At 60.3% G+C, this 67911-nt stretch overlaps 2 protein-coding genes across 5 annotated transcripts in view; both read right to left on the bottom strand.

Moving 5' to 3' along the window:
• Positions 1 to 9735, bottom strand: part of LOC137455994 (CMP-N-acetylneuraminate-beta-galactosamide-alpha-2,3-sialyltransferase 4-like) — a 38264-nt gene extending 28529 nt beyond the window's left edge. Inside the window, exon 1 of the mRNA XM_068167206.1 lies at positions 9662 to 9735. The gene's annotated coding sequence lies outside the window, so the exon portion shown is untranslated. The remainder of the gene's footprint in view (positions 1 to 9661) is intronic.
• Positions 9736 to 24147: 14412 nt separating this feature from the next.
• Positions 24148 to 66791, bottom strand: LOC137456034 (CMP-N-acetylneuraminate-beta-galactosamide-alpha-2,3-sialyltransferase 4-like). Of its 4 annotated transcripts, none has more exons than XM_068167276.1 (12): positions 66708 to 66791; positions 46581 to 46650; positions 34396 to 34466; positions 33834 to 33903; positions 31605 to 31685; positions 30107 to 30204; positions 28917 to 28977; positions 28667 to 28762; positions 27124 to 27313; positions 26859 to 27002; positions 25645 to 25788; positions 24148 to 24816 (listed from the first exon to the last, which is right to left on the bottom strand). In XM_068167276.1, exons 3-12 carry the CDS (start codon positions 34409 to 34411, stop codon positions 24730 to 24732), a joined length of 987 nt encoding a protein of 328 aa, XP_068023377.1. In that variant the 5' UTR covers positions 34412 to 34466; positions 46581 to 46650; positions 66708 to 66791; the 3' UTR covers positions 24148 to 24729. The 4 variants fall into 4 exon arrangements, with proteins under 4 accessions (XP_068023377.1, XP_068023380.1, XP_068023379.1 ...); XM_068167279.1 differs by having other exon boundaries at positions 25645 to 25721; XM_068167278.1 differs by having other exon boundaries at positions 30107 to 30195.
• Between the last annotated feature and the right edge of the window lie 1120 nt (positions 66792 to 67911).

Below are 67911 nucleotides of genomic sequence, written 5' to 3'. Positions count from 1 at the left end.
CTAAAAAAAGTCTATTTTGGGTCTCAGCTTCTCCTTCCAGACCTAAAAAGGCCTATTTTGGGGTTCAGCATCACTCTCCAGGCCTAAAAAAAGACTATTTTGGAGTTCAAAACCATCCACCAGACCTAAAAAAAGCCTATTTTGGGGGTCAGCTTCAACCTCTAGGCCTAAAAAAGCCTATTTTGGGGTTCAGGATCACTCTCCAGGCCTAAAAAAAAGACTATTTTGGGGCTCAACACTATCCACCAGACCTAAAACAGTCTATTTTGGGGTTCAGTTTCACACACAAGAGTTAAGAAAAGTTATTTTGGGGTCCAGCTTCAGCCTCCTGGCCTAGATAAAGCCTATTTTGGGGTTCAGATTTACCTACCAGGCCTGAAAAAGCCTATTTTGGGGCTCAACTTCACCCACTAGGACTAAAAAAGACTGGTTTGGGGTTCAACACCATCCACCAGACCAGAAAAAAGCCTATTTTGGGGTTCAGCTTCACTCTCCAGGCCTAAAAAAAGACTATTTTGGGGTTTAACATCATCCACCAGACCTAAAAAACCCTATTTTGGGGTTCAGCTTCAACCACTAGGCCTATAAAAGCTATTTTGGGGGCTTAGCTTCAACCAAAAAAGCCTATTTTGGGGTTCAGCATCGCCCTCCAGACCTGAAAAAGTCAATTTTGGGGTCCAGCATCACCTTCCAGGCCTAAAACAGCCTATTTTGGGGTTCACATCACCCTTAAGGCCTAAAAAAAGACTATTTTGGGGCTCAACACTATCCACCAGACCTAAAAGATCCTATTCTGGGACCCAGTTTTACCCCACTAGATCTAAAAAAAAGCTATTTTGGTGACCAGCTTCAGCTTCCAGGCCTAAAAAAGTCTATTTTGGGGTTCAGCTTCACCCTCCAGGCCTAAAAAAAGTCTATTTTGGGGTTCAGTTTTACCCCACTAGATCTAAATAAAAGCTATTTTGGGGACCAGCTTCAGCCTCCAAGCAAAAAAAAAAGGCTATTTTGGGGTTCAGCATCACCCTCCAGGCCTAAAAAAGCCTATTTTGGGGTTCAGCTTTACCTTCCAGGCCTAAAAAAGCCTATTTTGGGGTTCAGCTTTATCTTCCAGGCCTAAAAAAGCCTATTTTGGGGCTCAGCTTCACCCACTAGGACTAAAAAAGTCTGGTTTGGAGTTCAACACCATCCACCAGGCCTAAAAAAAGTCTATTTTGGGTCTCAGCTTCTCCTTCCAGACCTAAAAAGGCCTATTTTGGGGTTCAGCATCACTCTCCAGGCCTAAAAAAAGACTATTTTGGAGTTCAAAACCATCCACCAGACCTAAAAAAAGCCTATTTTGGGGGTCAGCTTCAACCTCTAGGCCTAAAAAAGCCTATTTTGGGGTTCAGGATCACTCTCCAGGCCTAAAAAAAAGACTATTTTGGGGCTCAACACTATCCACCAGACCTAAAACAGTCTATTTTGGGGTTCAGTTTCACACACAAGAGTTAAGAAAAGTTATTTTGGGGTCCAGCTTCAGCCTCCTGGCCTAGATAAAGCCTATTTTGGGGTTCAGATTTACCTACCAGGCCTGAAAAAGCCTATTTTGGGGCTCAACTTCACCCACTAGGACTAAAAAAGACTGGTTTGGGGTTCAACACCATCCACCAGACCAGAAAAAAGCCTATTTTGGGGTTCAGCTTCACTCTCCAGACCTAAAAAAAAGTCTATTTTGGGGTTCAACACCATCCACCAGACCTAAAAAAGCCTATTTTGGGGTTCAGCATCACCTTCCAGGCCTAAAAAAGTCTATTTTGGGGTTCAGCCTTACCTTCCAAACCTAAAAAAGTCTATTTTGGGGCTCAACTTCACCCACTAGGACTAAAAAAGTCTGGTTTGGGGTTCAACACCATCCACCAAGTCTAAAATAGTCTATTTTGGGGTTCAGTTTTACCCACTAGGACTAAAAAAGCTATTTTGGGGGCTTAGCTTCAACCAAAAAAAGCCTATTTTGGGGTTCAGCTTCCCCTTCCAGACCTAAAAAAGTCTGTTGTGGGGTTCAGCATCACACTCCAGACCTAAAAAAGCCTATTTTGGGGTTCAACATCACCAACCAGACCTAAAAAACATCTATTTTGGCGTTCAGCTTCACCCTCCAGGCCTAAAAAATGACTATTTGGGGGCTCAACACCATCCACCAGACCTAAAAGAGCCTATTCTGGGACTCAGTTTTACCCCACTAGATCTAAAAAAAAGCTATTTTGGGGACCAGCTTCAGCTTCCAGGCCTAAAAAAGTCTATTTTGGGCTTCAGCTTCACCCACTAGGACTAAAAAAGTCTGGTTTGGGGTTCAACACCATCCATCAGGCCTAAAAAAGTCAATTTTGGGCTCAGCTTCACCTTCCAGGCTTAAAAAAAGTCTATTTTGGGGTTCAGTTTTACTCCACTAGATCTAAATAAAAGCTATTTTGGGGACCAGCTTCAGCCTCCAAGCCAAGAAAAAGGCCTATTTAGGGGTTCAGCATCACCTTCCAGGCCTAAAAAAGTCTATTCTGGGGTTCAGTACCACTCACCAGGCCTAAAAAAAGACTATTTTGGGGTTCAGCTTCAACTACTAGGCCATAAAAAGCTATTTTGGGGGCTTAGCTTCAACCAAAAAAAGCTATTTTGGGGTTCAGCATCGCCCTCCAGGCCTAACAAAGTCTATTTTGGGGCTCAACTTCACCCACTAGGAATAAAAATGTCTGGTTTGGAGTTCAACACCATCCACCAGACCTAAAAGAAGTCTATTTTGGGGTTCAGCATCACCCACCAGACTTTAAAAAAGCCTATTTTGGGGTTCAGCTTCACCTTCCAGACCTAAAAAAAGCCTATTTTGGGGTTCAACATCACCCTCCAGTCCTAAAAAAAGGACTATTTGGGGGCTCAACACCATCCACCAGACCTAAAAAAGTCTATTTTGGGGTTCAGTTTTACCCACTAGATCTAAAAAATGCTATTTTGGGTTTCAGCTTCAGCCTCCAGGCCAAAAAAAAGGCTATTTTGGGGTTCACCATCATATTCCAGGCATAAAAAAGCCTATTAGGGGGTTCAGCATCACCCTCTAGACCTAAAGAAGCTATTTTGGGGCTGAGTCTCTTCTGGCCTCTCTGAAGAGGATCACAGTCATAGTTTCATAGTTTCATAGTTTCATAGTTTCATTCAGGGTTGGAAGGGACCACAAGGATCATCTAGTTCCAACCCCCCTGCCATGGGCAGGGACACCCCACACTAGATCAGGCTGGACAGAGCCTCATCCAGCCTGCTCTTAAACACCCCCAGGGACGGGGCCTCGACCACCTCCCTGGACAACCCATTCCAGGGTTTCACCACTCTCATGGTGAAGAACCTCCTCCTCACATCCAGCCTGAATCTCCCCACCTCCAGCTTCATTCCATTCCCCCTAGTCCTATCACTACCTGATATCCTGAGAAGTCCTTCCCCTGCCTTCCTGTAGGCCCCCTTCAGATACTGGAAGGCGACAATTAGGTCACCTGGGAGCCTTCTCTTCTGCAGACTGTACAGCCCCAACTCCTTCAGTCTGTCCTCATAGGAGAGGTGCTCCAGCCCTCTGATCATCCTCGTGGCCCTTCTCTGGACACGTTCCAGCACCTCCACATCCCTCTTGTAATAGGGGCTCCAGAACTGGACACAGTACTCCAGGTGGGGTCTCACCAGGGCTGAGTAGAGGGGGAGGATCACCTCCCTCGACCTGCTGGCCACACTTCTCCTGCTGCAGCCCAGGATCTGATTGGCTTTGTGGGCTGCAAGTGCACACTGAGAGCTCATGTTGAGCTTTTTGTCCACCAGCACCCCCAAGTCTCTCTCCTCAGGGCTATCCTCCAGCCAGTCACTGCCCAGCCTGTATTTGTGCCTGGGATTGCCTCGACCCAGATGCAGGACCCTGCACTTGCTCTTATTGAACTTCATGAGGTTGGCCTGTGCCCACCTCTCCAGCCTGTCAAGGTCCCTCTGGATGGCCTCCCTTCCCTCCAGCGTGTCTGCTGCACCACACAGCTTGGTGTCATCAGCAAACTTGCTGAGGGTGCACTCAATGCCACTGTCCATGTCCCCCACAAAGATGTTGAATAAGACAGGTCCCAGGACTGATCCCTGAGGGACTCCACTTGTCCCTGGCCTCCACTGGGACATGGAGCCATTGACAGCCACTCTTTGGGTGCGGCCATCAAGCCAGTTCCTTATCCATCTAGTGGTCCACCCATCAAACCCATGTGTCACCAGTTTGGAGACCAGGATGTGGTGTGGGACAGTGTCGAAGGCTTTGCTCAGGTCCAGGTAAACGACATCAGTTGCTCGCCCCTCATCTATTAATTTTGTCACCTGCTCATAGAAGGCCACCAGGTTGGTCAGGCAGGATTTGCCCTTGGCAAAGCCATGCTGACTGTTCCCAATCACCTCTTCACTATTCTTTTGAGCGAGTAGTGACTCCAGGAGGATCTGTTCCATGATCTTTCCAGGCACAGAGGTGAGACTGACTGGCCTGTAGTTCCCTGGTTCCTCCTTCTTGCCCTTTTTGAAGATGGGGGCAATGTTTCCCCTTTTCCAGTCTGTGGGGACTTCACCAGACTGCCAGGACTTTTGAAATATAATAGAGAGGGGTTTAGCAACCTCATCTGCCAGTTCTCTCAGCACCCGTGGGTGTAACCCGTCGGGTCCCATGGACTTGAACACTTTCAGGTTCTTCAGATGATCACGAACCTGATCTGCACTTACAACCACAGTCCTGGTACCACACACAGTCTCTGCTGTTCTGGAAGCCAAGGGGGGACACTGGTGCTCTCCACAACTACTTTCCTCCAGGCAGGTGATGGAGAACCAGTTATCCACAACTGCTTGGAAAGAACTGAGGCCACTTACTCCAGCAGCCCTGGAGGAAGAAGCCCTGGAAAAGGCAGACCACAACTGGCACACCGATGGAAGCATCTTTGTGATGCAGGGAGAAAGCAAAGCTGAGAATGCTGCAGCTGGAAGGTGTCCAGAGAAGGGCAAGGAGGCTGGGGAGGGGTCTGGAGCACAGCCCTGTGAGGAGAGGCTGAGGGAGCTGGGGTTGCTTAGCCTGGAGAAGAGGAGGCTCAGGGGAGACCTTCTTGCTCTCTGCAACTGCCTGCAGGAAGGTTGGAGCCAGCTGGGGGTTGGGCTCTTCTGCCAGGCAGGCACCCAGCACCAGAACAAGAGGACACAGTCTCCAGCTGTGCCAGGGGAGGTTCAGGCTGGAGGTGAGGAAGAAATTCTACAGAGAGAGAGAGATTGCCCTTTGGAATGTGCTGCCCAGGGAGGTGGTGGAGTCACCATCCCTGGAGGTGTTCAGGAGGAGACTTGATAAGGTGCTTGGTGCCAAGGGTTAGTTGATTAGGTGGTGTTGGATGATGGGTTGGACTTGATGATCTCCAAGGTCTCTTCCAACCTGGTTAATTCTAGTCTATTCCATTCCATTCCATTCCATTCTATAGAAGAGGTAATCAGGTTAATTCTACTCCACTCTATACAGGAGAAGAGGTAACCAATGCAGAAGCCCTACCAAGAAACACCTCTGCTCAAAAGGCAGCGATGAGAGCCCTGACCAGAGCCCTTGAGCTTCCCCCAGGGACATGTGCAAACACAGGGACTGACTCAAAGTATGCCTTTGGGGTGGTGCATGCCCAGGGAGCCATCTGGAAAGCAAGAGGACTGTTGTCATCTCAAGGAACGGCTATCAAACACGTGGGAGAGAGACTGAGGCTGCTGGCAGCAGGGCAAGAGCCAAGCAAGGCACTGCAAAGCCCCCCAGAAAGGGAACACCGGAGAAGAGAGAGGCAATCCACGGGCAGATGACACAGCTCAAAGGGTGGCCAGGGAGGGCAGGAAGGTGGCAGAGTCTGCTCTGATCCCAGAGGCTGAATTGAGCCAAAGGAGCCGGAACCTGTGTATAGCACAGAGGATCAGACATTACTCACAGATTAATTAGGGCTTAGGATAGGAAAGGGCTGGGCCAGGACACCAGATGGGAAGCGAATCACACCCACCAACCTCCTCTGGGCTTTTGTTCAGGTGCAACATGCAAAGACTCCCTGGGGAACAGAAGCCCTGGATGGAGACTTGCTTCAGGAGTGTCCAGCATGAAAGTCATACAGCACAGCAGAACAGCTAACCCAGCAGTGGGAGTGTGGCTTAAGGCTAAGCCCGAGGGAAGGAGAGGAGTTAGCCTGGGACAGGTTAGCAAAGGAAATGAGCCAGGACAACAATGGCAAATGGATGTCACTGAGCTCCCAAGAAAGGGGGGATCCAGGGACCTGTTGGTACTCTCTGACACCTTCTCTGGCTGGCCAGGAGCACTTCCCTGCCGCACAAACAAAGCACCAGAGGTTACTACAGCAGTGTCACAAGAGAGAATACCTTGCTTTGAGGCACCTCCTGCTGCTGCCCCAGGCAGGGGACCTCATGTTGTGGCCAAGGTGGTACCAGTAGGTAAAATCTTAGGGATTGATTGGCAACTCCACACCCCCTCTAAGCCACATCCAAGTGGACAAGTGGAGGAAATGAAGCATTTCATCAAAAGGCAGACAGTAAAACTCAGGCAGGGAGCAGCAAACCTTCCTTGGCCACAAGCATCGCCAAGGGCCCTGCTGCAAAGTCAAACTGAGCAAAGGACAAGGGAAGGGTTGGGCCCATTTGGTATCCTCTTTGGAAGACCTTAGGCAGTAGGAACCATGGAGCCCTGCCCTGAACCAGGGCAGTGCAGAGAGGCAATGTTGAACAAGTAAGTTCAGCAGCTCTGTCAGCACCTGAGCATTGTTAACAAACAGGTGACAGGAACCCATGGGAGAGGATTAGACAGAGCAGGCCACGGTGTGGAACCCACAGGCTGTGGCAGACCTCTTTCAGAGACCCCTCTGGAGCCCAGGTGGACAGGACCATCTCAGGTGCTCCTGACATCCTTCACAGCCATTAAAATCGAGGAACAAACTGCCTGGATCCACCACACCTGAGTCAAGAGGACCTCAGCAGGAGAAGGGCAACTCCAACCCCAGGGACCCCTGAAGCTCAAGCTCTGTGGACAGTTGTGGCCTGTTTGTGGGTGAATACTATGGAGGAATCAGAGAATCAATAAGGTTGGAAAAGACCTCAGAGCTCATCAAGTCCAAGCTGTCACCCAACACCTCCTGACTAACTAAGCCATGGCTCCAAGTGCCACATCCAATCCCCTCTTGAACACCTCCAGGGACAGGGACTCCACCACCTCCCTGGGAGGGGAAGGCAGTCTGTATTTAAATGCCAGCCAGGAACTGGCTTTGCAAGCTGATCTGTCTAACTGTTGGGCTTGGGGGCCACCACTCTGGGTGACTACATCTGACAGTGGTTACCAAAGCTGTCAGCATGGGAAAGGTGCTTCAGAAGCCACTGCTCTGCAGCTGACAGCCAGCTGGCAGCCAGGCACCAGTGGTGTGCCCCAGGGAGCAGTGCTGGGCCCCAGCCTGATCAATATCTTCATTGATGATCTGGAGGAGGGGATGGAGTCAGTCAGCAGCAAATTTGCAGCTGACACCAAGCTGGGGGCAGATGTTGGTCAGTTAGAGGGCAGCAGAGCTCTGCAGAGGGACCTGGACAGGCTGCACAGATGGGCAGAGGCCAACAGGATGGCACTGAACAAGTCCAAGTGCCAGGGGCTGCACTTTGGCCACAGCAACCCCAGGCAGAGCTACAGGCTGGGGGCAGAGTGGCTGAGAGCAGCCAGGCAGAGAGGGACCTGGGGGGAGTGGTGGAGAGCAGCTGAACAGGAGCCAGCAGTGTGCCCAGGGGGCCAAGAAGGCCAAGGGCATCCTGGCCTGCAGCAGGCAGAGTGTGGCCAGCAGGAGCAGGGAAGTCCTTGTGCCCTGTGCTCAGCACTGCTGAGGCCACCCCTGGAGTCCTGTGTCCAGCTCTGGGCTCCTGAGGTCAAGAAGGAGATTGAGAGACTTGAAGGTGTCCAGAGAAGGGCAAGGAGGCTGGGGAGGGGTCTGGAGCACAGCCCTGTGAGGAGAGGCTGAGGGAGCTGGGGTTGCTTAGCCTGGAGAAGAGGAGGCTCAGGGGAGACCTTCTTGCTCTCTGCAACTCCCTGAAGGGAGGTTGGAGCCAGCTGGGGGTTGGGCTCTTCTCCCAGGCACCCAGCAGCAGAACAAGAGGACACAGTCTCAAGCTGTGCCAGGGGAGGTTCAGGCTGGAGGTGAGGAGAAAGTTCTTCCCAGCAAGAGGAATTGGCCCTTGGGATGTGCTGCCCAGGGAGGTGGTGGAGTCCCTGTGCCTGGAGGTGTTCCAGAGGGGATTGGATGTGGCCCTTGGAGCCATGGTCTAGCCATGAGGTCTGTGGTGCCAGCTTGGACTTGATGATCTCTGAGGTCTCTTCCAGCCTTGGGGATTCTGTGATACTGTGAATTTCTTCCTAACCTCCAGCCTGAACCTCAGCTTTACCTTCCAGAGCTACAAAAGTCTATTCTGGGCTTCAGCTTCACCCTCCAGGACTAAAAAAGCCTCTTTTGGGGTTCAGCATCACCTTCCAGACCTAAAAAAGCCTCTTTTGGGGCTCAGCATCACCCTCTGGACCTAAAAAGCCTCTTTTGGGGTCCAGCATCACCTTCCAGACCTAAAAAAGGATCTTTTGGGGTCCAGCTTCACCTTCCAGACCTAAAAAAGCCTCTTTTGGGGTCCAGCATCACCTTCCAGACCTAAAAAAGCCTCTTTTGGGGGTCCAGCATCACCTTCCAGACCTAAAAAAGCCTCTTTTGGGGTTCAGCTTCACCCACTGGACCTAAAAAAGCCTCTTTTTGGGGTCCAGCATCCCCCTCCCTCCCTCCCCACGCTCTGGAGCACCACACTCCTCTTTCTCCCTTGCTCCCAGCTCCTCCAACCCTTCCCCAGGAGCTTCCTGCCCCCAGCAGCACCAAACCCTTCGCTGCCCCCCACCCCAGCAGCCCCAGCAGCCAAGCAGGAGCCTGGGGGGGAGGATTCTGGGGGCCAACTCCCTTCTCTTTTGGCCCCCCCAAGTGCCCTGGCTGTCCCCTCCCGGAGCAGGGGAGCCGGCGGTGCTGGTGGAGCTCCCGGGCAGGCACAGAGAGCTCTTTGTGCTCCCTGCCGGGCTGGGGAGGGCTCTGCCCTGCTCTGCTCTTCGGGATCCTGGAGGGGGGATGGCTTTTTGTTACTCCCCTCCGCTGCTTGGAGTTTGGTTATCGGACAGGGATGGGTCTGAGGACTTCCCAGCCCTTGGCTGGCTTCCTGCTGCCTTCTCCCAGCCTTTAACCACTGCAGCTCTGCACCCCCCGGAGCCTTTACCTCCACTGCCCAGCTCCCACTGCTTGGCTTTGCCTCCCCCCTGCACCGCCACGACCCTCCCCTGGCACTCTCCCCCTTCCTCCCTTCCTTCCTCCCCCCACTCTTCCCCTCCCTTCCTTCCTCCCTACTGCCCCCACTTTCCCCCTCCCTCCCTTCTTTCCTCCCTTCCCTCCCCACTTTTCCCCCTTCCTTCCCCCCTTCCTCCCTTCCCCCCCCACTTTCCCCCTCCCTTCCTTCCTCCTTTCCCCCATCACTTTTCCCCCTCCTTTCCTTCCTCCCTTCCCCCCTCACTTTCCCACTCCCTTCCTTCCTCCCCTCCCCCCATTTTCCCCCTTCCTACCTCTCTTCCTCCCTTCCTGTTGAGGATTGTTTTGAGCAAGAGGGGCCTTGGGTCCCAGGAACACCTGTGCAATTCAGGCCTTGAAGAATTCTCTGTTGATAATATAGTGACGGAGTAGGAGATGGGAGAAAGTGCTGATTGCTTGGCATGCTAAAGTCCAGCTGCCCCTGAGATGGGAGGCAAGCAAGATAAGAAGGAGGCGAGATCCGGGGAAGAGAGCAATTAGGCCGGATAGAAGAATTCCACAGAGTTGTGAAAACAATGATGTAACCTGTTAGAGAGCAACCAAGAGTATGTTGCCAAGTGGGCATAATTATAGCAAACTGTATGTGAGATGTGTCTGATGCTCAATAAAGTTGGATTCCGCTGATCACATTGGTCGAATAGCTGCCCCTTCTTGCGGCAAATGGCGCTCGAACACGGGACCCTAATGAAGACAAAGGTTTAGCGTCTAAGAAGTTCTTCGGGACTTGGGAGATTCGCAGTAAGCCGGGAGGCAAGAAGAAGGCTGGCCCGGGATAGCAGTACCGGAGGCTGCAAGAAAAGGGAAGACAGCCTTGAAGCCGAAGACGCTGTAGAGCCGGGAACTGCTTAAAGGAGGACTGTGCGCACAGGTATTAACGTTTAAATACGGACATGGATAGGCAGGCAGCGTATGATTTATTAAATGCTTGTTAGAAAAGCGACAGTGTAAGTTAAATTTTACAAAGGAGTTGGTGCCGCTGTTAAGCTATGCAGGAGAGTTAGGATATTTTAAGGATCCAAATGAGGTGTTTGAAAGATTGCAGTGGAAAAAGTCTGGACAAGACTTGTGGCTGCGTGGGTTAGATGATGAAAAACGAGCAAAGGAGTGTGGAAAATGGTGGAAGATGGTTATGACAGCATTGGATCAGCATCATGCTGAGCAAGTGGCAGCTTATCAAGCCAGGGTACGATTAGATCATACGGACCCAAATGGAGCAAGTGTTACACATGCTGGGTTGCCTTTGTCAGAAGAGGTTCAGGATTATTTAAGAAAGGAGAAGGCTGCGTGTGTAAAAGGGCTAGGTGGCAGAGTTGAATTACAATCTGTAACACAGGACTCTGGTGAGGAGCCTTCCCCGTCTCTTTTAGCTGAGCAAATTGTACAGGAGGAGAAAGTAGGTGAGGGAGAGGAGACAAACAGGGCGATAGATCCTGGAGGTGGTGTTAAAGATCATGCAAGAAAGCACGCAGAGTATTGGCGAAAGGTTGCAGAACACTTAAACGCCGAAGGAGATTAGGAAGGGCTTAGCCGGCTGGCTGCTTCACATCAAGCTTTTCCAGTGATGTATACACAGGTCCCTGGGGAGCAAAATGTTGTTCAGGCTGATGTAACCCAATTGCCATGGAAATTGTTATCTCAATTAAGACAGACTGCGAGTCAGTTTGGGGTTCAATCTGAACCAGCTAGACAGATGATTGATTTTATTTACATGAACTATAATATGTTACCTAGAGATTCTTATAATGTTACGAAGCTGATCCTAACAGCATCTCAATTTATGACATTTTTGAATGAGTGGGGACACCTAGCTAGACAATCAGCTGGAGTACAAAGACAGCAAAACGATCCATTATTTGGTGTAACAGTAGATTAGTTGTGTGGAACGGGACAGTATGAGAGACCAGAGTTACAGGCACTTTTACAGCTGCCTGTTTTGCAAGCATCAGCCCAGATAGTAAGGATGGCTTTTGACAAGCAGAAGGATGGAAATGCAAATCCTCACTGTATGGGAATTAAGCAAGGTAGACAGGAACCTCTTGGCGAATTTGTAGATAAGTTGCTTGCCGCACTTAGAGCAGCAAGCGTAGGAGAAGGTATCCGAGAGGCAATTTTAAGGCAGTGTTTAATGCAGAATGGGAACCAGCAGACGCAGCAGCTTATTACATCAGCAGATCCTAGATGGACGGTAGCCGAATTGTTGCAGAGGGCTCAGGACTTGCCAAGCAATCCGATGGCCATGTTGACGGAGGTGATTGATAAGGGATTACAAAAACAGGCTGAGGTGGTGTCAATGACAATGACAAAACAGCTTGAGCATAGTCAGCAGGTTATGGCAGCCTTAGTACCTTTGCGCACAGACTCGAAAGGGCAAGGCCGACCCTATAAGCAGTCATCAGACGAAATACAGTGTCATCGAAAAGCGTAAGGCGGAGATATCGTCTAAAGTAATGCCTGGACTTTTGGCCCATGGATCCGCTTTAGGGCATTTCCCTAGCGGAGAGAGTTATTTTGATGAAGCTTGTTGGAGAGAATACAGGAACAAGTTGTGGGGCTTGGTTATAGATGGTGATAAAACTGCTATAAAGCTGCAAAAGTCGTGGCGAGAATGCATGAACTGTGTTAAAACCTACGAACTGAAACAGCGAATGGCTGCTGCAGTTAGAGCAACTTTGTCAGGACGAGATGCAGCGCCAGGTGTATCTGAGTTGCAGCTGAAAGATGTGTCTGAGCACTGTCAACCGATCGACCGGGGCCGCCTCCGATACGTCTTGCGGCGACCACACCGTGTTTACCAGCCGTCAGCACTGCCGTTTGCACACAGCGGGGAAAAGGCCGGAAAAAGGCAGCTCAGTGTGTTCGACCCCTTTTTATCAACACCTTCCTCTGACATCGCCAGCGACGGCTCGGACTCGGAAGACAATACTGGCAGCGAGGAATTCAAACAGCGCCGACTTTGCTTGACGGCCCCTCTTAGAAACAATGGAGCGCTTGGAGGCTCGCGGTTACAGCGTTCCTGCCACCGCACTCCTCCCGCGAGCCCTGCCGGCCCCCGCGGACACCGACGGCTCCGACCAAGGCGGTACCGGCTGACGCACCACCGACACCGACAGCACCGACAGTAGCAGCGGAGCAGCTGCCACGGCAGCAGCCCCCCACCCCTTTCCCCCGCAGCGGCTTTAGCCGCACTACTCTGTTTTGATTTAAAGCAGCAGTACTCATTTTGTCATTTCTGATTGTAACGTCTTTCAGAGATTTGTTATTTAGAGTTTTGTTAAGTTTTTCTAATAAGCATAATGAATAAGTAAGCATTTGGTATTTATAAGCACTTAGTACATAGTAATTGCAGTAAGGTGTATGCACTGAGTTAAGAGTTCAAATGGTAAGATTTTCTCTTGGTTCGAACCTTCTTAGTTGTCTGCCTAGGCATTTCAAAGGAGCTCCATGTAATATAGTTAAGGAATGTATAAACAGCTTTTAATTTTGGAAAGTGTTTTTTAGTTAATGTAACAATTTTATTTCTTTTTAGACACTGATTTGATGGATTAATTTTAACATAGTTTTTTAAGGTTTTAAGGATTTTTTTGGTATTAGCATAAGTTAAGGTTTGTAGTAAATAGGTATTAATCTTAACAACTATTCCTTCACTAATGTGCAGAAGAATCAAGACTAAGAGGAAACAGCATTTCCCATGAAGTCGAACATCGATCACAATAACTGTTATGATAATCTGGGGTCAAAATCTGGGGGTGGGTGAGGCAATCGGTCCCTCTGCAGAGGCAAGAGTAGGGCGCAAGGTAGGGTTAGTTGAGAAGTCAGGAACCCAGCTGCGATGCATGTACACCAATGCACGCAGCCTGGGCAACAAGCAAGAGGAGTTGGAGGTCCTAATCCATCAGGGCGACTATGATGTAGTCGCCATCTCAGAAACTTGGTGGGACAGCACCCACGATTGGAGTGCTACAATGGGGGGTTACAGGCTCTTTAGGAGGGACAGGCGAGGGAGAAGAGGAGGAGGGGTGGCTCTGTATATTAGAGAGTCACTCTCTGCCACACAACTTGAGGTGGAAGATGAGGTAGTTGAGAGCCTGTGGGTCAAAATCAGAGGACAACCTAACGAGTCTGACATCCTGATTGGAATCTGTTACAGACCACCCAACCAGGATGAGGCGGCTGATGAGTTGTTCTACAAGCAACTGGAGGCTGTCTCAAGATCATCTGATCTTGTCCTTGTTGGTGACTTCAACCTCCCAGATATCTGCTGGGAACTTAATTCAGCAGGGAGGAGGCAGTCCAGAAGATTCCTGGAGTGAATGGAGGACTGCTTCCTGACACAGCTGTTAAGCGAGCCTACCAGGGGACAGGCTCTGCTTGACCTGCTGTTCTGCAATAGGGAAGGGCTGGTGGGAGATGTGATCGTGGGAGGCTGCCTAGGGTGCAGTGACCATGAGATAGTGAAGTTTTCAATATGCAGGGAGATTGAGAGGAGCACCAACAGAACCTCCACCTTGGACTTCCGAAGGGCAAACTTCAGCCTATTTAAAAAACTTGTCTGCAAAGTCCCCTGGGTAGCAGCCCTCATGAACCAAGGGGTTCAGGAGGGTTGGACCTACTTCAAACAGGAGCTCTTGAAGGCACAGGAATTGGCGGTTCCCACGTGCCGGAAGGCAAGCCGGCGGGGAAGGCGACCAGCCTGGATGAGCAAGCAGCTCCTGGAGGATTTAAGGGGGAAGAGGAGGCTGTATCACCTTTGGAAGGAGGGGAAGGCTTCTCGAGGTATGTTCAAGGAAGCTGTTAGATTATGTAGGAATAAAATTAGGGAGGCTAAGGCCCAGCTGGAACTGAAGCTGGCCACCTCAGTCAAAGACAATAAAAAGCATTTTTATAAATATATTAACAATAAGAAGAAGGGCAGGAAGAACCTGCACTCCCTAGTGGACCTGGAGGGGAACACAGTTACTGAGGATGAGGATAAAGCTGAGGTCCTGAACACCTTCTTTGCCTCAATGTTTAACAGCAAGGCAGGAGTTCAGGACGAGTGGTCTCCGGAGCTGGGCGTTGGGGTCGGGGAGCAGAGTAATACCCTGGAAATCCATGAGGAGTTAGTTCGGGACCTGCTGAGCCACTTGGATATCCACAAGTCCATGGGACCAGATGGGATCCATCCTAGGGTGCTGAGAGAGCTGGCGGATGTGCTAGCTAGGCCACTCTCCATCATTTTCCTCCAGTCCTGGCTCACTGGTGAGGTCCCAGATGACTGGAAACTGGCCAACGTGGTCCCCATCCACAAGAAGGGTCGGATGGAGGAACCTGGAAACTACAGGCCAGTCAGCCTGACCTCAGTGCCAGGGAAAGTGATGGAGCAGATTATCCTGGCAGCAATAACTGCGCACCTGAAGGATGGCCAAGGGCTCAGGTCCAGCCAACATGGATTCAGGAAGGGCAGATCCTGCCTCTCCAACCTGATCTCTTTCTATGATCAGGTGACCCGCCTGGTGGATGTGGGGAGGCCTGTGGATGTGGTCTACCTAGACTTCAGCAAGGCCTTTGACACCGTCCCCCACAGCAAACTGCTGACTAAGCTGTCAGCCCGTGGATTGGACCACTACACTCTGTGCTGGGTTAGGAACTGGCTGGAGGGCCGGGCCCAGAGAGTGGTCGTGAACGGTGCCACATCCAGCTGGAGGCCAGTCACCAGTGGTGTCCCCCAGGGATCAGTGCTGGGCCCTGTACTCTTCAACATATTCGTTGATGATCTGGATGAAGGGGTAGAGTCAGTCATCAGCAAGTTTGCAGATGACACAAAGTTAGGGGCAGATGTTAGTCAGCTAGAGGGTAGAAAGGCTCTGCAGAGGGACCTCGACCGACTAGACAGATGGGCAGAGTCCAATGGGATGGCTTTCAACAAGTCCAAGTGCCGAGTGCTGCACTTTGGCTACGGCAATCCCATGCAGAGCTATAGGCTGGGGTCAGAGTGGCTGAGAGCTCCCAAACAGAGAGGGACCTGGGTGTGCTGATCGACAGCCACCTGAATATGAGCCAGCAGTGTGCTCAGGTGGCCAGGAGGGCCAATAGCATTCTGGCCTGCATTAGGAATAGTGTGGCCAGCAGGAGCAGGGAGGTCATAGTGCCCCTGTACTCTGCTCTGGTTAGGCCGCACCTTGAGTACTGTGTCCAGTTCTGGGCTCCTCAGTTTAAGAAGGACATTGAGACACTTGAGCGTGTCCAGAGAAGGGCAACAAGGCTGGTGAGAGGCCTTGAACATAAGCCCTATGAGGAGAGGCTGAGGGAGCTGGGATTGTTTAGCCTGGAGAAGAGGAGGCTCAGGGGAGACCTCATTGCCCTCTACAACTACCTGAAGGGTGGTTGTAGCCAGGAGGGAGTTGGCCTCTTCTCCCAGGCAACCAGCACCAGAACAAGGGGACACAGTCTCAAGCTGCGCCAGGGGAGGTTTAGACTCGAGGTGAGGAGGAAGTTCTTCACCGAGCGAGTCATTCATCATTGGAACAGGTTGCCCAGGGAGGTGGTTGAGTCATCGACCCTGGAGGCGTTCAAGGGGAGATTGGACGTGGCACTTGGTGCCATGGTCTAGTCATGGGGTCTGCGGTGTCAGGTTGGACTCGATGATCCTCGAGGTCCTTTCCAACCTAAGTGATACTGTGAGACTGTGATACTGAAAAGCATCGATCAAAACAAATATTTTGTCCTGAATGCTGAATTTGAAACTAGGCAGTTTGGGCTGGTAAATACAGAAAACCTATTTTGTGGTGAGGAAAAGGATTTAAATCCCCATGGAAAATTATTGAAAGGGATTGGCATAAGTGGGAAATAAAGACTAGAGAAATTTTAGTTGGGAAATATCAGGAATAAGTAAAAGGATTAGTAAAAGGAAAAGTAAGAGACATAAGATTTTGAAGGAAGAGGAATTGAAATAACAAAAGCACAATGGGAAATGGTAAACGAACTAACCAAGGAGGTAGAGAAGAGACTCCAAATGGAATTTTGAGGTGGGTTAAGGAGTTAAAAAATCTGTAGGGCTCCTGAAGAATGTAACTGCTGCCGAGAAGAAAATACACCCGGCTGCTGGCTGCACCCCAGCAGGCCGAGGAGGCAGAGTTAACATTTACTGGTGGAGCCTAATTTTGATCCTAACCCTATTTGCACATAAGGAGTTCAACTGAGATCAAAAACCACGTTGCCATGTGTGGATGAATTCTCTTTCAACATCAGTAATGATATACAGATTAAAAGGAGCTAAGATTATAACCCCATCATAACCCCATGTCATCATCATATTGATGACAGCACCATTTGAAGTAAGGTCATGGGAACAAAACACTTATCTGCATCTATTGAAAGGGAGAGTGAATAGTTATAATTTGACTGATTGTTGGATCTGTTCCCGGCTACCTAAAAATTCGGCCCATGGGCTTCCTTTAATAGGAACAGCCTTTCCTAATGTAACAGAAATACAAAAGTAGTCCAAAATCATAAGCATGAGGATCATGTGGAGATCCCACAATCTCAGTTAAGGTGGAAATTACAATTTGAGGAACCTTTACGTGCGAATATGCCAGTACCTTGTGTCCAGCGATGTTGGGAAATGACTACAGACAAGAGTAAAGGGGGAAATAGAACTGACCCTGGATGTGGAGATGTAATTTTTATAGGGCAATATTCAAAGTGTTCCCAATTTATTAGTTATGGAGAAGCAAATATGTGGAATCTTGATCAGACCGGAGAGAAAAGACTTGAACTTGAAAAAGCAATGGTAAATTTTTCTGCTACAGTTGAAATCATGATGAATGCAAGCACAGATGCGATAAAAGCGCAGCAAATTGAAATCAATAGTCTCTCGAAAACATCTACTCCGAACAGATTAGCTTTGGATTTTTTATATGTTAAGGCAGGGGGTGTATGTGTAGTCATAAATGTAACCTAGACTTCAGCAAGGCCTTTGACACCGTCCCCCACAGCAAACTGCTGGCTAAGCTGTCAGCTCGTGGCTTGGACCATTACACTCTGTGCTGGGTTAGGAACTGGCTGGAGGGCCGGGCCCAGAGAGTGGTAGTGAACAGTGCCACATCCAGCTGGAGGCCAGGCACCAGTGGTGTGCCCCAGGGATCAGTGCTGGGCCCTGTGCTCTTCAACATATTCGTTGATGATCTGGATGAAGGGGTAGAGTCAGTCATCAGCAAGTTTGCAGATGACACAAAGTTAGGGGCAGATGTTAGTCAGTTAGAGGGTAGAAAGGCTCTGCAGAGGGACCTCGACCGACTGGACAGATGGGCAGAGTCCAATGGGATGGCATTCAACAAGTCCAAGTGCCGAGTGCTGCACTTTGGCTACGGCAATCCCATGCAGAGCTATAGGCTGGGGTCGGAGTGGCTGGAGAGCTGCCAAACAGAGAGGGACCTGGGGGTGCTGATCGACAGCCACCTGAATATGAGCCAGCAGTGTGCCCAGGTGGCCAGGAGGGCCAATGGCATCCTGGCCTGCATTAGGAATAGTGTGGCCAGCAGGAGCAGGGAGGTCATAGTGCCCCTGTACTCTGCTCTGGTTAGGCTGCACCTTGAGTACTGTGTCCAGTTCTGGGCCCCTCAGTTTAAGAAGGACATCGAAACACTTGAAGGTGTCCAGAGAAGGGCAACAAGGCTGGTGAGAGGCCTTGAACACAGCCCTGTGAGGAGAGGCTGAGGGAGCTGGGATTGTTTAGCCTGGAGAAGAGGAGGCTCAGGGGAGACCTCATTGCCCTCTACAACTACCTGAAGGGTGGTTGTAGCCAGGAGGGGATTGGCCTCTTCTCCCAGGCAACCAGCACCAGAACGAGGGGACACAGTCTCAAGCTGTGCCAGGGGAGGTTCAGACTCGAGGTGAGGAGGAAGTTCTTCACCGAGCGAGTCATTTGGCATTGGAACCGGTTGCCCAGGGAGGTGGTTGAGTCATTGACCCTGGAGGCGTTCAAGGGGAGATTGGACGTGGCACTTGGTGCCATGGTCTGGTCATGAGGTCTGTGTTGATAGGTTGGACTCGATGATCCCCAAGGTCCTTTCCAACCTAAGTGATACTGTGAGTTATTATAGTTACGTTAATCTAGATAAACGAGTGGAAACAGATTTACAGGCGATTGTAAACCACAATCAGATATTACATCAGATTTCTTTAGATGATACTTCCTGTGGATTTAAAGAAATATGGGACAAATTAACTTTCTGGTTACCAAATCTAAATTGGCTTCAACATTTGTTTGCAATATTGTTGGACTAATTGTAATATTGCTATGCATAACACTCTGCAATTGTTGTCACAAAATACTAAGACCTTTAAGTAAGATTGCTCATGTCAACGAGTTACAAGTAGAGAATTATGATCAGAATGTGATCAGAACAGATGAACTTCATTATGATCCAATTAAGAAGGTTCTGAAATATCTGGAAATTTTACCACAAATCAATGGTGTCAAAAAGAAAATGGGGGATTGTGATGAATATACCGGTGATTTGTGTCAGAATTATAAGACTTAGAGTGCGCTGGGATTGAGGGTCAGGATCTTGTGAGGCCTGTTTAGAGGGTAAAGGGAAAGAAACCTCTCTTGCAGACTTGCAAGGACACTGTCTGGTTAATTGGAGACACCACGGCTGAGAAGGAGCTGTCTTAAAGATAAACATTCAGAACTGGGAATTTGTTTTCTTCAGATAAGAAGCCTGCACAATTGGGCATGTGTGAAAGTGGATGCTTTGACCCTTACCACACTGAATGTAGGGAGAAGGGATTTGACCACCTATTCTAAGACTAATTATCATAGGCCTGCCTTCTATTTAGCATAAGTTTGCTTATGTAGATGATGAAACTATATAAGATGAAGAAAACTATTGTAAGGTTGCTTTTTGGGTGACGTTGGTACCAATAAGAGATCAGTATTACTAGGATGAGCAAAAACACATTATTATGGGTAATTTTATATTGGGCAAAGCAATGAAGCTCTTTTGCTCTTGCTGATTGCCTGCAAGTTTTCTGTCTGTGAAGCTAGAGCCTGGCCAGATCTACCTTTACAGATGAAAGAAGTCTTGCTACCCTTAAACAAACTATGATTTTTGACCATCCTAGAGAAAATAAAGATGCAACATAACAGGTAATAATGAATTGATTGAACTTCTGAGGGGTACTCAGGACCCTCCAAGGGGTGCTTGAGACTCTCTTGGGAAGCCCAAGCCCCTCTGAGGGACACTTGGGACCCCCTGGAGGTTACTTGGGATCCTCTGAAGGATGCTCAGGACCTGTGGGGTCACCCTGTGGGATGCCCAAGACCCTCCAGGGGACGCTGGGACCCTCTGGGGACACTCAACCCCTCCCCCCAGTGTCACTTGGGTCCATCCAGGGATGCTCAGGACCCTCGGGGGGGCGCTCGGGACCCTCCCCTGCGGCGCTAGGACGCAGGCAGCCGCTGGGAGCGAGAGTGGCAGGAGGTGGGGCCCAGCCCCCTGCCCCAGGTGGGGGTCCGGCCAAGCATCCTTCCCCTCCCCTCCTTCTCCTCTCCCTGGTACATGCAAAGCACAACAACCCCCCGCCCCGAGGCCGCTCCAAACCCTGGGGCCATGCCCGGACCACGGGGCTGGGGCTGGGGCCGTGCCCGGAGCCCTGCCCGGAGCCAGCTCTGAGCCGTGTCCAGAGCTGTGCCCGGAGCCAGCCCTGAGCCAGAGCCAGCTCTGAGCCCTGCCCGGAGCCAGCTCTGAGCTGTGTCCAGCGCTGTGCCCGGAGCCAGCCCGGAGCCGGAGCCAGCTCTGAGCCCTGCCCGGAGCCGGAGCCAGCCCTGAGCCTTCCCAGAGCCGTGTCCAGAGCTGTGCCCGGAGCCAGCCCTGAGCCTTCCCAGAGCCGTGCCCAGTGCTGTGCCTGCAGCCAGCCCCGAGTCAGCCCAGAGCCGGAGCCAGCCCTGAGCCGTTCCTGGAGCCGTGTCCAGTGCTGTGCCCGGAGCCAGCCCGGAGCCCTGCCTGGAGCCGCAGCCCTGCCCAGAGCCAGCTCTGAGCTGTGTCCAGAGCTGTGCCCGCAGCCAGCCCCGAGTCAGCCCAGAACCGGAGCTAGCCCTGAGCTTTCCCGGAGCCGTGTCCAGAGCTGTGCCCAGAGCCAGCCCTGAGCCGGAGCCAGCTCTGAGCCCTGCCCGGAGCCAGCCCAGAGCCCTGTCCATCGCTGTGCCTGGAGCCAGCCCGGAGCCAGAGCCAGCTCTGAGCCCTTCCCAGAGCCGTGTCCAGCGCTGTGCCCGGAGCCAGAGCCAGCTCTGAGCCCTGCCCGGAGCCGTGTCCAGAGCTGTGCCCGGAGCCAGAGCCAGCCCTGAGCCCTGCCCGGAGCCGCAGCCCTGCCCGGAGCCAGCCCAGAGCCCTGTCCATCGCTGTGCCTGGAGCCAGCCCGGAGCCAGAGCCAGCTCTGAGCCCTTCCCAGAGCCGTGTCCAGGGCCGTGCCGGGAGCCAGAGCCAGCCCTGAGCCCTGCCCGGAGCCGCAGCCCTGCCCGGAGCCAGCCCAGAGCCCTGTCCATCGCTGTGCCTGGAGCCAGCCCGGAGCCAGAGCCAGCTCTGAGCCCTTCCCAGAGCCGTGTCCAGGGCCGTGCCGGGAGCCAGAGCCAGCCCTGAGCCCTGCCCGGAGCCGCAGCCCTGCCCGGAGCCAGCCCAGAGCCCTGCCCATCGCTGCGCTGGGAGCCAGCCGGAGCCGGAGCCAGCTCTGAGCCCTGCCCGGAGCCAGCCCAGAGCCCTGCCCATCGCTGTGCCCGGAGCCAGCCGGAGCCGAAGCCAGCTCTGAGCCGTGTCCAGAGCCCTGCCCGGAGCCGGCGCCAGCTCTGAGCCATCCCGCAGCGCCCCCAGGCGGCCGCTGGCCTCCCGCTGCCCTCCCCCCGCCCCTCCCCTCCCTTCGTGCTGTTCCGTGTCCATACTTATTGAGTCCGTCGGGGGGGGGGGGGTTCGGGGGTCCTGCCGGGCGGGGCGGGGCCGGGGGGGGGGGGTATGGGGGTGTGGGGAGCCGGGCGGGCTGGGGACCCCTCCCCCAGGCAGGGGCTCTCCGCGCTGTACGGCGGCGCCGCGCTCAATACAAAGGTGTTTGTCGCACGGCTGGGCTGGGGACACCGACCCGGGGGGACACCGACCCGGGGGGGACAGCCCCGGGGGGACACAGCCCTGGGGGGGACACAGCCCCGAGGGACACAACCCCGGGGGGACACAGCCCCGGGGGGACACAGCCCCTGGGGGGACACAGCCCCGGGGGGACACAGCTCTGGGGGGGGGACACAGCTCTGGGGGGGGACACAGCTCTGGGGGGGACACAGCCCCGGGGGGGGACACAGCCTTGGGGGGACACAGCCCCGGGGGGGACACAGCCCTGGGGGGACACAGCCCTGGGGGGGGACACAGCCCTGGGGGGGACACAGCCCCTGGGGGGACACAGACCCGGGGGGGGGACACAGCCCGGGGGGGGACACTGCCCTGGGGGGACACAGCCCCGGGAGGGACACAGCCCTGGGGGACACAGCCCCGGGGGGGACACAGCCCTGGGGGGGACACAGCCCTGGGGGGGACACAGCCCCTGGGGGGACACAGACCCGGGGGGGGACACAGCCCGGGGGGGGACACAGCCCGGGGGGACACAGCCCCGGGGGGGGACAGAGCCCCTGGGGGGACACAGCCCCGGGGGGGGACACAGCCCCTGGGGGGACACAGCCCCGGGGGGACACAGCCCCTGGGGGGACACAGCCCTGGGGGGGACACAGCCCCTGGGGGGACACAGCCCCGGGGGGGACACAGCCCCGGGGGGGGACAGAGCCCCTGGGGGACACAGCCCCGGGGGGGACACTGCCCTGGGGGGACATAGCCCCGGGGGGGACACAGCCCCGGGAGGGACACAGCCCTGGGGGACACAGCCCCGGGGGGGACACAGCCCTGGGGGGGACACAGCCCTGGGGGGACACAGCCCCTCGGGGGACACAGCCCCGGGGGGGGACACAGCCCCGGGGGGACACAGCTCTGGGGGGGGGACACAGCCCTGGGGACACTGCAGGGGGCGCCCGCGGGGGGCTCCCAGCGGCGCAGGCTGCGGCGGGAGGGGTCCCGGGGAGGGGACCGAGAGTGGCCCCAGGGGACAGGGACAGGACAGGGGCTGGGGGCAGCTGGGGACAGGGGACAGAGAGCTGGGGACAGGGACAGGACAGGGCTGGGGGCTCCTGGTGACAGGGGACAGAGAGCTGGGGACAGGGGCTGGGGGCAGCTGGGGACAGGGGGACACAGAGAGCTGGGGACAGGGACAGGACAGGGCTGGGGGCTCCTGGGAACAGGGGACAGAGAGCTGGGGACAGGGACAGGACAGGGCTGGGGGCTCCTGGGAACAGGGGACAGAGAGCTGGGGACAGGGGTAGGGCACTTGGTGACAGGGGACATAGCTGGGCAGCAGCACAGGGGCAGGGCCAGGGAATGTGGCAACCTGGGCTGGGGCAGGGGGGACACAAGGCCAGGGGCAGGGATCTGGGCTGGGGCAGGGGGGGGACAGGGAGCTGGGCATGAGGGCAGGGCAGGGGGCAGGGGGCAGGGCCATGGGCTGGGGACACAGGGCCAGGGCCATAGTGCAGGGCCATGGTCAGGAAGAGAGGCTGGGGGCAGCAGGGGGCAGCTGGGGGCAGCTGGGGGCAGCAGGGGGCAGCTGGGGACAGCTGGGGACAGCAGGGGGCAGCAGGGGGCAGCAGGGGGCAGCAGGGGGCAGGGAGCTGGGCACAGCACAGGGACCAGGCCAAGGGCAGGCAGGGGGCAGTTAGGGACAGGGATATGGTCAGGGGCACAGGCTGGGGGCAGGGGGGGCACAAGGACAGGGGCTGGGACATCTGGGGACACAGGGGGGAAAGGGGATGGGGAGAGGGGGCTGGGCATGAGCTGGGGGCAGGGCAAGTTGGGGACAGGGGGACACAGGGCCTGGGACATCTGGGGACACAGGGGGGCAAGGGGCTGGGGGCAGGGGAAGTTGGGGACATGGGGACACAGGGCCTGGGACACTTGGGGACAGAAGGCGACAAGGGGCTGGGGGCAGGGGGCTGGGTATGAACTGGGGCAGGGGCAGGGGAAGTTGGGGACATGGGGACACAGCCTGGGACACTTGGGGACACAGGGGGGCAAGGGGCTGGGGCCATGGGGCTGGGGCCAGGGGCAGTTGGGGCCAGGGGGACACAGGGGGGCAAGGGGCCAGGGGGCTGGGGGCAGGGGAAGTTGGGGCAGGGGGACACAGGGCCAGGGACACTTGGGGACACAGGGGGGCAAAGGGATGGGGAGAGGGGGCTGGGCATGAGCTGGGGAAGCTGGGGACAGGGGGACACAGGGCCTGGGACACTTGGGGACACAGGGGGGCAGGGGGCTGGGGGCAGTTGGGGACACAGGGGGCAGGGGCAGTTGGGGACACAGCCAGGGACACCTGGGGACACAGGGGGCAGGGGGCTGGGGGCAGGGGCAGTTGGGGACACAGGGGGCAGGGGGCTGGGGGCAGGGGCAGTTGGGGACACAGGGGGCAGGGGGCTGGGGGCAGGGGCAGTTGGGGACACAGGGGGCAGGGGGCTGGGCCTGAGCAGAGAGCTGTGGCCATGGGCAGGGGCTGGGCCGTTTGGGGACCCGGGGGGGGGACACCATCACCCCCTCCCCCGGGGGGGGCTGACCCCCCCCCAAGCAGCCTCCCCTCCCCCCCAGGCCACCCTCCCCCTCCCCTCCCCCACGGCACAGGGCAGGCTGGCTGATAAATAATCATTAAATTAATTAAGTTAAACTGCTGCCCCCTCCTCAAACCGGAAGGGGGGGAGGGGGGGAGGGGGCTGGCAGCACCCAGGGGTGCCCCCAGCCTGGGGGGGGGCAGTGAGGAGCCCCCCCCCCCAACGCCAGCGCTCAGGCGGGGGGAGGGGACCCCATAAAAACAACACCAAGGAGTTAGAAAAGGGGGAGGGGGCAATTAAATACCTGGGGGGGGAACACCAGGGCAGGGAGGAGGTGCCACAGCCCCCCCCCCCAAAGTCCTGCTCCCTGAGGGGAGGTCTCAGGACCCCCCAAAATCAGCCCCTCCTCCTCGGGGCCATCGTCTGCATTGAGAGCCCCCCCCCCAGGCCTGCTGGGAGGGACCCCCGGGACCCCCCCCCCCAAGCTCAGAAGTCCTCTGGAGGCCCTGGGGAGCTTCAGTGCATGGCTGGCAGGAGGGGGCATCCCCCCCCCAGCCAAGGGGACCCCCAGCCCCGCGGGGGTGGTGCCGAGGAGCCCGCGGGGCCAGGCAGCCCCGGTGCTTGGCAGGCGGCCTCCAGCGGGGGGCGCTGTGGCGGGCAGAGGCCTCAGAAGTAGGTGAGGTTCTTCACCAGCCCCAGCTCCAGCATCCTCTTGATGGCCACAGCCTCGTGGGACACGTTGTGCTCCGAGGCCTGCGGGGGGCACACAGCGGGGCAGGGCCACCCCTCACAGCCCCCTCACAGCCCCCTGACAGCCCCCTGCCCCCCTGACAGCCCTGCCCCCCTGACAGCCCCCTCACAGCCCCCTGACAGCCCCCTGCCCCCCCTGACAGCCCCCTGCCACCCTTGCCCCCCTGACAGCCCCCTGCCCCCCTGACAGCCCCCTCACAGCCCCCTCACAGCTCCCTGACAGCCCCCTGCCCCCCTGACAGCCCCCTGACAGCCCCCTGCCCCCCTGACAGCCCCCCTGACAGCCCTCTGCCCTGCCCCACTCACAGCCCCCTGACAGCCCCCTGACAGACCCTGCCCCCCCTGACAGCCCCCCTGACAGCCCCCTGCCCTGCCAGCCCCCCTGCCCTGCCCAGCCCCCTGCCCTGCCCCCCTGCCAGCCCCCTGCCCCTGCAGGCAGGAGCCCCTCAAGGCCAAGCCCCCTGCCAGCCCCCTGCCCAGCCCCCCTGCCCTGCCCAGACCCCTGCCAACCCCCTGCCCTGCCCAGCCCCCTGCCAGCCCCCTGCCCCTGCAGGCAGGAGCCCCTCACGGCCCAGCCCCCTGCCAGCCCCCTGCCCTGCCAGCCCCCTGCCCCTGCAGGCAGGAGCCCCTCACGGCCCAGCCCAGCCCCCAGCTCCCCCCCAGGGCCGCAGAGCCGCAGGGAGGCTCTGGCCAAGCACCACCCAGAGGCCGGAGCTCAGCGGCCGGCAGCGCCCCCAGGAGGCCCCGGCAGGGCACTGAGCACAGCAGTGCTGCTCCCTGGGGGTGGCACCAGCCCGGGGCGGGGGGGCAGAGGGCAGGGCAGAAGCTTACAGCCATGGACTTGAGGGTGATCTGCTCGTAGTAGTGGATGGTTTGCTTCTTGTTGGCAGAGTCAGGGTAGCCGAAGCCTGCGATGTGCACCAGGTCACAGAGGTGCAGGGCCAGGGTGATGGCCAAGAGCCCTGTGGTTGGCTTCTGCAGGGGGCAGCAGGGGGGGCAGAGAGAACACAGAGCAGCTGGCACAGCCCTGCAGCTCCCCCAGCACTGCAGGCTCAGCACCCAAACCCTGCCCCTCAGCACCACCCCCAGGGAGGGAGACTCCAGCACTGCCCTGGGCAGACACTTCCAAGCTTTGGGAACCCTCCCAGGGCAGAAAGGTTTCCTGAGAGCCAGCCTCAGCCTCCCCTGCTGCAGCTTGCAGCCATTGCCTCTGCTCCTGGCCCTTGGCACCAAGGAGCAGAGGCTGCCCCCCTCCTCGCCCCAACCTCCCTGCAGGGAGCTGCAGAGAGCAAGGAGCTCTCCCTCAGCCTCCTCTGCTCCAGCCTCAACCCCCCCAGCTCCCTCAGCCCTCCTCTAGCCCAGGGGCTCCAGGCCCTTCTCCAGCCTGGCTGCCCTGCTCTGGACAGGCTCCAGCCCCTCAGTGGCCTTCCTGCAGGGAGGGCCCAGGGCTGAGCCCAGCACTGAGCTGTGGCCTCCCCAGTGCTGAGCTTCACCCAAGGAGCCTTGGCCCAGGGCTCTGCCCTGCCCAGAGCTGCAGCTCCATTGAGCTACAGAGGGACAGCAGAGGAAGCAGCACCAGCCCAGCCCCGCCCTCAGCCCCGCCCCCAGCCCCAGCCCCGCCCTCAGCCCAGCACCGCCCCCAGCACCGCCCCCAGAACCAGCCCAGCACCGCCCCCAGCCCCAGAGCCTGCCCTAGCCCCGCCCCCAGCCCCGCCCCCAGCACCAGCCCAGCACCGCCCCCAGAACCAGCCCAGCACCGCCCCCAGCACCGCCCCCAGCCCCAGCACCGCCCCCAGCCCCAGCACCGCCCCCAGCCCCAGCCCCTGCCCCAGCCCCGCCCCCAGAAACAGCCCAGCCCCGCCCCCAGCCCCAGCCCAGCACCGCCACCAGCCCCTGGCACCCCCCGTGGCCCCAGCCCCCAGCACCTACCCTGGCAGCCCCTGGCACCCCCCTGGCCCCAGCCCCTGGCACCTACCCTGGCACCCCCCCTGGCCCCAGCTCCTGGCCCCCCCTGCCCCCGGCCCCCCCCTGCCCCCAGCCCTCACCTGCTTGGCCTTGCGTGGCTGCTTCATGGGCAGGTGGAGCAGCTTGGCTGCAGTGACCTCCATGTAGTAGGGGTTGAGGATCCTCACCTGCTCCGGGTTGGCCTCCCAGATCAGGGGGGGCTGCTTCCAGAAGCCCTTCCTCACCTGCAGGAGGTGCCCAGGGCTGTGCCAGGCAGAGCAGGAGGCCCCAGCCCGGGGTTGGGGGGAGGTGGGGGGTGGGCACCATGCAGTGGGGGGAGGGGGGAGCAGGCTGCAGGCCTCCTACCCTCTTCTTGTCGTTGAGGATGGCCTCCATCCACTGGAAGTCCATGGGCTTGAAGGGCACCAGCACCAGCAGGGTGTCAGGGTTGTTCTCGGCCCGGGGGTCGAAGTGGGCAGACTCAGGGTAGAAGAGGCGCAGGGAGGTCTTGGAGCCCACGTCCTGCTCGTAGCCATGCACCGGGGCGTTGTTCAGCCTGCCCCGGGGGCACAGCGCGGTCACAGGGGGCTGGGGGCAGGGCAGAGCAGGGGGCAGGGGGCAGAGGGGGAGAGGAGAGCAGGGGGCAGGGGGGGAGAGGAGAGCAGGGGGCAGGGGGGGGAGAGGAGAGCAGGGGGCAGAGGGGGAGAGGAGAGCAGGGGGCAGTGGGAGGCAGTGCTAGGCAGGCAGAGAGGGAGGAGCAGGGAGGAGTGTGGGGATAGGGGGGGAGAGGGAGGAGCAGGGGGGAACAGGGGAGTGGAAGGGGGGAGAGGAGGGCAGGGGCCAGTAGGGGGCAGTGCTGAGCAGGGGCAGGGGGAGAGGAGGAGGGAGGGGGCACAGTGCAATGTAGGGGGCAAGGGGGCAGCAGAGGGCAGCAGGGGGCAGTGGGAGGCAGTGGGTTGGGGGCAGCAGGGTGGGACAGGGGCGAGCAGGGGGCGGGTGGCACAGAGAGGAGCAGGGGGAAGCAGGAAGGGGCGAAGAGGCAGGAGGGCCAGCAGGAGGAGGCAGGAGGGGGCAGGGAGGGCAGGGGGGGAAGTAGGGTGGGACAGCAGGAGGGGGCAGAAGAGAGCAGGGAGGGCAGGGGGGCAGCAGGAGGGCACAGGAGGAGGGGCAAGAGGGACAGCACGAGGGGGTGAGGAGGGCAGGAGGGCAGCAAGAGGGGTGGGGAAGAGCAGGGGGGGCAGCAGAAGGGGGCAGGGAGGGCAGGGGGACAGCAGAAGGGGATGAAGAGAGCAGAGGGACAGCAGCAGGGCTCGGGGTGGGCAGGAGGGCAGAAAGGAAGGCAGAAGCAGGGAGGGCAGGAGGGCAGCAGGAGGGGTCGCAGGGAGGGCATGGGGGCAGCAGGAGGGGTCGCAGGGAGGGCATGGGGGCAGCAGCAGGGCTCGGGGCGGGCAGGGGGGCAGCAGGAGGGGTCTCAGGGAGGGCAGGAGGGCAGCAGGAGGGCTCGGGGCGGGCAGGAGGGCAGCAGGAGGGCAGCAGGAGGGCTCGGGGCGGGCAGGAGGGCAGCAGGAGGGCAGCAGGAGGGCTCGGGGCGGGCAGGAGGGCAGCAGGAGCGGTCGCAGGGAGGGCAGGGGGGCAGCAGGGGGGCAGCAGGAGGGCTCGGGGCGGGCAGGAGGGCAGCAGGAGCGGTCGCAGGGAGGGCAGGGGGGCAGCAGGGGGGCAGCAGGAGGGCTCGGGGCGGGCAGGGGGGCAGCAGGAGGGCTCGGGGCGGGCAGGGGGGCAGCAGGAGCGGTCGCAGGGAGGGCAGGGGGGCAGCAGGGGGGCAGCAGGGGGGCTCGGGGCGGGCAGGGGGGGCAGCAGGAGCAGTCGCAGGGAGGGCAGGGGGGCAGCAGGGGGCGCTGCGGGTCCGCACCTGATGACGACGTCGTAGCCGTCGATGGTGTCCCCCATGGAGCTGTTGCGCAGCCGGTGGCCGTTCCCCACCACCGCGCACCGCCGGCACTTGAGGCTGCAGGCAGAGGCTGCGGCTGCGAACAGCTGCCCCCCGCCCCGGCCAGGCCTGCCCGCAGCCCCCCCGCAGCCCCCCGGGGCCGCAGCTCCCTCCCTCCCAGCCCGGCAGCGAGGGGAAGAGGGGAAGGGCCCCGGGCGGCCCCCAGCCCTACCTCTGGATGCTGTGGGGCAGGGAGTGGTGAGTGATGGAGAGCAGGCGCAGCAGGACATCTTCTGCAAAGCCAGGGGGGAGAGGCTCAGCTCCTGCCTGCTGCAAGCTGCTGGGAGCTCAGCACAGACCCCTCCACACCTGGGCACAGCCTTGGGCAGGGATCATTACAGCCTGGCCCAACCTGAATGCCAGAACCCAGCACAGAGGGCTGGGAAGGGACCCCCAGGGCTCCCCTAGCCCCACTGCTCCAGCAGGGCACCCCCAGCAGCTTGCCCAGGGGCACAGTGCCCAGGGCGGGTTGGAAGCTCTCCACACCAGGACACTCCACAACCTCTCTGGGCAGCCTGCTCCAGGCCTCCAGCACCCTCCCAACAAACAACTTTCTCCTCCTCTTCCCCTCCAACCTCCTGGCCTCCACTCTCTGCCCACTGCCCCTTGGCCTGGCCCTGGCCACCACTCAGCAAAGCCTGGCCCCAGCCTCTTGCCCCCCAGGGGCCCTTCAGCTCTTGCTGAGCATTGCTGAGCATTGCTCTGGGGCTGCTCTTCTGCAGGCTCTCAGCCCCAGGCCTCTCAGCCTTTGCTCCTGCCACAGCTGCTCCAGGCCCCTCAGCAGCTTCCCAGCCTCCCCTGCACTCTCTCCAGCACTTCTCTGGCCCTCTGCAGCTGGGCAGCACACAACTGCCCCCAGGGCTCCAGAGGTGGCCTCAGCAGGGCAGGCCAGAGGGGCAGCACAACCTCCCTTGCCCTGCTGCTGCCCACACTCTTCTCCATGCCCCCAGGACCCCCTTGGCCTTCTTGGCCCCCAGGCCACCTTGCTGCTGCTGGCCAACTCCTTGGCCCCCAGCACTCCCAGCTGCTTCTGCTTGGAGCTGCTTGCCAGCAGCTTCCCCCTGCCCTGTGCTGCTGCAGGAGGTTGTTCCTCCCCGGGGCCAGGCCCCTGCCCTTGCCCTGCTTCACCTTCAGGAGGTTGCTCTCCCCCAGCTCTCAGCCTGCCCAGGTCCAAACCCAGAGCAGGGAGAGGCACAACCCAAGGCTTAACAACGGAGGCAGGGAGGACATGAGATGCAGCCAGCCCCCCCAGGAGAGTCCTGCTGGAGGAGGGCTCAGGAAGGGCTGAGGGAGGCCCTGAGGAGCAGGAGGAGGCTGCAGAGAGGGCAGGGCAGAGCCTGGGGAGCCCTGGGGAGCCCTCACCGCTGCCCTTGGTGCCGTAGGGCAGCTCGTAGAGCGACGGAGTCTTCTCCCAGAAGTAGTCTCTCAGCTGCAGGAACAGAGGCTGGGCCCTGGAGTAGCTGCCAAGGAGCAGAGGGGTGAGGGTGGGCGGGGGGCACGGGCTGGGGGCTTGGGGTGAGGGGGGGGATGGAGGGGGCACGGGCTGGGGGCTCAGGGTGGGGACTTGGGCAGGCAGGAGATGGAGGGGGCTCAGCCTGGGGGGGGATGCAGGGGGCTCGGTCTGGGCGGGGGAGAATGGAGGGGGCTCAGGCAGGGGGGGGCTCAGCCCGGGGGGGTGCTCAGGCTAGGGGGGGAAGGCAGGGGGCTCAGGCTGGGCTGGGGCTGGAGGGGGCTCAGGCTGGGGGGGGATGGAGGGGACTCAGGCGGGGGGGGATGCAGGGGGCTCAGGCTAGAGGGGGCTCAGCGTGGGGGGGGATGGAGGGGGCTCAGGCTGGGGGGGGATGCAGGGGGCTCAGGCTGGGGGGGGGATGCAGGGGGCTCGGTCTGGGCAGGGGGGAATGGAGGGGGCTCAGGCTGGGGGGGGGGAATGGAGGGGGCTCAGGCAGGGCGGGGCTCAGCCCGGGGGGGGCTCAGGCTAGGGGGGGAAGGCTGGGGGGGGATGGAGGGGACTCAGGCGGGGGGGGGGATGCAGGGGGCTCAGGCTAGAGGGGGCTCAGCGTGGGGGGGATGGAGGGGGCTCAGGCTGGGGGGGGACTCAGGCAGGGGGCTCAGCTTGGGGGGGGCTCAGGCTGGGGGGGGTCAGTCTGGGGGGGGGATGGAGGGGGCTCAAGCTGGGAGCTCAGGCAGGGGGGGATGGAGGAGGCTCAGGCAGGGGGGGGCTCAGGCTGGGGGGGTGCTCAGTCTGGGTGGGTCTCAGCCTGGGGGGGGATGCAGGGGGCTCATTCTGGGGGGGGATGCAGGGGCTCATTCTGGGGGTGCTCAGGCTCAGGGGGGGATGCAGGGGACTCATTCTGGGGGTGGGGATGCAGGGGGCTCAGGCTGGGGGGGCTCAGGCAGGGGGCTCAGGCGGGGGGGGGCTCAGGCAGGGGGCTCAGGCTGGGGGGGGGCTCAGGCAGGGGGCTCAGGCTGGGGGGGCTCAGGCTGGGGGGGGGGATGCAGGGGGCTCAGGCAGGGGGCTCAGGCTGGGGGGGCTCAGGCTCAGGGGGGGGTGTGCAGGGGGCTCATTCTGGGGGGGCTCAGGCTCAGGGGGGGTGTGCAGGGGGGCTCATTCTGGGGGGGCTCAGGCTGGGGGGGCTCAGGCAGGGGGCTCAGGCTGGGGGGGGATGCAGGGGGCTCAGGCTGGGGGGGGCTCAGGCAGGGGGCTCAGGCTGGGGGGTCTCAGGCAGGGGGCTCAGGCTGGGGGGGCTCAGGCTGGGGGGGTCTCAGGCAGGGGGGGCTCAGGCAGGGGGCTCAGGCTGGGGGGGCTCAGGCAGGGGGCTCAGGCTGGGGGGGCTCAGGGGGCTCAGGGCTCCAGACTGACTTGCCGATCAGCTGCGCAGCCTTCCTCTGCACCTCGCCCTGGGGACAGGAGGTTCTGTTGTCTGCCACGGGGAAGTAGAAGCTGGCAGAGGGGAAGAGGCAAAGGCCCAGAGTCAGGGTGGCTGTGGCTGGGGAAGCCCCCAGAGGCCACCCAGCCCACCCCTTCTCTCTCCTTGCCCAACCTCTCTCTCCCCTGGGGCTCAGCCACGGCCCTCAGCACCACGGGGCTGGGGCTCAGGAACCCCCCCAGGGCTGGGGGTGCAGCCTCCCCCCTGGGCAGCCTGGGCCAGGCCTCCACAACCCTTCCAGTCAAGAAGTTTCCTCTCCTGGCCAAGCTGAACCTCCCCTGGGGCAGCCTGAGGCCATTGCCTCTCCTTGTCCTGTCCCTGGCACTGGGGAGAGACCAACCCCCACCTGGCCCCAGCCTCCTCCAGCTGCTCCTCATCCCTCATGGGGGGATCCCAACCTGGGGAATTCTGTTCTCTGCCCTTCATGAAATGCCAGAGCCCAGCATGGGGACCCCCAGAGCTGCCCCAGCCCCTGCCCCAGCAGGGCCCCCCCAGCAGCTTGCCCAGGGCCACAGTGCCCAGGGGGGGTTGGAAGCTCTCCACACCAGGACACTCCACAACCTCTCTGGGCAGCCTGCTCCAGGCCTCCAGCACCCTCACAGTGAAGAAGTTTTCCCTCATGTGGAGCTGGAACCTTCTGGGCAGCCTGCTCCAGGGTTCTGTCATAGAATCATAGCTGGATGCCACAGCAGCAGCACCCAAACCCAGCTCGAAGCCCTCCCTCCACCCCAGCCTCCATTTCACCTCTGCTTCTGCCCCTGCTGAGCAGCAGGACATAGAATCACAGAGCTGTCAGGGCTGGAAGGAGCCTCAAGGCTCAGCCAGCCCCAAGCCCCTGCCATGGGCAGGGACACCTCACACCACAGCAGGTTGCTCACAGCCACCTCCAGCCTGGCTGCAAACACCTCCAGCCAGGAGGCTTCCACCACCTCCCTGGGCAGCCTGGGCCAGGCTCTCACCACCCTCCTGGGCAACAACTTCTTCCTCACAGCCAATCTCAAGCTCCCCACTTCTACTTCTGCTCCATCCCCCCCACTCCTATCCCTCCCTCACACCCTCCAAAGTCCCTCCCCAGCTTGCTTGCAGCCCCCTGCAGATCCTGGAAGGCCACCAGAAGGTCTCCTGGGAGCCTTCTCCTCTCCAGCCTGCACAAGCCCAACTCTCTCAGGCTGTCCTCCATAGGAGAGGTTCTCCAGGCCTCTGTCATTGGATTTCTCCTCACTGAACCTCCTGGCCTCCACTCTCTGCCCACTGCCCCTTGGCCTGGCCCTGGCCACCACTCAGCAGAGCCTGGCCCCAGCCTCTTGCCCCCCAGGGGCCCTTCAGCTCTTGCTGAGCATTGCTGAGCATTGCTCTGGGGCTGCTCTTCTGCAGGCTCTCAGCCCCAGGCCTCTCAGCCTTTGCTCCTGCCACAGCTGCTCCAGGCCCCTCAGCAGCTTCCCAGCCTCCCCTGCACTCTCTCCAGCACTTCTCTGGCCCTCTGCAGCTGGGCAGCACACAACTGCCCCCAGGGCTCCAGAGGTGGCCTCAGCAGGGCAGGCCAGAGGGGCAGCACAACCTCCCTTGCCCTGCTGCTGCCCACACTCTTCTCCATGCCCCCAGCACAGCCTTGGCCTTCTTGGCCCCCAGGCCACCTTGCTGCTGCTGGCCAACTCCTTGGCCCCCAGCACTCCCAGCTGCTTCTGCTTGGAGCTGCTTGCCAGCAGCTTCCCCCTGCCCTGTGCTGCTGCAGGAGGTTCTTCCTCCCCGGGGCCAGGCCCCTGCCCTTGCCCTGCTGCAGCTCCAGGATGTTCCTCTCCAGGTCACTGTGTGGTCTCCAGGGGATTCAGGGGGGGTCTCCCAGGGGGTGGTCTCAGGGCAGCTCTGCTCAGTGCCATCATCCCAGGCTGAGCCTGCAGCCCTGTGCCAGAGGGCAGCTCCTGTCCCCCTCATGAAGCTCTGCCTCTCCTCCACAGGCACTGGCAGCAGAGTGGGCTTCTCCCAGGCCCCAACCCCCCCCACCAGCACACCCCCCACCCCCTCTGCCCCTACCCTGGGCCAGCAAGCAGGGCTGCTGCCACCCCCCATGGGCCCCCAGCACCCAGCCAGCTGCTGCTCCAGCGCTCCCAGGGTGAAGGCAGGGGCAGGAGGGCCACAAGCACAGCCCCCCCCCGGGGCCCTACCTGTCCTCCCTGTAGATGGAGTACCAAACCATCACCAGGAACAGTGCCAGCACCCCCAGCAGCTTCCCTCCTGCGGGCCAGAGAGAGGGGGGGAGCAAAGACACCAGCAGGGCAGCCTGGAGCCTGCAGCCCTCCCAGGGTGTCCTGGCAGCTCCCTGGGGCTCTGCAGCCCTCCCAGGGGAGCCCTCTGCCCCCAGCCCCCAGCCCCCTGCCCCCACCCCCCAGCTGCACACCCCCAGCCCCCAGCCCCACACCCCCTAGACCCCTGCCCCCACCCCCCAGACCCCCAGCACCCAGCCCCCAGCCCCCTGCCCCCACCCCCCAGCTGCACATCCCCAGCCCCCAGCCCCACACCCCCCAGACCCCTGCCCCACACTCCCCAGCCCCCCCTGCCCCCAGCCCCCTGCCCCCAGCCCCACACCCCCCAGACTCCCCAGCCCCCTGCCCCACACCCCCCAGACCCCTGCCCCCAACCCCCAGCCCCCCCAGCCCCCTGCCCCCAGCACCCTACCCCCAGCCCCCTGCCCCCCACCCCCCCACCCCCCAGCCCCCCCGCACTCACGAGCCTTGTTGATCATCTTCGGCAGCAGCAGCAGCGGCGTCAGGCACGGCCCGGAGCGCTCATGGCTGCCCCTGCGGCACGGGGGCGTCACAGCCCGCCAGGGGGCGCTGCCAGCCTGCCCGACCCCCAGGGGCAGCCTACACACCCCCCAGGGGCAGCCTGCCCGACCCCCAGCAGGCAGCAGGGATGCCAGGGGCAGTGTGCCCACCCCCCAGCAGGCAGCAAGGAAGCCAGCAGGGACTCCCCCCAGCCAGTAGGGACCCCCCCAGCCAGCAGGGACCCCCCCCAGCCAGAGCAGGACCCCAGCAGGCAGCAGGGACCCCCCCAGCCAGCAGGGACCCCCCCAGCCAGCAGGGACCCCCCCCAGCCAGAGCAGGACCCCAGCAGGCAGCAGGGACCCCCCCCCAGCCAGGAGGGACCCCCCCCAGCCAGCAGGGACCCCCCCCAGCCAGAGCAGGACCCCAGCAGGCAGCAGGGACCCCCCCAGCCAGCAGGGACCCCCCCAGCCACAGCAGGGACCCCCCCCAGCCAGAGCAGGACCCCAGCAGGGAGCCCCTCAGGCAGCAGAGACCCCCCCAGCCAGCAGGGCCCCAGGAGGCAGCAGGGACCCCCCAGCCAGAGCAGGACCCCAGCAGGGCCCCCCCCAGCCAGAGCAGGCTGCTCAGGGCCGCAGGGAGCCTGCCCTGCAGAGCCTGTGAGGATGCAGCCTCCAGCACCTCTCCTCCTGCCTCACCCTGCAGAGCTCCCTCCCGAGCCCCAGCCCTCAGAGCCAGCCCTCAGGACCCCAGCAGGGTCCCCCCCTGCCCTGCCCTGCCCCTTCCAGCTGGGCCAGGAGCCTGGCTCTGGAGTCAGGTCACAGCATCACAGCACCAGTCAGGGTTGGAAGGGAGCACAAGGCTCAGCCAGCCCCAACCCCCCTGCCATGGGCAGGGACACCCCACACTAGATCAGCCTGGCCACAGCCTCAGCCAGCCTGGCTGCAAACACCTCCAGGGCTGGGGCCCCAACCACCTCCCTGCACAACCCATTCCAGGGCTTCACCACTCTCATGGGGAAGAACTTCCTCCTCCCCTCCAGCCTCAATCTCCCCACCTCCAGCTTCATTCCATTCCCCCTAGTCCTAGCACTGCCTGAGATCCTGAGCAGTCCCTCCCCAGCCTTCCTGGAGCCCCCTGCAGATCCTGGAAGGCCACAATGAGGTCACCTGGGAGCCTTCTCTTCTCCAGACTGAACAGCCCCAACTCCTTCAGTCTGTCCTCACAGCAGAGCAGCTCCAGCCCTCTGCTCATCCTCCTGGCCCTGCTCTGGACACCTTCCAGCCCCTCCACATCCCTCTTGCCATAGGGGCTCCAGAACTGGAGGCAGGACTCCAGGTGGGGTCTCCCCAGAGCTGAGCAGAGGGGGAGAATCACCTCCCTTGCCCTGCTGGCCACACTTCTCCTGCTGCAGCCCAGGCTCTGGTTGGCTTTCTGGGCTGCAAGTGCAGACTGAGAGCTCCTGGTGAGCTTCTCCTCCCCCAGCACCCCCAAGGCTCTCTCCTCAGGGCTGCTTTCCAGCCAGTCCCTGCCCAGCCTGCATTTGTGCCTGGGATTGCCTGCACCCAGCTGCAGGACCCTGCCCTTGGTCTTGTTGAACCTCCTGAGGTTGGCTTGTGCCCAGCTCTGCAGCCTGTCCAGCTCCCTCTGGATGGATCCCTTCCCTCCAGCCTGTCAGGGTCCCTCTGGATGGATCCCTTCCCCCCAGCCTCTCCAGCTCCCCCTGGCTGGATCCCTTCCCCCCAGCTCTGCTGCCCCACACAGCCTGGTGCCAGCAGCAGCCCTGCTGAGGCTGCCCTCAGTGCCCCTGGCCCTGGCCCCCACACAGCTGTTGAAGAAGCCTGGCCCCAGGCCCCACTGCTCTGCCCCCCAGGCAGCAGCAGCTTGGGCTGCAGAGCTCCTGGCAGGCAGGGCAGAGCCTCCCCACAGCCAGCTGGGAGGAATCCACTCCAGGAGGAAACAAAACTGAGTTGCAAAGGAAACCCCAAAGAGGAAGAGAAAGCCCTTGGGGGGGAGGTTTCCAACCCCAAACCCCCAAAGCAGTTCCCAGGGGGGATCTGAACCCCAGCCCTGGCTCCAGCACCCAAGCAGCACCACTGCAGGCAGGGAGCCAGCCCCGGGGCAGGCAGAGGGGGCCAGGAGCAGCCAAGGGGCTCCAAGCCAAGAGCATCACCTGCCTGAGGCACCTCCAGCACTTCCCCTTGCCCCATCCCAGGAGCAAAGGGGCAGCCAGCAGCTGAAATGCTGGCCAGGGGAGCAGGGGGGCTGTGTCCTCCCTCCCAAACCTCTCCCTGCTGGGCTAAGACAGCCAAGAGCTGAGGTGGAGCCCCCCCCCAGGGCCACCCCAGCCCCATCCCAACAACAAGGAGGGGAGGATGAACTTACCAGGTGGGAGAGGTCTGGGGGGCCCTGCTGCTCCCCCCAGGATCAGCCTCCCCCTAAGGCCAGCACAGAGCTGAGCTGCCCCTGAGCTGCTCCTCGCTGGGGCTGGGCACAGCCTGCAGCAGCAGAGGCTGAGCAGTGCCCAGTGCCCAGCCAGGGGGAAGGAGCACAGCCAGCCTGGCTGAGGGCACCCCTGGGCACCCCACCCTGCCCAGCCCAGCCCCCCAGCGAGCCTGGCACCGCCTGGCCTCACCCAGCAGGGAGGCAGCCAAGGGCAAAGGGCCTGGGGCAGGAGAGCAGGGGGAGGAAGGGCAGGGAGGATGAGCCTGCAGGGCAGGCTCTGCCCCTCCCCAGGGCTGCACTGCAGCAGCAGAGCGAAGGAGGCAGGGCAGGGAGGGCAGCCCGGGGGGGCAGGGGCAAAGGCAGCAGCAGGAGAGCAAGGGGGAGGCAGGGGAGGCCTCACAGGGGGCTGGGGCTGGGGGCAGGGAGGAGGGATGGGGGTGGGGAGAGGGAGAGGGAGAGGGATGGAGAAGAGGATGATGAGGATAAAGACAGGCTTTGGGATGGAGAAGGGGAGAGGGAGAGGGATGGAGAAGGGGAGAGGGGAGAGGGATGGAGAAGGGGAGAGGGCGAGGGATGGAGCTGGGGACAGGGAGAGGGGAGGTGCCCCCCCAGGGATGTGCTGTCTCCCCCTGCAGCACTTCCCCCCCTGACTCAAGGCCATCAAAGCCTTCCCCAGGGAGCTGCCCAGGCTCAGGGAAGGGATGCAGGACCCTGCCCCTCTCCCCACCCCGGATTTGCCTCCTGGCTCCTCCTGAGTCCCTGTTCCTGCTCCTTGAGTCCCCCCAGCCTGGGGAGGGGAGGTGAAAGCCAGGAGCAGGCCCTGGGGGGTGGGTAAGGAGGGGAGGCAGGCAGCAGGCTGTGCTGGCTCAGGGCATTTCCTCCCTTCTCCCAGCCAGCCCAGGCCCTGAGGGGAAATCTGTGCCCTGGGGTGGGGCTGGGGGCTGAGCCCCTCCTGCTCACCCTGCCTGGGCAGGTGCTGGATGCTGGGAGCCAACTCGAGCAGCAAATTCCCCTCCCAGCCCTGCCCTCGGGGCCAAAAGGCCCAGCCCAGGGCAGAGTGAAAGGCAGGGGGCAAAGGGGGGGTGGGGAATCTGCTCCCCACCCCGGGGAGAGGCTTTCAGATGCCTGCTGTGAGTCAGTTCATTTCCTGGCTGTTAATTGTGCTGAGTGCTGAGCTGGTGCCCAGCCTGGAGAGCAAAGCTGGGCCGGGGGCAAAGCCTCAGCTGAGGCAACCAGGGGGAAGGATCCTGCAGGGGGAGGAAGGATCCTGCAGGGGCAGGAAGGATCCTGCAGGGGGAGGAATGATCTGCAGGGGGAGGAAGGTTCTGCAGGGGGAGGAAGGTTCTGCAGGGGGAGGAAGGTTCTGCAGGGGGAGGAAGGATCCTGCAGGGGGAGGAAGGATCCTGCAGGGGGAGGGAGGATCTGCAGGGGGAGGAAGGTTCTGCAGGGGGAGGAAGGATCTGCAGGGAGAGGGAAGGACCCTGCAGGGGGAGGAAGGATCTGCAGGGGGAGGAAAGGATCTGAAGGGGGAGGAAGGATCCTGCAGGGGGAGGAAGGATCTGCAGGGGGAGGAAGGATCCTGCAGGGGAAGGAAGGATCTGCAGGGGGAGGGAAGGACCCTGCAGGGGGAGGAAGGATCTGCAGGGGGAGGAAGGATCATGCAGGGGGAGGAAGGATCCTGCAGGGGGAGGGAAGGATCCTGCAGGGGGAGGAAGGATCCTGCAGGGGGAGGGAGGGAAGGATCCTGAAGGGGGAGGAAGGATCTGCAGGGGGAAGAAGATTCTGCAGGGGAAGGAAGGATCTGAAGGGGGAGGAAGGATCTGCAGGGGGAGGGAAGGATCCTGCAGGGGGAGGAAGGATCTGCAGGGGGAAGAAGATTCTGCAGGGGAAGGAAGGATCTGAAGGGGGAGGAAGGATCTGCAGGGGGAGGAAGGATCTGCAGGGGGAGGAAGGATCTGCAGGGAGAGGGAAGGACCCTGCAGGGGGAGGAAGGATCCTGCAGGGGGAGGAAAGGATCTGAAGGGGGAGGAAGGATCCTGCAGGGGGAGGAAGGATCCTGCAGGGGGAGGGAGGGAAGGATCCTGAAGGGGGAGGAAGGATCCTGCAGGGGGAGGAAGGATCCTGCAGGGGGAGGAAGGATCCTGCAGGGGGAGGAAGGATCCTGCAGGGGGAGGAAGATCCTGCAGGGGGAGGAAGGATCCTGCACGAGGAGGAAGGATCTGCAGGGAGAGGAAGGATCTGCAGGGGGAGGGAAGGACCCTGCAGGGGGAGGAAGGATCCTGCAGGGGGAGGAAGGATCTGCAGGGGGAGGAAGGATCCTGAAGGGGGAGGAAGGATCCTGCAGGGGGAGGAAGATCCTGCAGGGGGAGGAAGGATCCTGCACGAGGAGGAAGGATCTGCAGGGAGAGGAAGGATCTGCAGGGGGAGGAAGGACCCTGCAGGGGGAGGAAGGATCCTGCAGGGGGAGGAAGGATCTGCAGGGGGAGGAAGGATCCTGAAGGGGGAGGAAGGAAGGATCCTGAAGGGGGAGGAAGGATCCTGCAGGGGGAGGAAGGATCTGCAGGGGGAGGAAGGATCTGCAGGGGGAGGAAGGTTCTGCAGGGGGAGGAAGGATCTGCAGCAAAGCAGCCAGAGAGTGGGAAGCAGAGCAGAGCACCCCCAGGCTGCACTCCCCAGCCCAGGCTGCACTCCCCCAGCACAACATCCTCCTGGCTGCCCCCAGCCTTGCCCAGCAGGGTGAGATTCAGCACTCAGCCTGAAGGCCTTTCCCAACCTGGTGAATTCTGTTCTCTTCCCTTCATGGAATGCCAGAGCCCAGCATGGGGACCCCCAGAGCACCCCCAGCCCCTGCCCCAGCAGGGCACCCCCAGGGGCACAGTGCCCAGGGGGGGTTGGAAGCTCTCCACACCAGGACACTCCACAACCTCTCTGGGCAGCCTGCTCCAGGCCTCCAGCACCCTCCCAACAAACAACTTTCTCCTCCTCTTCCCCTCCAACCTCCTGGCCTCCACTCTCTGCCCACTGCCCCTTGGCCTGGCCCTGGCCACCACTCAGCAGAGCCTGGCCCCAGCCTCTTGCCCCCCAGGGGCCCTTCAGCTCTTGCTGAGCATTGCTGAGCATTGCTCTGGGGCTGCTCTTCTGCAGGCTCTCAGCCCCAGGCCTCTCAGCCTTTGCTCCTGCCACAGCTGCTCCAGGCCCCTCAGCAGCTTCCCAGCCTCCCCTGCACTCTCTCCAGCACTTCTCTGGCCCTCTGCAGCTGGGCAGCACACAACTGCCCCCAGGGCTCCAGAGGTGGCCTCAGCAGGGCAGGCCAGAGGGGCAGCACAACCTCCCTTGCCCTGCTGCTGCCCACACTCTTCTCCATGCCCCCAGCACAGCCTTGGCCTTCTTGGCCCCCAGGCCACCTTGCTGCTGCTGGGCAACTCCTTGGCCCCCAGCACTCCCAGCTGCTTCTGCTTGGAGCTGCTTGCCAGCAGCTTCCCCCTGCCCTGTGCTGCTGCAGGAGGTTGTTCCTCCCCGGGGCCAGGCCCCTGCCCTTGCCCTGCTTCACCTTCAGGAGGTTGCTCTCCCCCAGCTCTCAGCCTGCCCAGGGCTCCCTGGCTGCCAGCACAGCCTGAGGGCTCTCAGCCACTGCTCCCAGCTCTGTGCCAGCAGCAACCTGCCTGAGGCTCCACCCTGAGCCTTCAGCCAGGTCAGTGATGAAGATGCTGAGCAGGACTGGACCCAGCCCTGAGCCCTGGGGCACACCAGGAGCTGCAGGCCTCCAACCAGCCCCTGCCCCACTGCCCACAACCCTCTGAGCTGTGTCCTTCACAGCTCCCCTCCCATCCCAGGGAGGGCTGCAGGCAGCTCTGCACCTCCCCTGCCGTGGGTTCAGCCCAGGCCAAGCCCTGGGGCTGGGGGAAAGTCCCAGGTGGATTCAGCTCCCACGCTGGGCAGAGGCTCCCAGAGCCTCCTGCTTTGATGTCTGCAGCTCCCCAGCACCCCAGGCTGAATCTGAGCACTGCACAGAGGGCTTCAAAGCAGCAACCCCCAGAGCCAGCAGGGCAGAGCCTCAGCCCTGGCTTGCTGCAGAGGCTGCTCAGGGTGCAGCTCCTCCTGGAGCCTCTCCCTACCCCTGGACCTGTGCTGGGAGAGGCAGGCTCAGCCCTCCTGCTGCTTGGGGTGACCCCAGAGGCTCCTCTCCCTCTCTCCCCATCCCTCCCCATCCCTCCCCACCACCCTGCTGGCTCCACTCAGGCTCTCAGCCCCACAAAGCCTGCAAGCAGCAGCAGCCAGGCTGCCCCCAGCCCCCACCTGGGCAGACCCCAAAGCAACCCAAAGCCAGGGAGCAAGGACAGAGGGGGGGAGGATTGCAGCCCTGCCAGCCCAGCCCAGAGTGGGAGCCCAGGGGCCCCAGCCCTGGGCCAGCAGAGCAGCTCCTGAGGCTTCCCTGCTGCCTTGGGAGCCCTGGGCAGGGACAGGAAACAGAGACAAGGCCAAGGGACCTCTGCCATGCCCCCAGCAGCCCACCCAGGGGCCCACGGGGGTGAGAAGGATGAGCCTTGAGTGCTTCCCCCCCAGACCACTCCTGGAGGGCAGCTGGGGCACAGCTGGGTCCCAGCCAGGGCAGGGCTGCAGCAGCAACCCCAAGGGATGCAGCCCTGGCAGCAGGAGCCAAGGGGAGAGGGAGAGAGCTGGGAGGAGCCCAGGGGGATCACTGCCCTGGAGCCTGCCAGGCAGCACAAGGACCCTGCAGGGACAAGGAGCAAGGCTGCAGAGCTCCTGAGAGGACAGCACCAGGAGCAGCCCAGGGAGCAGCTCCCAGCCCCCAGGGAAGCAGCTCCCAGCCCTGGGATCTCCCAGCCCCAAGGAAGCAGCTCCCAGCCCTGGGATCTCCCAGCCCCAAGGAAGCAGCTCCCAGCCCTGGGATCTCCCAGCCCCAAGGAAGCAGCTCCCAGCCTGGGATCTCCCAGCCCCAAGGAAGCAGCTCCCAGCCCTGGGATCTCCTAACCCCCAAGGAAGCAGCTCCCAGCCCTGGGATCTATCAGCCCCAGGGCTCTGGAACCTCCCCAGGGCTGGGGACTGCCCTGGGCAGCCTGGGCCAGGCCAGGACAACCCTCAAGGGGAAGAAATTGTTCCTCAGGGCCAACCTGAACCTCCCCTGGGGCAGCCTGAGGCCATTGCCTCTTCTCCTGTCCCTCGTTCCCTGGGAGCAGAGCCCAAGCCCCACCTGGCTCCAGCCTCCTTGCAGGGAGCTGCAGAGAGCAAGGAGGTCTCCCTCAGCCTCCTCTCCTCCAGCCTCACCACCCCCAGCTCCCTCAGCTGCTCCTCCCCAGCCCTCTTCTCCAGACCCTTCCCCAGCTTCCTTGCCCTCCTCTGGCCCTGCTGCAGCCTCTCAAGGTCTTTCCTGCAGTCAAATACAGGCCTTGGGGGTGCTGGGGGAGGAGAAGCTCAGCAGGAGCCAGCAGGGAGCACTTGCAGCCCAGAGAGCCAAGCAGAGCCTGGGCTGCAGCAAGAGAAGTGTGGCCAGCAGGGCCAGGGAGGGGATTCTGCCCCTCTGCTCCACTCTGCTGAGACCACAGCTGCAGCTCTGGGGCCAGCTCTGGAGCCTCTGTGCCAGGAAGGATCTGGAGGGGCTGGAAGGTGTCCAGAGCAGGGCCAGGAGGAGGAGCAGAGGGCTGGAGCTGCTCTGCTCTGCAGACAGCCTGAGAGAGTTGGGCTTGTGCAGGCTGGAGAGGAGAAGGCTCCCAGGAGACCTTCTGGTGGCCTTCCAGGATCTGCAGGGGGCTGCAAGCAAGCTGGGGAGGGACTTTGGGAGGTGTGAGGGAGGGATAGGAGTGGGGGGGATGGAGCAGAAGTAGCAGTGGGGAGCTTGAGATTGGCTGTGAGGAAGAAGTTGTTGGCCAGGAGGGTGGTGAGAGCCTGGCCCAGGCTGCCCAGGGAGGTGGTGGAAGCCTCCTGCCTGGAGGTGTTTGCAGCCAGGCTGGAGGTGGCTGTGAGCAACCTGCTGTGGTGTGAGGTGTCCCTGCCCATGGCAGGGGCTTGGGGCTGGCTGAGCCTTGAGCTCCCTTCCAGCCCTGACAGCTCTGAGGTTCTGTGATTCCACATCCAGCACAGGATGCAGCTGCTCCTTGCTCCTCTTTGCTCCTTGCTCCTCCTTGCTCCTCTTTGCTCCTTGCTCCTCCTTGCTCCTCTTTGCTCCTTGCTCCTCTTTGCTCCTTGCTCCTCCTTGCTCCTTGCTCCTTGCTCCTCCTTGCTCCTCTTTGCTCCTTGCTCCTCCTTGCTCCTTGCTCCTCCTTGCTCCTCTTTGCTCCTTGCTCCTCCTTGCTCCTTGCTCCTTGCTCCTCCTTGCTCCTCTTTGCTCCTTGCTCCTCCTTGCTCCTTGCTCCTCCTTGCTCCTCCTTGCTCCTTGCTCCTCCTTGCTCCTTGCTCCTCCTTGCTCCTCTTTGCTCCTTGCTCCTCCTTGCTCCTCTTTGCTCCTTGCTCCTCCTTGCTCCTTCCTCCTCCTTGCTCCTCTTTGCTCCTTGCTCCTCCTTGCTCCTCCTTGCTCCTTGCTCCTCCTTGCTCCTCCTTGCTCCTTGCTCCTCCTTGCTCCTTGCTCCTCCTTGTTCCTTGCTCCTCCTTGCTTCTCCTTCCTCCTCCTTGCTCCTTGCTCCTCCTTGCTCCTTGCTCCTTGCTGCTCCTCTCAGGCTCAGTTCATTCCCAGACACTTCCATTGCCCCTGGTGGCAGCAGCCACACTGAGCTCCAGCTGGCTCTGCCCCTTCTCCTTTTCCCCTCCTCCACTTCCTGCCCCTCCTGCAGGCCTGGACCTCCTCTTTCCCTCCTGAGTTCCCCCCAAAGCCCCCTGCTCAGCCAGGCTGGGCTGCTGCTCCTCCATCTCACCTTGCAGCCTCCTGAAGTGCATCCAAGGCTTCCTGGAGCCCTCTGCCCCCCAGAACTGCCTCCCAAGGGACTCTCTGCACCCAGGGGCTGCTTCCTCTGCTCCACAAGGAGCTGCCAGCTGAAGCCCTCCACAAGAGCCAGAGGCTGAGCATGGTGAGGCTTCTCCCAGCTGCCCACAGAGCCTTTCTTCCCCTGCCTCTGCCCCTGCCTGGCTGAGCAGCCCAGCCAGGGGCTTGACCTTGCTGCCCTTCAAGAAGGAACACAGCAACCCTCCAAGCTCCCAGCAGCAGCACTCAGCTCCAGGCCAACCCAAACACTCCTGGGCTCAAGCAGGAGAGGTAACTCCAGGAGCATTCCAAGCATGCAGGGCCCTGGCCAAAGCTTTCTGAGAGGGGTGAAGAGCCACTCCTGGGGGGCACAGGAGCCTCCAGGAAGCTCTTCCCCCTGGCCAGGGGCAAACACCCCCAGCCAGGATGGGGGCACCCTGGGGGCACATCCCCAGAGCACCCCCAGGCTGCTCCCAGCTGCTTTGGATGCCCTCAGGGGGCAGCACCTGGCCCAGACCAGCGCTGCCACCACCCTCCCTGGGCTCCTTGCAGCAGGCAGTGGAACACAGGGGTGGGCCTCAAGCCCCTCCCTGGGCCCCCAAGCCAGGGGTGGCCTGGGGGGACAGCTGGGCCTCTGGGGTAACCCCATGCCCCCAAGGCTCCTCCTTGGGGTGTCACAGAGCAGGGGGGGTTGGAAGGGACCTCTGGAGCTGATCCAGGCCAACCCCTCTGGCCAGCTAGGCCAGGCCCCCAGGGACACCCCCAGCAGGGGCAGGTGCTGGCCCTGACCCTGGAGAAGGCCTCTGAGGTCACCAAGTGCAAGCAGCAGCCCAGTGCCACCCTGCTCAGCTCCCTCTCCCCCTGGCAGAAGAGTCCCTTCCAGGCCCTTTCCTGCTGGCTGCAGCTCACCACGACCCCAGGAGGGCTGAGCCCCCCCTGGGGGGACAGCCACGAGGGTGGGCACCCCCCAGCACTCATTTCACATCCCTTGGAGCCCCCCAGCCCCGACCCAGCCCCCCCTCCTCCTGCCTGTCCCTTGGGCTGCCACTGTCACCCCCTGGCTGTGCCCAGCCCCAGGGAGCACCCAGGGGTGCAGGTGGCAGCAGCTTGGCTCTGCCCTGCCCCCCCAGGAGCAGCAGAGGGGAAGGCAGCAGGCTGGGGGTGCTGGCAGGGAGCAGGCAGCTTCCCCCTGCTGCCCTGGCAGAGGGCACAGCACATCCCCAGGGAGCACCCAGGCCCTGGAGTGGGATCTGAGCAGCCCAGGGAGGTGCCAAGGAGCCCCCTGGGGTGCTGCCAGCCCAGCTGCAGGGGAGGGAAGGGATCTGAGTTACCCCTCAGGCAGCTCCCATCCTGGGAAGGGTTAACTACCACCAGGCTCCCATTTGGGTGGCTAAAGGCCACCTGCCCAGTGGCTGTGCCCTCTGCAGGGCTCCAAGTGCCACCTTAAACCTCTCACCACAGCAGCCCTGTGGTTTCCTCTCCGTTTCCTCCTCAGCTCCTGGGGTGCCCCAGCAAAAGGGCAGGGCCCAGGCAGGGCTGAGGGCAGGGTAGCTCCAGGGTGACCCCACCCGTGGGGCTGGGCTGCCACCCTCACCTCCTCCACCCTAAACCCTCCAGGGTGCAGCCACCAGGTAGCTGGAACCCCCCCACAGCCCTCCCCCTGCCCTCTTCCCCTCAGGAGGGCAACCTGCTCCAGCCCTGGGCAGCCCTCGCTCCTCCCTGACCCCCAGCAGCCACCTGGGACACAGGAACAGAGGAGCAGAGGAGGTCAGGGGCTGGAAGGGACCTCTGGAGAGCTTCCAGCCCAAGCCCCTGCCAGAGCAGGAGCAGAGAGCCCAGCACAGGGCACACAGGAGGAAGGTCTCCCCTGAGCCTCCTCCTCCTCTCCAGGCTGCACAGCCCCAGCTCCCTCAGCCTGTGCCCACAGCAGAGCTGCTCCAACCCCTGAGCATTCTCCTGGCCTCCTCTGCCCCCTCTCTGCAGCAGCTCCAGCTCCTTCCTGTGCTGAGGGCTCCAGAGCTGGACACAGTGCTCCAGCTGAGGCCTCACCAGAGCAGACTGAAGTGGCAACTCCCTGCCAGAGCAGCAGCCCAGAGTCCAGCCCAGGTCACACAGAACACATCCAGGCAGGGCTGGGAAGGCTCCAGGGAAGGAGACTCCACAACCTCTCTGGGCAGCCTGCTCCAGGCCTCTGGGAGCCTCCCAGGGCAGAAGTTCCTCCTCCTGCTGAGCTGCAACCTCCTGGGCTGCAGTTTCCATCCCTTGCTCCTTGGCCTAGCCCAGGGTGCAGCTGAGCAGAGCCTGGCCCTGTCCCCTCCCTCCTGACCCCCAGCCCTCAGCTCTTGAGAGACATTGCTCAGATCCCTCTCAGCCTTCTCCTCTGCAGCCTGAGCAGCCCCAGGGCTCTCAGCCTCTCCTCCCCAGGCACTGCTGCAGTCCCTTCAGCAGCCTTGCAGCCCTCCCTTGGCCTCTCTGCAGCAGATCCCTGTCCCTCCTGAGCTGGGCAGCCCAGAGCTGGATGCAACCTTGCAGGGGAGGTCTCAGCAGGGCAGAGCAGAGGGGGAGGAGAAGCTCCCTGGCTCTGCTGGCCACACTCTGAATGCCCCCAGGGCACATTGCTGCCCCCCAGGACCCCCTTGGCCCCCAGGGCACACTGCTGCCCCCCAGGGCACATTGCTGCCCCCAGGAAGCTCATCCCAGGGAGATCTTCTCCAGCAGCCCCAGCAGAGGGAGAGGCTCAAAGCAGTCCCCGCCGGGCGGTGAGCAGCCAGCAGCAGGTCACAGCTACTTACTGTCCTTCCTCTTGGCCCAGGCAGAGCAGGCAGGAGCTTGGTGGGATCTAGGAGGCCATCCTCTCTTCCCCTGCAAAAGGAAGCACAGCCTCAGGACCAGCAGCAGCACCCAAGGGCTGCATCCTCCAGCAGCCATCCACCCTCGCAGGGCCCAGCGGGTCCCTCCGGACCCCTCCCAGGGCAGCAGCAGGGGGGGAGCAGGGAGCCATGGGGGGGCCCAGAGGAGGGCTGCTCCTTCCAGCCACACACCTCCTCCCCCTGCACCAGCAGCACCCGGGCCAGGGCTGCCAGCTGCTTTTAAGGAGGAGGAGAAGGAGGCAGCAGCGAGGCTGAGAGGCCACAGCTTGCCCCAGGCTCCCCAGCACCTCCTGAGCCTTCCCTGCCAGGAGGCTCTGGGCTGTGCAGGCAGCAGCCATGCCCTCTGCCCTGCTCCCCAGCACCTCCTGAGCTTTCCCTGCCAGGAGGCTCTGGGCTGTGCAGGCAGCAGCCATGCCCTCTGCCCTGCTCCCCAGCACCTCCTGAGCTTTCCCTGCCAGGAGGCTCTGGGCTGTGCAGGCAGCAGCCATGCCCTCTGCCCTGCTCCCCAGCACCCCTTGAGCTTTCCCTGCCAGGAGGCTCTGGGCTGTGCAGGCAGCAGCCATGCCCTCTGCCCTGCTCCCCAGCATCCCCTGAGCTTTCCCAGCCAGGAGGCTCTGGGCTGTGCAGGCAGCAGCCATGCCCTCTGCCCTGCTCCCCAGCACCCCTTGAGCTTTCCCTGCCAGGAGGCTCTGGGCTGTGCAGGCAGCAGCCATGCCCTCTGCCCTGCTCCCCAGCACCCCCTGAGCTTTCCCTGCCAGGAGGCTCTGGGCTGTGCAGGCAGCAGCCATGCCCTCTGCCCTGCTCCCCCTGGGCTGCCCTCAGCCCCTCCTGCCTTCCCACACAGGACACTGCCCAGGCCCCCAGCTCCAGCATCCCTCCTCAGCTGCACACCCAGCCTGGGGGAAGGAAAACCTCTGCTGAGAAGCTGCTGAGCACCAGCAGCCTCCTGCTTGGGCTGCCCTCCAGGAGCCCACCCCAGGAGCAGCTCCAGCCTGGCTCAGGGCAGGGCAGGACCAGCCAAGCCCTTTCCACAGCTGGTGCTCAAGCCCTGGCACAGAAGATGCTTCCAAGGGGAAGCTCTGAAGCCTTCCTCTCCTCTTCCACCTCCTCCAGCTGGGAGAGAAGCTGGAGGCCACCAAGCTGCTGTAAGCCTGCTCAGGGCATGGCTCCCCCTTGGCAGCCTGCTGATTTTAACCACCCAGCACCTCCAAGGTGGTTTCTCCTCTGCTCGAGGCTGGCTGCTTCTCCCCAGGGCTCTCCTGAGGCGGCCAGGGATGGCTCCTGCCCCCTCCAAAGCAGCTCTGCCTCCTGCCTCCACCTTTTGCTGAGGGCAACCAACAGCCACACCAGATCCACCTGGAGCTGCTCTGCAAGCCCCAGGAGCTCACTTGCCTGCACCAGGGTCTTGCCAGCAGCCCTGCAGCCACCACAGCATCCAACACGAAGGAGTGACCTCCTGAGGAACCACCAAGAGGGCTACAGGAGCCTCCGAGGAGGCTGAGCTCCCCAGGGGGCTGCTGCTGAAGCACTTCAGCCTGAAACATCAGCCCCTGCCCATGCAGATGAGGAGGAGGATGGCTGGAGCCGCCTGGGGGTGGGCAAGGAGATGTCTCCTCCCCAGGAGGACACCACAGGCTGAGCAGGAGACCACAGCCCTCCCAAGCACGTCGGTCTCCCGTCCCAGGCCTGGCCTGGAGCTGGAATTTCCAGCTCCTCTGGCAGAGCCAGGAGCTGCATCCCTGCTGCTCTCCCAGCAACTGCTTTCCAGCCTCCCCAGCAGCTCCCTCACCATCATCCCCAGCTCAGGGGCCAGGCATCCACCAGGTCAAGAGCTGCCATCTCCACCAGCTCAAGCCAGCTGGCAGCTGCTCCCAGCAGGGAACCAACATCCCACCCCCCAGGGCCCTCTAAACCCCTCCACAAGCTGAATTTTGCTCCTTGTCCCCTCCCAGGCTCCTGCCTCAGTTTCCCCTCCTGCCCTGTAAATGATTCCCACATTCAAGTGAGGAAAGGGCACCTTGTGCTTGCCCCTGGGACAGGGTGGAAAGGAACTCCCTCAGCATGCTGGTGGCTCTGAGTGGGAGACAATGAAGCCCCCAAGGCTGATTTCAAGGTTGAATCCTGCTGGGATCAGTCCTTGGAGGGGCTCAGACCTGCGGCACAGGCAGGAGGGGACACACACAGGGTAGGGGTGAGCCACCAAACCCCTCCCCTCCACCACCCTGGACTGGACCTTCTGGGGGGGGTGTTAAAGCAGAGGAAGGGGAGAGGAGGACCATGGGGGACAGGAGATGGAGATCTCCTTTCCCCAGGGAGACCTGATGCAAGGCAGCTGCCTGTCCTTCTGTCCGTCCACTGCCAGCCTCCCTCAGCTCAAATCACCTCCCAAGGTGGGGAGGGAGCAGAGGCTGGGCTGGGAGGGGAAGAAAGCCCAGGGTGAGCTCCCCCTGCTCTGGAGAAAACCTCTCCCCTTGGCACCAGCCAGGGGCTGCCCAGCCTGGCACGCCGCTCACGGCGCCACCGGCAGCATTCCCTGGGGGACAACCCCAACGGCTTCCTGCTCAGCCTTGGGATGAGCCAGAGGTGGAGTTCCACGTGGGGTGAGCTGGAATTCCATGTGGGCTGAGCTGCAATCCCCTGTGGGATCAGCTTGCTCCTGGAAGAGGTTTCCCTGCTGCCCAGTAAGCCCAGGGGTCAGCAGCGGGCAGCAGAGCACGGGGAGGCCAGCGGCAGCAGACCCTCTCCTCCTCCAGCAAGGAACCAACTGCTGGGGGAGGGTTAATGAAACCAATCATTTACTGCAAATACACAACCATGTCATCACTCCACCTCCAAGCCATCCCAGGGAATGCAGGAGAAGCAAAGCCCCTGCCCCAGCTGCAGGGAGCAGAGACCCCACCCCCAGGATGAAGGCAGAAGGTGAAAAACACAGAGCAGAAATCACCACTTTTGCCAAGCTGGGATGCTCAGCATCGCCCCCCAGGCCTAAAAAAGGCCTATTTTGGGGTTCAGCTTCACCCCCCAGGCCTAAAAAAAGCCTATTTTGGGGTTCAGCTTTACCTTCCAGACCTAAAAAAGTCTATTTTTGGGCTCAACTTCACCCACTAGGATTGAAAAAGTCTGGTTTGGGGTTCAACACCATCCATCAGGTCTAAAAAAGTCTATGTTGGGGTTCAGTTTTACCCACTAGGATTAAAAAAGCCTCTTTTGGGGTTCAGCTTTACCCACTAAACCTAAAAAAGCCTTCTTTGGGGGGTTGCCATCACCCTCCAGACCTAAAAAAAGCCTATTTTGGGGTTCAGCTTCACCTTCCAGGCCTAAAAAAGTCTATTTTGGGGTTCAGCCTTACCTTCCAAACCTAAAAAAGTCTATTTTGGGGCTCAACTTCACCCACTAGGACTAAAAAAGTATGGTTTGGGGTTCAACATCATCCACCAGGTCTAAAATAGTCTATTTTGGGGTTCAGTTTTACCCACTAGGACGAAAAAAGCTGTTTTGGGGTTCAGTATCACACTCCAGAACTAAAAAAGCCTATTTTGGGGCTCAACTTCACCCACTAGGACTAAAAAAGTCTGGTTTGGAGTTCAACACCATCCACCAGACCTAAAAAAAGCCTATTTTGGGGTTCAGCTTCACTCTCCAGGCCTAAAAAAAGACTATTTGGGGGTTCAACACCATCCACCAGACCTAAAAAAACCCTATTTTGGGGTTCAGCTTCAACCACTAGGCCTATAAAAGTTATTTTGGGGGCTTAGCTTCAACCAAAAAAGCCTATTTTGGGGTTCAGCATCACACTCCAGACCTGAAAAAGTCAATTTTGGGGTCCAGCATCACCTTCCAGGCCTAAAACAGCCTATTTTGGGGTTCACATCACCCTTAAGGCCTAAAAAAAGTCTATTTTGGGGCTCAACACTATCCACCAGACCTAAAAGAGCCTATTCTGGGATTCAGTTTTACCCCACTAGATCTAAAAAAAAGCTATTTTGGGGACCAGCTTCAGCCTCCAAGCAAAAAAAAAAAGGCTATTTTGGGGTTCAGCATCACCCTCCAGGCCTAAAAAAGTGTATTTTGGGGTTCAGCTTCACTCTCCAGGCCTAAAAAAGCCTATTTTGGGGCTCAACTTCACCCACTAGGACTAAAAAAGTCTGGTTTGGGGTTCAACACCATCCACCAGGCCTAAAAAAAAGTCTATTTTGGGGCTCAGCTTCTCCTTCCAGACCTAAAAAGGCCTATTTTGGGGTTCAGCTTCACCCCCCAGGCCCAAAAAAAAGCCTATTTTGGGGTTCAGCTTCAACCACAAGCCTAAAAATACTCTATTTTAGGGTTCAGCATCACCCTCCAGACCTAAAAAAGGCCTGTTTTGGGGTTCAGCATCACCTTCCAGGCCTAAAAATGTCTATTTTGGGGTTCAGCTTTACCCTCTGGACCTAAAAAAGTTTATTTTGGGGTTCAGCTTTACCCACTGAACCTAAAAAAGCCTTCTTTGGGGGGTTGCCATCACCCTCCAGACCTAAAAAAAGCCTCTTTTGGGGTTCAGCATCACCTTCCAGGCCTAAAAAAGTCTATTTTGGGGTTCAGCTTTACCTTCCAGACCTAAAAAAGTCTATTTTTGGGCTCAACTTCACCCACTAGGATTGAAAAAGTCTGGTTTGGGGTTCAACACCATCCATCAGGTCTAAAAAAGTCTATGTTGGGGTTCAGTTTTACCCACTAAACCTAAAAAAGCCTTCTTTAGGGGGTTGCCATCACCCTCCAGACCTAAAAAAAGCCTATTTTGGGGTTCAGCATCACCTTCCAGGCCTAAAAAAGTCTATTTTGGGGTTCAGCCTTACCTTCCAAACCTAAAAAAGCCTATTTTGGGGCTCAACTTCACCCACTAGGACTAAAAAAGTCTGGTTTGGGGTTCAACACCATCCACCAGACCTAAAAAAAGCCTATTTTGGGGTTCAGCTTCACTCTCCAGTCCTAAAAAAAGACTATTTGGGGGTTCAACACCATCCACCAGACCTAAAAAACCCTATTTTGGGGTTCAGCTTCAACCACTAGGCCTATAAAAGCTATTTTGGGGGCTTAGCTTCAACCAAAAAAGCCTATTTTGGGGTTCAGCATCACACTCCAGACCTGAAAAAGTCAATTTTGGGGTCCAGCATCACCTTCCAGGCCTAAAACAGCCTATTTTGGGGTTCACATCACCCTTAAGGCCTAAAAAAAAGACTATTTTGGGGCTCAACACTATCCACCAGACCTAAAAGAGCCTATTCTGGGACCCAGTTTTACCCCACTAGATCTAAAAAAAAGCTATTTTGGGGACCAGCTTCAGCTTCCAGGCCTAAAAATGGCCTATTTTGGGGTTCAGCATCACCTTCCAGGCCTAAAAAAGTCAAATTTGGGGTTCAGTTTCACCCTCCAGGCCTAAAAAAGTCTATTTTGGGGTTCAGCTTCACCTTCCAGGACTAAAAAAGCCTATTTTGGGGTTCAGCCTTACCTTCCAGGCCTAAAAAATCTATTTTGGGGCTCAACTTTACCCACTAGGACTAAAAAAGTCTGGTTTGGGGTTCAACACATTCCACCAGGCCTAAAAAAAGTCTATTTTGGGGCTCAGCTTCTCCTTCCAGACCAGAAAAAGTCTATTTTGGGGTTCAGCATCACTCTCCAGACCTAAAAAAGCCTATTCTGGGGTTCAGCTTCAACCACTAGGCCTAAAAAAGCTACTTTGGGGGCTTAGCTTCAACCAAAAAAGTCAATTTTGGGGCTCAGCATCACCTTCCAGGCCTAAAACAGCCTATTTTGGGGTTCAGCATCACACTCCAGACCTAAAAAAGTCTATTTTGGGGTTCAACACCATCCATCAGACCTAAAAAAGTATATTTTGGGGTTCAGCATCACTCTCCAGGCCTAAAAAAAACCTATTTTGGGGTTCAACATCACCAACCAGACCTAAAAAAAGACTATTTGGGGGTTCAACACTATCCACCACACCTAAAAGAGCCTATTCTGGGATTCAGTTTTACCCCACTAGATCTAAAAAAAGCTATTTTGGGGTCCAGCTTCAGCTTCCAGGCCTAAAAAAAGGCTCTTTTGGGGTTCAGCATCACCTTCCAGGCCTAAAAAAGCCTATTTTGGGGCTCAACTTCACCCACTAGGACTAAAAAAGACTGGTTTGGGGTTCAACACCATCCACCAGACCTAAAAAAGTCTATCTTGGGGTTCAGCATCACCTTCCAGGCCTAAAAAAGTCTATTCTGGGGTTCAGCATCACTCACCAGGCCTAAAAAAAAGACTATTTTGGGGTTCAGCTTCAACCACTAGGCCATAAAAAGCTATTTTGGGGGCTTAGCTTCAACCAAAAAAGCCTATTTTGGGGTTCAGCTTCACCCTCCAGGCCTAAAAAAGCCTCTTTTGGGGTACAGCATCACTCTCCAGGCCTAAAAAAAGACTATTTTGGGGCTCAACACCATCCACCAGATCTAAAAGAGCCTATTCTGGGACTCAGTTTTACCCCACTAGATCTAAAAAAAAGCTATTTTGGGGACCAGCTTCAGCTTCCAGGCCTAAAAAAGCCTATTTTGGGGTTCAGCTTCAACCACTAGGCCTAAAAAAGCTATTTTGGGGGCTTAGCTTCAACCAAAAAAAGCTATTTTGGGGTTCAGCATCGCCCTCCAGGCCTAAAAAAGTCTATTTTGGGGCTCAACTTCACCCACTAGGAATAAAAATGTCTGGTTTGGAGTTCAACACCATCCACCAGACCTAAAAGAAGTCTATTTTGGGGTTCAGCATCACCCACCAGACTTTAAAAAAGCCTATTTTGGGGTTCAGCTTCACCTTCCAGGACTAAAAAAGCCTATTTTGGGGTTCAACATCACCCTCAAGGCCTAAAAAAAGACTATTTTGGGGCTCAACACCATCCACCAGACCTAAAAAAGTCTATTTTGGGGTTCAGTTTTACCCACTAGATCTAAAAAATGCTATTTTGGGTTTCAGCTTCAGCCTCCAGGCCAAAAAAAAAGGCCTATTTTGGGGTTCACCATCATATTCCAGGCATAAAAAAGCCTATTTGGGGGTTCAGCATCACCCTCTAGACCTAAAGAAGCTATTTTGGGGCTGAGTCTCTTCTGGCCTCTCTGAAGAGGATCACAGTCCTGGTACCACACACAGTCTCTGCTGTTCTGGAAGCCAAGGGGGGACACTGGTGCTCTCCACAACTACTTTCCTCCAGGCAGGTGATGGAGAACCAGTTATCCACAACTGCTTGGAAACAACTGAGGCCACTTACTCCAGCAGCCCTGACCTGGAGGAAGAAGCCCTGGAAAAGGCAGACCACAACTGGCACACCGATGGAAGCAGCTTTGTGATGCAGGGAGAAAGCAAAGCTGAGAATGCTGCAGCTGGAAGGTGTCCAGAGAAGGGCAAGGAGGCTGGGGAGGGGTCTGGAGCACAGCCCTGTGAGGAGAGGCTGAGGGAGCTGGGGTTGCTTAGCCTGCAGAAGAGGAGGCTCAGGGGAGACCTTCTTGCTCTCTGCAACTCCCTGCAGGGAGGTTGGAGCCAGCTGGGGGTTGGGCTCTTCTGCCAGGCAGGCACCCAGCACCAGAACAAGAGGACACAGTCTCAAGCTGTGCCAGGGGAGGTTCAGGCTGGAGGTGAGGAAGAAATTCTACTGAGAGAGAGAGATTGCCCTTTGGAATGTGCTGTCCAGGGAGGTGGTGGAGTCACCATCCCTGGAGGTGTTCAGGAGGAGACTTGATAAGGTGCTTGGTGCCAAGGGTTAGTTGATTAGGTGGTGTTGGATGATGGGTTGGACTTGATGATCTCCAAGGTCTCTTCCAACCTGGTTAATTCTAGTCTATTCCATTCCATTCCATTCCATTCTATAGAAGAGGTAATCAGGTTAATTCTACCCCACTCTATACAGGAGAAGAGGTAACCAATGCAGAAGCCCTACCAAGAAACACCTCTGCTCAAAAGGCAGCGATGAGAGCCCTGACCAGAGCCCTTGAGCTTCCCCCAGGGACATGTGCAAACACAGGGACTGACTCAAAGTATGCCTTTGGGGTGGTGCATGCCCAGGGAGCCATCTGGAAAGCAAGAGGACTGTTGTCATCTCAAGGAACGGCTATCAAACACGTGAGAGAGAGACTGAGGCTGCTGGCAGCAGGGCAAGAGCCAAGCAAGGCACTGCAAAGCACCCCAGAAAGGGAACACCGGACAAGAGAGAGGCAATCCACGGGCAGATGACACAGCTCAAAGGGTGGCCAGGGAGGGCAGGAAGGTGGCAGAGTCTGCTCTGATCCCAGAGGGTGAATTGAGCCAAAGGAGCCAGAACCTGTGTATAGCACAGAGGATCAGACATTACTCACAGATTAATTAGGGCTTAGGATAGGAAAGGGCTGGGCCAGGACACCAGATGGGAAGCGAATCACACCCACCAACCTTCCCTGGGCTTTTGTTCAGGTGCAACATGCAAAGACTCCCTGGGGAACAGAAGCCCTGGATGGAGACTTGCTTCAGGAGTGTCCAGCATGAAAGTCATACAGCACAGCAGAACAGCTAACCCAGCAGTGGGAGTGTGGCTTAAGGCTAAGCCCGAGGGAAGGAGAGGAGTTAGCCTGGGACAGGTTAGCAAAGGAAATGAGCCAGGACAACAATGGCAAATGGATGTCACTGAGCTCCCAAGAAAGGGGGGATCCAGGACCTGTTGGTACTCTCTGACACCTTCTCTGGCTGGCCAGGAGCACTTCCCTGCCGCACAAACAAAGCACCAGAGGTTACTACAGCAGTGTCACAAGAGAGAATACCTTGCTTTGAGGCACCTCCTGCTGCTGCCCCAGGCAGGGGACCTCATGTTGTGGCCAAGGTGGTACCAGTAGGTAAAATCTTAGGGATTGATTGGCAACTCCACACCCCCTCTAAGCCACATCCAAGTGGACAAGTGGAGGAAATGAAGCATTTCATCAAAAGGCAGACAGTAAAACTCAGGCAGGGAGCAGCAAACCTTCCTTGGCCACAAGCATCACCAAGGGCCCTGCTGCAAAGTCAAACTGAGCAAAGGACAAGGGAAGGGTTGAGCCTATTTGGAATCCTCTTTGGAAGACCTTAGGCAGTAGGAACCATGGAGCCCTGCCCTGAACCAGGGCAGTGCAGAGAGGCAATGTTGAACAAGTAAGTTCAGCAGCTCTGTCAGCACCTGAGCATTGTTAACAAACAGGTGACAGGAACCCATGGGAGAGGGTTAGACAGAGCAGGCCACGCTGTGGAACCCACAGGCTGTGGCAGACCTCTTTCAGAGACCCCTCTGGAGCCCAGGTGGACAGGACCATCTCAGGTGCTCCTGACATCCTTCACAGCCATTAAAATCGAGGAACAAACTGCCTGGATCCACCACACCTGAGTCAAGAGGACCTCAGCAGGAGAAGGGCAACTCCAACCCCAGGGACCCCTGAAGCTCAAGCTCTGTGGACAGTTGTGGCCTGTTTGTGGGTGAATACTATGGAGGGATGAGAGAATCAATAAGGTTGGAAAAGACCTCAGAGCTCATCAAGTCCAAGCTGTCACCCAACACCTCCTGACTAACTAAGCCATGGCTCCAAGTGCCACATCCAATCCCCTCTTGAACACCTCCAGGGACAGGGACTCCACCACCTCCCTGGGAGGGGAAGGCAGTCTGTATTTAAATGCTAGCCAGGAACTGGCTTTGCAAGCTGATCTTTCTACCTGTTGGGCTTGGGGGCCACCACTCTGGGTGACTACATCTGACAGTGGTTACCAAAGCTGTCAGCATGGGAAAGGTGCTTCAGAAGCCACTGCTCTGCAGCTGACAGCCAGCTGGCAGCCAGGCACCAGTGGTGTGCCCCAGGGAGCAGTGCTGGGCCCCAGCCTGATCAATATCTTCATTGATGATCTGGAGGAGGGGATGGAGTCAGTCAGCAGCAAATTTGCAGCTGACACCAAGCTGGGGGCAGATGTTGGTCAGTTAGAGGGCAGCAGAGCTCTGCAGAGGGACCTGGCCAGGCTGCACAGATGGGCAGAGGCCAACAGGATGGCACTGAACAAGTCCAAGTGCCAGGGGCTGCACTTTGGCCACAGCAACCCCAGGCAGAGCTACAGGCTGGGGGCAGAGTGGCTGAGAGCTCCCAAACAGAGAGGGACCTGGGGGTAGTGGTTGACAGCAGCTGAACAGGAGCCAGCAGTGTGCCCAGGGGGCCAAGAAGGCCAAGGGCATCCTGGCCTGCAGCAGGCAGAGTGTGGCCAGCAGGAGCAGGGAAGTCCTTGTGCCCTGTGCTCAGCACTGCTGAGGCCACCCCTTGAGTCCTGTGTCCAGTTCTGGGCTCCTCAGGTCAAGAAGGAGATTGAGAGACTTGAAGGTGTCCAGAGAAGGGCAAGGAGGCTGGGGAGGGGTCTGGAGCACAGCCCTGTGAGGAGAGGCTGAGGGAGCTGGGGTTGCTTAGCCTGCAGAAGAGGAGGCTCAGGGGAGACCTTCTTGCTCTCTGCAACTCCCTGAAGGGAGGTTGGAGCCAGGTGGGGGTTGGGCTCTTCTCCCAGGCAGCCAGCACCAGAACAAGAGGACACAGTCTCAAGCTGTGCCAGGGGAGGTTCAGGCTGGAGGGGAGGAGAAAGTTCTTCCCAGCAAGAGGAATTGGCCCTTGGGATGTGCTGCCCAGGGAGGTGGTGGAGTCCCTGTGCCTGGAGGTGTTCCAGAGGGGATTGGATGTGGCACTTGGAGCCATGGTCTAGCCATGAGGTCTGTGGTGCCAGCTTGGACTTGATGATCTCTGAGGTCTCTTCCAGCCTTGGGGATTCTGTGATACTGTGAATTTCTTCCTAACCTCCAGCCTGAACCTCAGCTTTACCTTCCAGAGCTACAAAAGTCTATTTTGGGGCTCAGCTTCACCCACCAGACCTAAAAAAACCTCTTTTGGGGTTCAGCTTCACCCTCTGGACCTAAAAAAGCCTCTTTTGGGGCTCAGCTTCACCCACTGGACCTAAAAAAGCCTCTTTTGGGGTTCAGCTTCACCCACTGGACCTAAAAAAGCCTCTTTTTGGGGTCCAGCATCACCTTCCAGACCTAAAAAAGCCTCTTTTGGGGTTCAGCTTCACCCACTGGACCTAAAAAAGCCTCTTTTTGGGGTCCAGCATCCCCCTCCCTCCCTCCCCACGCTCTGGAGCACCACACTCCTCTTTCTCCCTTGCTCCCAGCTCCTCCAACCCTTCCCCAGGAGCTTCCTGCCCCCAGCAGCACCAAACCCTTCGCTGCCCCCCACCCCAGCAGCCCCAGCAGCCAAGCAGGAGCCTGGGGGGGAGGATTCTGGGGGCCAACTCCCTTCTCTTTTGGCCCCCCCAAGTGCCCTGGCTGTCCCCTCCCGGAGCAGGGGAGCCGGCGGTGCCGGTGGAGCTCCCGGGCAGGCACAGAGAGCTCTTTGTGCTCCCTGCCGGGCTGGGGAGGGCTCTGCCCTGCTCTGCTCTTCGGGATCCTGGAGGGGGGATGGCTTTTTGTAACTCCCCTCCGCTGTTTGGAGTTTGGTTATCGGACAGGGATGGGCCTGAGGACTTCCCAGCCCTTGGCTGGCTTCCTGCTGCCTTCTCCCAGCCTTTAACCACTGCAGCTCTGCACCCCCCGGAGCCTTTACCTCCACTGCCCAGCTCCCACTGCTTGGCTTTGCCTCCCCCCTGCACCGCCACGACCCTCCCCTGGTACTCTCCCCCTTCCTCCCTTCCTTCCTCCCCCCACTCTTCCCCTCCCTTCCTTCCTCCCTACTGCCCCCACTTTCCCCCTCCCTCCCTTCTTTCCTCCCTTCCCTCCCCACTTTTCCCCCTCCCTCCCTTCCCCCCTTCCCCCCCCACTTTCCCTCTCCCTCCTTTCCTTCCTCCCTTCCTCCCCCACTTTTCCCCCCCTTTCCTCCCTTCCCCCACCACTTTTCCCCCTCCTTTCCTCCCTTCCTCCCTTCCCCCTCCACTTTTCCCCCTCCTTTCCTCCCTTCCCCCCCACTTTTCCCCCTCCTTTCCTCCCTTCCTCCCTTCCCCCCACCACTTTTCCCCTCCCTTCCTTCCTCCCTTTCCCTCCCACTCTCCCCTCTGGTGCTCTCCTCCATTCCCACCCTGGCTGGGTCTGGATCCCAGCCCCTGAACCCCATGCCAGGGGGTTTGGATGATCCCCAAAGCCTTGGAGATGCCAAGAGGGAGTTTGAACACCCAGCCAGGGAGGGGCTGTGCCCCACCACGGGGGGCAGCAGCAGGACTCCAACTTCCAACCAGCCTCAGCCCTCACTCAGCACTCTCCTGACTCACTTTCCCCTCATGTTGGGTTCAGCACCCCCCTCAGGACCTCAAAGCACCAATTTGGGGTCCAGCATCCCCCTCAGGACCTCAAACACCGACCCTGGGGCTGGGGCTGCCCCTCCAGCCCAGCTCATCCCAGTTCTAAAGGAAGCCTCAATCCAATCCCCTCCTGCCCCTTTCCCCCCTCCACGGCAACCTCTCAAGCAGCTCAACCCCTTTTGGGGGGTTCAGCATTGCCCACCAGGCCTGAAAGAGACAACTCTGGGGTTCAGCATCCCCCTACAGACCTAAAGCAGCCAATTTGGGGTCTCAGCACTGCCCACCAGGCCAAAAGAAAAACAAAATCATTTGGGGGTTCAGCTTCACCCTCCAGACCTGAAAGTGCCAGCCCTGGGGTCCAGCATCCCCCTCCAGACATAAAAGAGCCAATTCTGGGGCTCAGCACCACCCTACAGATATAAAAGGCCAATTTTGGGGTTCAACATCAACCTCCAGACCTCAAAGCACCAATTTGGGGTCCAGCATCCCCTTCAGGACCTCAAAGCACCAATTTGGGGTTCAGCATCCCCCCCAAACCTCAAAGCACCAATTTGGGGTCCAGCATCCCCCTCCAGACATAAAAGAGCCAATTCTGGGGCTCAGCACCACCCTACAGATATAAAAGGCCAATTTTGGGGTTCAACATCAACCTCCAGACCTCAAAGCACCAATTTGGGGTTCAGCATCCCCCTCCAGACCTCAAAGCACCAATCTGGGGTCCAGCATCCCCCTCAGGACCTCAAACACCGACCCTGGGGCTGGGGGCTGCCCCTCCAGCCCAGCTCATCCCTGTTCTAAAGGAAGCCTCAATCCAATCCCCTCCTGCCCCTTTCCCCCCTCCATGGCAACCTCTCAAGCAGCTGAATCCCAGGAGCAGGATGCAAGGGGGGTGCCCAGAGGCCAGGCTGCGGCCAGCAGCAGCAGGCTGAGGCTTGGGCAGAGGCTTGGGCGGCTGAGCCCTGCCGGCTGCTGCGGAGCGGATCCGGCCGGGAGGGGCAGGCAGGAGGAGCAGCATCTGGAAGCCATTGGAGGCTGTGGAGCCTCTCCCAGGAATTCCAAGGGCGTGAGCTCAGGTTGAAGGCTCCTTCAGAGAGCAGGGGCTGACCAAAAGTAACCCCAGAGCTCAGCACCTCCACGCTGCCAGCCCGGAGAGCCGAGCAGCGAGGCAGCTCCCAGCCTGACCCTACCTGCCCAGGGCTCTGGGACCCAGGGTGGGTCTGGAACAGCCCTGGAAGAGCTCCAAAGAAGAGGAGAAACAGCTCCAGAGGCTTCTGCAGGCCTGGTGTGAGCAGCAGAGCCCTGCCCCGGTGCTGGGTGCTGCATCCCCAGCCCCTGGGACCACCCTGCCCCACCGCCCAGCACCCCTCCCAGCCATGGGGACAAGAGGCAACGGCCTCAGGCTGCCCCAGGGGAGGTGCAGGTGGGACAGGAGGAAGAGTTTCTTCCCCTTGAGGGTTGTCCCAGGGCAGTCCCCAGCCCTGGAGGGGTTTGGAAGCGCTGGGGCTGTGGTGCTGAGGCACCCCCTGGCAGGGCTGGGTCAGGGTTGGGACTCCTCGAGGCCTTAGATCATCTTAAAGGTCTCTTCCAAGCACAGTGACTCTGTGATTCCATGATTCCACCCTGCAGGATGGCAGGGAAGAGCCAGGGGGTGATGCCATCCCAGCTGAGAGGGAGGGGGGCCCTCACAAAGGCCCTCTCCCTCCAGCCCCCCTGCAGCCTGTGGCACAAGGGCCAGCAGCACCCATGGGTGTCCCATCCCACGCTGCTTCCACCCCAGGCTGTGTGCCCAGCCACCCTCTGCCACCCACAGCAGGGGCACAGCCAAGGCTGCCTGCTCCACGTTTCTCCTCCATGCCCTTTGGCACAGAGATGGAGCCCCCAGAGACACCTAGGGGCACCCCAAACCCACGGGGCCATCACCTAATTAACTGCTCCTTAATTAACAGGAACCACCCCAGCAGCAGCCAGGAGGCCCCAGGTGCCCCAGCACAGCTCTCTGGGCCAGGGGAGCTTCTCCAGCAGCAGGAGCTGCAGAGGTTGGCACCTACCAAACCCTCCTGCCCCCAGCATGCACGGAGCAGCCCAGGGCAGGAGCTCTCTGTGCCCTCCAGAGGCACAGCTCTGCAGGAGGGAAAAGCCCTCAGAGCTCATCCAGTCCAACCCTGCTCTGACTCTGCCAAGGCTGAGGCTCAGCCTCAGCACCACAGCTCTGCCTCCCTGAAACCCCTCCAGGGATGGGGGCTCCACCACTGCCCTGGGAGCCTGGGTGGCCAAGATAATCCTCCAGGGGAAGAAATTGTTGCTCAGGGCCAACCTGAACCTCCCCTGGGGCAGCCTGAGGCCATTGCCTCTTCTCCTGTTCCCTGGGAGCAGAGCCCAAGCCCCACCTGGCTCCAGCCTCCTTGCAGGGAGCTGCAGAGAGCAAGGAGGTCTCCCTCAGCCTCCTCTCCTCCAGCCTCACCACCCCCAGCTCCCTCAGCTGCTCCTCCCCAGCCCTCTTCTCCACACCCTTCCCCAGCTTCCTTGCCCTTCCCTGGCCCTGCTGCAGCCTCTCCAGCTCCTGCTGGCAGCCAGGAGCCCAGAGCTGAAGGCAGCACTCCAGGGCTGGCCTCAGCAGTGCCCAGCCCAGGGGCACAATCCCTGCCCTGCTCCTGCTGCCCACACCATTGCTGCTCCAGGCTAGGCTGCTGGTGGCCTTCTTGCCCAGCTGGGCACCCCCTGGCTCCTCTCCAGCTGCTGCCACCCAGCACCCCCAGGGCCTTTCCTGCTGGGCACTTTGCAGCCCCTCTGCCCCAGCCTGGAGCCTTGCTGGGGTGGTTGTGAGCCAAGGGCAGGACCCAGCCCTTGGCCTCGTTGAACCTCATCCCCTTGGCCTTGGCTTATCCATCCAGGTCCCTCTGCAGGTCCTCCTGACCCTCCAGCAGACCCCTCCCAGTTTAGCCAAGTGCCTGAGGGTGCCCTGCTCCCCCTGCCCAGAGCACTGGCAGAGCCCCCAGGATGTGCTCCCCGCTCCCCGGGGCTGGGGGGTCCCCACGCAGCTCCCACCCAGGCACAGCAGCCCCGCAGCAGTGCCGGCCCTGGAGCTCAGCAGCCTCCAGCAGACACTGAGACACATCCTGGAGAGGATCCACAGCCTGCACCAGCCCCAGCCCATTCCCAGGATCTGCCAGAGCAGAGCCGAGCCAGGCTGGGGCAGCTCCCGCTGCTGGCTCACCGCATCCCACCGCCCAGAGCTGCTTGGCTTTCCCCCGGGGAAGCCCAGCCCCAGTCACATGCACAGGGCCAGCAGCTGCAGACCACAGAGACCAGCACCGACCAGGCCTTCCCCCTCCTCCTCTCTCCCCTCCCAAGCAGCCTCAGGATGTTCCCAGAACAGCTCAGCCAGCACAAGGACGGTGGCCAGGGGAAGGAGAAGCCAGCAGTGGCCAAGCGTGAGAGGAAAGGGAGAGGAGGTTTGGAGCTCCAAGAGCAAGAGAAACTGAGCCAGGAGCTGCAGAGAGAGGCCTGAAGGCACCAAAGGATTCCCTCTGCTCCCTGCAAAATCAACAATGGAGCAGAACCAGGAGGGGGGAGACTGAGGCTGGCTGTGAGGAGTTGGGGTTGTGCAGGCTGCAGAGGAGAAGGCTCCCAGGAGACCTTCTGGTGGCCTTCCAGGATCTGCAGGGGGCTGCAAGCAAGCTGGGGAGGGACTTTGGAGGGTGTCAGGGAGGGACAGGAGTGGGGGGGATGGAGCAGAAGTAGCAGTGGGGAGATTGAGATTGGCTGTGAGGAAGAAGTTGTTGGCCAGGAGGGTGGTGAGAGCCTGGCCCAGGCTGCCCAGGGAGGTGGTGGAAGCCTCCTGGCTGGAGGTGTTTGCAGCCAGGCTGGAGGTGGCTGTGAGCAACCTGCTGTGGTGTGAGGTGTCCCTGCCCATGGCAGGGGGTTGGGGCTGGCTGAGCCTTGAGCTCCCTTCCAGCCCTGTGATAATGTCCCAAACAGTTCCCCCCAGGCAGGTGGCAGAGTCCCCACCCCTGGAGGGGTTTCAAAGCTGCCTGGCTGTGGTGCTGAGGGCCCTGGGGCAGGGCTGGGCTTGGGAGCTCTGGGGCAGTGCTTGGACTTGAGGAGCTCAAAGCTCTCTGCCCTGAGCAGAGCACCACAGAAGGGTGGAGGTTGGAGGGGACCTCTGGAGCTCCTCCTTGCCCAACCCCCTGCCCAAGCAGGACCAGCCAGGGCAGGTCCCACAGCAACACATCCAGGTGGGGTTGGAAAGCCTCCAGAGAAGACTCCAGAACCTCTCTGGGCTCTCTTCCAACCCTGGTTTGCCCAGGGAGGTGGTGGAAGCCTCCTGCCTGGAGGGTGTTTGCAGCCAGGCAGGAAGTGGCTGTGAGCAACCTGCTGTGGTGTGAGGTGTCCCTGCCCATGGCAGGGGGTTGGGATGGCTGAGCCTGGAGCTCCCTTCCAGCCCTGCCAGCTCTGTGGCTCTCAACAGTTCTGATTCTATCCCACAAGGGTTCCTCAGCCTCAGGGGACCCCCCAGGTTCACCCACCAGCCCCATGGGGACCCCATCCCAACCTCTGGTTGGGATGGGGTCCCCATGGGGCTGGTGGGTGAACCTGTGGTTGGGATGTGGAGAAGGCTCAGCTCCCTCCTCCTCCTCACACAGCCACCCCCCAAAGCCTCATGGGCAAAGTGCTTGAGGACCTCCAGCCCAAACCAGCCCCAAGGTGCTGGGAGGCTGAAGCAGCAGGGCCAGAGAGAGGGAGCCAAGAGGAAAGGGATTTGGAGAGGTGGCCAAAGGGCTGCTGGGATTCAAGGCTGAGGATCACTGCACCCCACTTCCCCCCAGAGCCAGAGGTGTGGAGGACCCCAGGGCTGGGGGTCCCACAGGCTGGCTGGAAAAGTGTGGGGATGGCACAAGCTGAGGGGCTCCAGGCTTGGAGCATGAGCCCTGCAGAGCTCAAATGGCCTCCAAGGGTTGCTGCCAGCCCTCAGGTGGAGCAGGGCCCCAGGGGGGTGTTCTGGTGGCCCTTAGGGTCCCAGGCTCTGGAGGGACACTCGAGTCACAGCTCACTGAATTCAGGGAGGGCTTTGGGTTGGCAGAGAAAGGTCATCCAGTGAGCAGGGACACCCCCAGCCCCAAGCAACCTGCCCTGCCCTGCTGCCAGCCATGGGGCAGCTCCACCTCTCTGGGCAGCCTGGGCCAGGCTCTCCCCAGCCTCAGCACCAACCATTTCTCCTTCTCTCCACTCTCAAGCTCCCTCTTGGCCTTCCAAACCATCCCCCCTTGGCCTGGCCCAACAGGCCCTGCTCCAAGCTCTGGCCCCAGCTTGCTTCAGGTGCTGGGAGGCCAGCAGAAGGTGTCCCTGGAGCCTTCTCCTCTGCAGGCTGCCCAAGGCCAACTCTCTCAGCCTGGCTCCCAGCAGAGGGCTTCCAGCCCTGCCAGCACTGCTGTGGCCTCCTCTGGCCCTGCTGCCCCAGCTCCCTGCCTGTGCTGTGCTGAGGGCTCCAGAGCTGCCCCAGCCCTGCAGGGGGGGGTGAGCAGAGCAGAGCAGAGGGGCAGAATCCCCTCCCTGCCCCTGCTGCCCACCCTGCTGGGGCTCAGCCCAGGCCAGGCTGGGGCTGGGCTGGCAGCGCTGGGTGCCGGCTCCTGGCCAGCTCTGCACCCCCAGCACCCCCAAGGCCTTCTCCTCAGTTTTCTCCCTGTCCCCCTTCAAGGCCACAGTAAGGTCTCCCTGGAGCCTTTTCCTCCCCAGGTTGACCTCCATGGTGCACAAAACCAGTGTCCAGAGCCAGCTCCTCCTCCTGTGCTTCCACCCCCAGAGCCCTCAGCCCTCGCTCATCCTCCCAGGGCTCAGAGCCCTGCTGGAGCTGCTGCTCACTGCCTGCAGCTGCAGGAGCAGTCAGCCCTCTAAGGATGGAGATAATTAAGCACAGAGGTCAGGGAAGGTCCAGGAAAGCTCCATGATCCCATCCCAGAGCCTGGAATGCTGTCAGGAGCTCACCAGAGCTTGGACACAGGAGGCTGGACAGGAGGGCCAGCGCCAAGGCTGGGGGTGGCACCTCCTGGGCTGAGTCCCCCTCTGCTGGAGCCCCTGGCACCTGCCAGGCTGGGATCTGGAGCCTGCTGTGGAGAGCTGGGATGCATTGGGGATTGTGCTGCACCTGGCAGAGCCCCAGTGCAGGCTGCCTGCACCCCGAGCTCCAGCCCCAGAGCAGGGACCAGGGAGGAGGTTCCCTGTGCACACCTGAAGCCAGCAGCTCCATCCCCCACCCAGGGCTCTGTGCCCAGCCTGTGCCACCCTGCCCCGGAGAGCCTCAGAGGAGGGGCAGCTGGGGCCATCCTTGCCCCACCACCAGCAGCTGGGGAGGCAAAGCCCCAGCAGAGAGCCCAGGCCAGGCCTCCCCAGCAGCTCCACCACCAGCTCAGCTCAAGGAGCAGAGGCACCAAGCAGCCTGGCACCACTCCACCGGGCACCAGCACCACATGGGCATCGCTCTGCACAGCCCGGGGGGGAGAGACCTCCCCTGGCCGGCAGGGAAGCCCCCGGAGGAAGATGAGCCTTGGATGAGCCTCAGCTGTGCCTTTGTTCCTGGCTTGCCAGACCAACACAGCCGGCCAGAGAGTTCCTCTGCTGCCGCCCTGGGAGCCAGCCTGGACCAGGGGAGAGGGCAGCTGGGGCACACAGGGCGGCCCGGGGGCGGGGGTGGGATGCCCCAGACCCACACCTGGTGGCTCCCATCCAGCCCGGGGGGCGCTGCCCCCTGCCCCTCCGGCATCCCCGAGGCGGGGGAGCGCTGCCGGCCGGCAGGCAGCCAGGGGACGATGCGGGACGGGGAAGGGGAAAAGGGCTGCGAGCGCACCGAGAAATCATCGCAGCTGCAGACGGGACACGGACCCCCACCCCAACCCCCCCGGGCCCCCTCTCCCCGCGGCCGCCAGGAGGCTTTGCCCCCCCCTGCCACCATCCCCTTCCCACCCACCCAACCCAGGGACCCCCCCGGAGGGCTTCCGGGGGGGGGGGGTCCCGGGGTGGGGTCTCCTTCCCGGGGGGGGGGGGGGGGCGGTGGGCAGGAGCTGTGCCGAAGCCCGGGGGGGGGGGGGGGGATTCGTTTGGGGCAGGGATGGGTGCGGGCAGGAGCCCCGGGGGGGGGCTGTGCCGGCCGAGGGAAGCCTCATTAATTACACTGATTACAAAAACACTAATTAACGACACCCCCCCCCCAACCCCCCCCGGCTGCTTTCTGGCGTTCCGCTCGCCAGGGCACCGGCACCGCGGGGCGGGGGGCACGGAGCGGGGGTCCCCTGTGACCCCCAATTCGAGAGGGTCTCCTCCTTTTAGCCCGGATTTGCGACCCCTCCATGAAAGCCCTCCCAGCACAGACACCCCCCCCCACCCCCAATCCCACCCCAACAAGAGCGCCCCCCCCCCCCGGGAGGGACGACGGAGCGGGGGTCCACGCTTGGTTAACAAGGGGGGGGCGTCCCCCTGTGACCCCCAATTCGAGAGGGTCTCCTCCTTTTAGCCCGGATTTGCGACCCCTCCATGCAAGCCCTCCCAGCACAGACCCCCCACCCCAACAAGAGCCGCCCCCCCCCCCCCGGCTTTTCGCTCGCAGCCCCCGGCCCCACTCCCCCCTCCCCTTCCTGCTCAGCCCCCAGCCCTCAAACCGCTTCGCAGGCGGATTCGGGGAGGGGGGAGGCAGCGCAGGGCACAGCCACGGGACCCCCCTCCCCCCCCCGGGCAAAGCCGCAGACTCACCATGGGGCGGGCGCGGGGGGGGCCCCGGGGGCGGGGGGGTGCGGGGGTCCGGGGGTGGGGGGCAGCGGTGCGGGATGAGGGATGCGGAGCCAGCCCGGGAGCGGCGGCGGGGCGGGGGGGGGGGGGGGGCGGCCACGCGTGCGCAGAGCGCGGGAGGGGCGGGGGAAGGAGGAGGGGAAAAGCATCCTGAGACACCCCCCCCACACCCCCCCTTCATGGCCGGGAGGGGACACCCCCTGCCCATGGCCAGCACAGCCTCACAGCCCCCCGACACCCCCCCCATCAGGCTGGGAGCAGCCCCCCCCCCCAGCCCGGGCACGTGTGTGTGTGTGTCCCCCCCGGCACGGATCTCCCTCGAGCCAACCCACAGGGGAGCAGCGAAGTTGGGTCCTGCCCACGGGGCTGGAGAGAGCCTGGGGGGCAGCAGCCCCCCCCGCAGCGCCAGAGGTTACTGCGGGAAGCGCCCAGCAGCTGCTGGCTGCGGCTGCAGAGCTGCCTCGGGGCCACAGCGGTGCCTGGGCAGCAGCTCCCCGCAGCCTGCAGGGACTGCACCGGGCTGGAGGGGACCCTCGGGGCTCCTCTTGGCCCCACAGGATGGAGCTTCCCTGCTGCTGAGGTCACAGAAACCCCAGAGTGCAGCATGGGGGTGGGAAGGGACCCCCAGAGTTCACCCAGCCCAGCAGGGCACCCCCAGCAGCTTGCCCAGGGGCACAGTGCCCAGGGGGGGTTGGAAGCTCTCCACACCAGGACACTCCACAACCTCTCTGGGCAGCCTGCTCCAGGCCTCCAGCACCCTCCCAACAAACAACTTGCTCCTCCTCTTCCCCTCCAACCTCCTGGCCTCCACTCTCTGCCCACTGCCCCTTGGCCTGGCCCTGGCCACCACTCAGCAGAGCCTGGCCCCAGCCTCTTGCCCCCCAGGGGCCCTTCAGCTCTTGCTGAGCATTGCTCTGGGGCTGCTCTTCTGCAGGCTCTCAGCCCCAGGCCTCTCAGCCTTTGCTCCTGCCAGAGCTGCTCCAGGCCCCTCAGCAGCTTCCCAGCCTCCCCTGCACTCTCTCCAGCACTTCTCTGGCCCTCTGCAGCTGGGCAGCACACAACTGCCCCCAGGGCTCCAGAGGTGGCCTCAGCAGGGCAGGCCAGAGGGGCAGCACAACCTCCCTTGCCCTGCTGCTGCCCACACTCTGCTCCATGCCCCCAGCACAGC

The sequence above is a fragment of the Melanerpes formicivorus genome, unplaced genomic scaffold, assembly GCF_026170545.1.
Source record: "Melanerpes formicivorus ecotype bairdi unplaced genomic scaffold, bMelFor1.0.p_v2 SCAF_114, whole genome shotgun sequence".
NCBI classification, from domain to species: Eukaryota; Metazoa; Chordata; class Aves; order Piciformes; family Picidae; genus Melanerpes; species Melanerpes formicivorus.
The sequence above is the reverse complement of the archived record's forward strand: the minus strand, read 5'-3'. Positions and strand labels throughout refer to the sequence as shown.

Coding starts and splice junctions, on each gene's coding strand:
- LOC137456034 (XM_068167276.1), bottom strand. Junction 27,003..27,123: donor TCCTCAACGACAAGAAGAGG/GTAGGAGGCCTG, acceptor CACCTCCTGCAG/GTGAGGAAGGGCTTCTGGAA. Junction 25,789..26,858: donor AGCCACGCAAGGCCAAGCAG/GTGAGGGCTGGG, acceptor TGCCCCCTGCAG/AAGCCAACCACAGGGCTCTT.